Source organism: Lactuca saligna, chromosome 7, assembly GCF_052625555.1.
Source record: "Lactuca saligna cultivar CGN05327 chromosome 7, ASM5262555v1, whole genome shotgun sequence".
Taxonomy (NCBI): domain Eukaryota; kingdom Viridiplantae; phylum Streptophyta; class Magnoliopsida; order Asterales; family Asteraceae; genus Lactuca; species Lactuca saligna.
In genome coordinates, this window is record NC_136423.1 from 130,251,231 (window position 1) to 130,323,319 (window position 72,089).

General features: G+C 37.6%; 4 protein-coding genes across 5 annotated transcripts; 1 reads left to right on the forward strand and 3 right to left on the reverse strand.

The window, feature by feature from the left end:
• Nucleotides 1-2,839: 2,839 nt before the first annotated feature.
• On the reverse strand, nt 2,840-4,291 carry LOC145007230 (uncharacterized). Its single transcript, XM_078966202.1, has one exon. The coding sequence runs from the start codon at nt 4,289-4,291 to the stop codon at nt 2,840-2,842; it is 1,452 nt and encodes a 483-aa protein (XP_078822328.1).
• A 110-nt stretch (nt 4,292-4,401) lies between these two features.
• LOC145007231 (uncharacterized) lies at nt 4,402-6,177 on the reverse strand. Its single transcript, XM_078966203.1, has 3 exons — nt 6,025-6,177; nt 5,392-5,459; nt 4,402-5,335 (listed from the first exon to the last, which is right to left on the reverse strand). The coding sequence occupies exons 1-3, from the start codon at nt 6,175-6,177 to the stop codon at nt 4,402-4,404; spliced, it is 1,155 nt and encodes a 384-aa protein (XP_078822329.1).
• A 1,529-nt stretch (nt 6,178-7,706) lies between these two features.
• LOC145006393 (phosphatidylserine decarboxylase proenzyme 3-like) lies at nt 7,707-13,794 on the forward strand. 2 transcript variants are annotated; one of them, XM_078965478.1, is made up of 21 exons: nt 7,707-8,070; nt 8,153-8,232; nt 8,640-8,664; nt 9,047-9,106; nt 9,186-9,254; nt 9,339-9,431; nt 9,517-9,567; nt 9,657-9,740; nt 10,712-10,803; nt 10,913-11,068; nt 11,165-11,249; nt 11,367-11,478; nt 11,561-11,661; nt 12,282-12,329; nt 12,466-12,612; nt 12,697-12,792; nt 12,913-12,987; nt 13,093-13,185; nt 13,262-13,348; nt 13,446-13,496; nt 13,574-13,794. In XM_078965478.1, exons 1-21 carry the CDS (start codon nt 7,864-7,866, stop codon nt 13,721-13,723), a joined length of 1,962 nt encoding a protein of 653 aa, XP_078821604.1. In that variant the 5' UTR covers nt 7,707-7,863; the 3' UTR covers nt 13,724-13,794. The 2 variants fall into 2 exon arrangements, with proteins under 2 accessions (XP_078821604.1, XP_078821605.1); XM_078965479.1 differs by lacking the exons at nt 7,707-8,070; nt 8,640-8,664 and having other exon boundaries at nt 8,155-8,232.
• LOC145006395 (putative clathrin assembly protein At1g03050) lies at nt 13,599-15,555 on the reverse strand. The gene is made up of 2 exons (XM_078965480.1): nt 14,630-15,555; nt 13,599-14,550 (listed from the first exon to the last, which is right to left on the reverse strand). The coding sequence occupies exons 1-2, from the start codon at nt 15,252-15,254 to the stop codon at nt 13,937-13,939; spliced, it is 1,239 nt and encodes a 412-aa protein (XP_078821606.1). The 5' UTR covers nt 15,255-15,555; the 3' UTR covers nt 13,599-13,936.
• Nucleotides 15,556-72,089: the final 56,534 nt, after the last annotated feature.

Consider the following 72,089-nt stretch of genomic DNA (forward strand, 5'->3'; position numbering starts at 1 on the left):
CTATCTGGACTCGTCGAGTCCAGTCGCGAACCCGCGACCAGGTCTGCGATCCTACTCGGCGAGTCTGGCTCCAACTCGCCGAGTCCCCCCTTAAAACACCCCAAAAATATAATTTTAACAATACTTGAGATTCCGGGTTGTTACAGATACCCGATCTTCATGTCACCACCTCTAATTAGGAAACGATTCGAAACAGGGTGTTACGACTTTATAGGCCAGTTCTTAATGGTTAAGTGATATGTAGTTGGAAGATGTAGAAAAGCTCATAACCAACTTGGTAACTTGCCAGAAAATTCTCACTAAACCAAGAAAGAATGGCCTAAAACTTGAAGATTACATAGGATCTAACTTGACAGAAAATTCTCACTAAACCATGCCGATTGAGACTTTTGACGACCGCTATGTTGTCGTCGTTGAGTCTACTATTTCCGCAACTACCGCAGTTGTTGCTATTGCGAGACTGCAGGGGGTGCTTTGTTGTGGTGTTAAGAGTTCAACAACACGAAGCCACCGGAGTTTGACGGGACCAAGGACCCAATTGTCGCGATAAGATGGATTTCTGATGTGGAGGGTTTCTTCTACACTTGCTCCTGTCCAGAGAATCTGAAGGTTCGCTTGCGTGAACGTACTTCACTTGGGAGCGAAAGATTGGTGGAAGTTTGTGACAGTTGACTATTCTCCAGTAGAGCATTCTACAATGACTTGGGAGAAATTTACTGAGATGTTCATAGATGAGTTTGTGACATTGGTTGAGAGAGAGCGGTTATCCCAGGAGTTCCTGTCACTCAAGCTGAAGATAGAGACGGTGACTGAGATCACCAGGGTGTTCCATGAAAGGGCATTGGATGAGCTGCAAACCAGTGCCAGGAGGAGGGAGATCAAGTTGGAAACCCAGGTAAGAGAGGAGATGGAGGCTCAGGGGAGAGATAGGAGGCTAGTGCAGTCGCAATCAAAGACCAAGCGGTTCAAGCCCACTAATTCGAGAGCAGAGGCCAAAGAGGCCGTACTTGCAACAAGTGCAGAAAGGGTCAATGAGGGACCCTGTCGGCCAGGGACTATTTGCTATATGTGTGTGTCAAATCCAAAAATTATACGCGAAATTTAAACTTTTTCAATCATAAATAAAACCAAATAATATTTTTTTACAAAATATTTTCAAATCATTATTCATCAGAGTGTCCCAATAACTAGATTGGAAGGATGAGGAGTGGTACGGTCACGCTTTCACCTTCTCATGATCTCCTGAAGTACCTGAAACAATAAACAAAAAACTGTAAGCCCAAGAGCTTAGTGAGCTACGCCCAAAATATCATTATCACGTTGATAATATCATATCAGTAATAGACATCAATAACATGCATACTGGGTCATCGCCATGACTGGGCCGCCTTGCAGGGCCTTCAATCTATCTGATCCTATCCCGAGCCTTCGGCATGACTGGACCGCCTCATGGGCCTACAATCTCCCCGGACCGCTCATAGGGTATGTTGGCCTTCAGCATAAAGCAGGACCGCCTCAACCCAACCAACATGCAAATAACCATGTGCGCATAACTATCATATACTGGCATATACAAACATCAAACATATCTATCTCATTGATCTTCAATCATAGAAATCTTTCCTTAACTATAGTACCGACCTAGCAGGTCACTAACATACCAATCCCTACGAATCATAAGATCATAATATATTGTCTATCCTGATTTCGATCTAACAGAGCATAACCATATGTAGCACATCATAACAATAACAACTTGAGGGTCGGCCTTGGTGCCATAGACCCTACTGATATAGTGAGGATAACTCACCTTGCAGATGTCAACTCGGTAGATGAACTCCAACTCTCGGATCATTGACAAAACTCCACCACCTATTACCATAATAAAATTATACCCATAATTTCCCAACCTTTCAAGGTACCCCAAAAGCCACTAATCAAACCCTGGTTAAAATCAAGGTCATCAGTCAAGGTCAACAGTCCAGGTTGACCCTAACTCGCCGAGTACCCTCGGCTACTCACCGAGTTCCTTGAAGTACTTGCCCACTCGCCGAGTCACAGAGTGACTCGTCAAGTTCCTTTGGTTTACGATCGAACTCTAAGGCCACTCGTCGAGTTCCTTGGCAATCTTCATCGGATTCGCCGATTTGTTCATCCAACTTGTCGAGTCCAAGCCTATCTTCATATGACTCGCCGAGTCGACCTTGCGACTTGCCAAGTTCCTTCAGTCCATAAGCCATACAGACTCTTTTTAAGCCATGTAGTGGCTCCAAATTACAGATCCAAGCTTCTAAGGCATGTATTTCACGTACAGTTGCAAACTTTATGTGCATGCATGGCTACAAAGGCTCTAAATGTCAAATCCAAGCTTACATGGGGTTTTATACTTAAGGAAGGTTTCATACATGACCAAGTTCATAACTTTCTGACTCTAGAACCCAAGAAGGGTCCAGATCTGAAGTTACAACTTCAGATCTAGCTCATATCCCATATTATTATCTCAAACATGCCATAACTGTTGAGTTTTGAGCATTCTAACACTCCTAAGTGTACATGCAATCATAAATACCTTGGATCTATGTTTTCTCTATTATACATGAAAATAAGATCTTTCCAAGGCTTTAATCCTAACTAGCATATTATGAAGTTCTTATGCTACAAAGTACTAGTTAGATAACATATTATGGTTAGATTTATTGTCAGGGCCGGTCCATTGATTTTTAATGCCCGGGGCGAGATTCTAAACTAATGCCTTTATTTATTTAAAAAATAGTAAAAATGAAATAAATTTTACAATCAAACCAAAACAAGGTTATACAAATAAAAGTATACATAAAATTCATCTAAAACGATGCCTCCTTGCATTTTTTGAAGCAAAAACATCTATTATTTTATCATAATCAACACTTCGTAGGAATTGACTTTCAATACTCAAAATTGCTAATCCATTTAATCTTTCTTGAGTCATGGTACTTCGAAGATATGACTTCAATAACTTCAATTTCGAAAAACTTCTTTCCGCGGAAGCAACTGTGACCGGTACCGTCAACAAAATTTTATATGCCACCAACACATTGGGAAACATGTCCATCTCCTTTGCAAACTCCATAATTTGAATAGCTGTCCAAGGAAGTTCACCTTTATATGCTTCATCCGACAACATTTCCTGCAAAACTTGTAACTCAATAAATAAATCTTTTCCATCAATATCAAGTTCCTCACCATTTGTCAAACTAGTTTCAAGTTTCTTACAACATTTTTTTAATTCATCATCAAGTAAAGATTTTAACTTTGAACCATCAAACAAAAATCCAAAAATAGATTCAAAATGTTGCATTTGCTCAAATCTACTTCTCAATTGAGTTAGAGCCATATCTACTATAACAATAAAATAATCAGTTCTAAATTTTTCTTGAGATGATTGTTGTTCTCTTTCGGTATTTGGAACTTCATCAAATTGTTTTTTTCTACTATAAACACGTTTGATAGGAAATTTTGGTTCAACTCCAATATTTTCTGCTATGTTTTTAGCCTCATTAATAGCAGTGTCAAACCCATTTTCCCTATATTTTTCAAAATAATTAACTAATCCTTCTAAATTTTTTATTGCAACATCAAGAATCATATCTTTGGATTGTAATTTTTTACTTACCAAATTAATTCTAAATAAAATTTCATGCCATATCACTAAACTTAAAATAAATTCAAAATTAGAAAATTCACCATCTACTAATGATTCCGCATCTCTACAAACCTTACCATCATCACTCACTTGAGCTAATTTTGTTAATGCTTCTTTTATTTGAAAAAGTTGAGTTTTTATTGCTTTAACACTTTCAATGTGACTTTCCCAACGAGTAGTAGACAATGATTTTAGGGTTAACTCATCTACATGGTCAAGTAAAACACTCCATCTATGTGTGGAGCTAGAAAAAACATTATATATTGTTTGACAAGTACCAAAAAATGTTTTAGCTTTATGACAAGAGTTTGCCATATCACACAAAACTAAATTTAAACTATGACATCCACAAGGTATATAAAAAGCTCTTGAGTTTATATCAAGCAATCTTTTTTGTACACCTTGATGTTTGCCTTTCATATTTGCTCCATTATCATATCCTTGTCCTCGAATACAATTAATATCCAAGTCAAGAGATTTTAAAGCATTTTGTAAAACATTAAAAAGTCCTAAACCGGATGTATCTTCTACCATTAAAAACCCAAAAAAAAACTCTTCTACTTTTGTTGGAACATTTGCAACATCAACACATCTAATAATCAAAGTCATTTGCTCTTTACGACTTGCATCCGGAGTGCAATCAAGAATTACCGAAAAATATTTTTCTTTTTTTATTTTTCTAATAATTACACTTTTAACTTCGGATGCCAACAATTCAATTAATTCATTTTGAATTTTATGACTAAGGTAATGAAAGTGACTTTTTTTTTATCTTGAATAAGTTGAAAATGGTGTTTCATTATTGGATCAAACTCAGCAATCATTTGAAGTACACCTAAAAAGTTACCATTAGATTTCTCATATATTTTTTCATTAGTTCCACGAAAAGCCAAATTATATTCAGCTAAACATTTTACAACAGCAATAATTCTTACCAAAACTTCTTTCCAATGTTGAGTATCTTTTTTTATTCTTTCTTGTAACTCTTTATCAATTGTTTCATTTTTCCTTAACCTAAGTCGTGTTTGTGTCCAAGTTTTTAAATTAATCATGTGTTCAGAACTATGTTCATGTTCATTTAATTTTTCACTAAGATGTTTCCAATCATTAATTCCTTCGGTTGCCAAATTACTTCTAGATCTAGCTGTTTTAAATAACTTACAACAAAAACAAAACACTTTATCAAGTTCTTTTGAATACACCAACCACTTTCTATCATAAGAATCACCATTCTTTAATTTACGAATATAAAATTCACAAGAAAAATATCTACCTAGTGCATCTTTTGGAAAAATTATGTTATTTTCAATTTCCCTAATTGGCCATTTTTCAACAAGCAAATCTTTCATTTTAAAATCTAACTTATCCCATACCCTTGGATCAAAAATATTAATCTCACTAGATTTATCAACAAAATCATTATTTTCATGATCATTAGAATTTTCAATAGGTTCATTAGAAGTTTCAATTGGACCTTTAGAATTATCAACAAAATCATTAGTTTCAACATCATTAGTATTTTCATCATTATTTTCATTTCTAACAAAATACTTATTTAAAGATCCTTGTAATTTATTAGTAAGATCCTGTTCTTTTCGTTTTCGTTTCCTATTTTGAGCACCAGATGGTTGTTTTCTAGGAAACATATTTAAACTTCACAACAGAAATTGTAATAAAAAAGATGTATTAATAACAAAGAAGGATACAACCTGAGATTAGTAATCCGTGAGATTAGCAATCCGTATCCACAACCTGAAGTTAACAATGTATCCACAACCTAAACAAAAAAATAGTATCTTTTAGATTTTCAGAAATTAAATTAACATACTATTCATAAATCAAAAACACAATCAGATTATTCAAAAATCAGAATTTAAAAAAATCAATAGATTATATTCATCCAATTATTAAGAATTCTTAATTAACATCTCAGCAAAATCAAAATCAGAATTCATATGGCATCTCATAAAAATCAAAAACAGAATTCATATACAGATAACAGATTCAACAATAGACATACTATATCAGATTCAATAATAGACATATACATAACTTATTAGCTTTACAGATTATATAAAAACAATCAAAATCAAAAACATAACTTGATCATAATTTCATAAAGCAAGAGCAGTAGAAGAAAAAGAAAGAAAAAAATTACCTGTAGAGCTTATGAGGACGAATTCATCAATCATCACAGTGTCGGTTCATCAATAGCTTGTAATCTGTATACACCTTTGAATTAAATAGAGGACGATTCAGGAAATTAGAAAGAAAGAATCAAAGAAAGAACTCAAAGAAGTAGACGATCGTCGCCCGGATTGCGATTGGCGAGAGAGAGAGACAGCCAGACAGGGCAGCGAAGGGCGAAGGCAATGGCCGTGTTCTTCATCTTCATTCTCAAGAAAAGACGCCTCGTGTTCTTCATCTTCAATTACTGGAGGTTTAGATCGAAGAGTCGGATGTACGCTCCAAGAATCCGCTGCCCTCTTTACCATTGAAAAGACGCCTTGTGTCCGCTCTTCGATCTGTCGGATGTACGCTCCAAGAATCCGCTGCCCTCCTTACCCTTGAACTGGTTGATTTTGCTGGACTTGGCCCAAATATACCTATAAACACTTTGAAAAATTGCTACCCCATAATAATTTGATGCCCTGGGCCATTGCCCAGCTCGCCCTGGGCTTGGGCCGGCTCTGTTTATTGTAAACCTGAAAATATACTGGGATGTAAGGTGTTTTTGAAAGTATATAATTTCACATTTTCAGTAGAAATCTCTGATAATTCCCATGTCTTTAGATGTGAAAAATTTGGGTCATTACAAAATATCTTTTTGGTGAATCTCAAATTTGTCTAATATGTTATTATTTGTAATCGTATATAATACCTAAATATGTATTGCGATTTCATTATGCTTAATAATGTGATATAATATACGATATAAATCTCTATTTTTTGTGCAATATATATAAGTCTGGAAGTAGAACACCCAACAGTCGTAATGTGCCATGCGAAATGGATTTACGAAACAAATTGCACATACCATGTAAGGTATAAATCACATGTATGTCACATTAATTACATATTATGAGTAAGTAATAAGAGCGAGTGGCTTGGGCTCCAAACATCATTAGATTGAGCATAATTGAGAATTTATGTGCGATAACGCTCATGGCAAAAATGGCCGATGACATATGGTAATTAATGTGCTTTTAGTGTTGGACTAGCATTAATGTGAGCTTTCATGAAGTTGGTTATATGGTCCCTTTCTAAATGGATTCTAACCGCCCATTCTTTAGGTCTAAATAAAAACTCCACTAGAACAATATGTTTTGTCACACATAAAAGGATAAGGAAACGAAGTGGGTAGCGGTGGGTCAATGTATATGTTTATATAATAATAATATAGATACTAAATAGATAAATAAATTAAGTTAGTAAAATATCATATAAAATATTGAAAGACAATTTTACGCCCCACTCCGAGTTCAACTTAAGGAGAGAAAAGAAAGGAAATGAGTGGAAGTGAGAGGAAAGTAAGAGAAATTGTGATCCCGAGTTTCATTAAAGGAAATAAGTAGATGAAATTTGAATGAGAAACGAAAGGAAATTGAGTGGAAGTGAGAGGAAAGTAAGAGAAATTGTGCTCGTGAGTTTCATTAAAGGAAAGAAGTAGATGAAAATTGAATGATCACTTTTTCCTCCTAACTTTTATTCCGATTTGGAAAGAAAGGAACAAAATGTTTAACCTTCATTCTGTTTCTCTCAAACTCGGAAGCACAAAAGACAAATTTATTTTCCTTTCTTCTCTCTTCTTTTTTCTTCTTACTTTCTTTTCTTTGCCACAACTCGGAAGCAGGGTGTGAGGTTGGCTGGGACCAAATCAGCAACAAAGTGTCATCATACCGACAAATTAACAACAATAAAACTTTCCAAACAAACATGCACAAAATGTTATAACAAAGGGACCAAACTTGTAATTCACTATTTTATTTATACTAAACAAAAGCCTTTCGTACTAACCAGTAACCAAGCGCCTATCATCGAGTCAACGTAATCTCTCCTTTGGCATTTTCTGACATTTTCTAAGCACATTCTTTCAACCACTTTTACGAATCTGAAAACCGAACAAATTTTCTTTACGATCTTCACGCCATAAAGTCGTACATCCAAAGAGAAAGCAGAAAATGGGCCATGGAAGTTCGAAATCAAGTTCAGTGGAAGAGTCTGCAGACTCATACTCATCCGGTGGCACAAATTCAAAACAACCACCGTCGTTTCGCGGAAGAATCAAGCAGAAATTACACCTCCACCGTCGTCCGGCCGCTTCACAGCATGCTAAACTCAACAGTCACGAGAATTTCGTTGGCATCGCTTTGGTTACTCTTATAAATGTAAGGTTTTGAGTTTTGATTCTCTACACAGTGTAACTGGTGTGAAGGAGAATTTTAATCACACTTCGTTATCATAATTTAGGCGGAAATGGAATTCAAGGACAAGTGGCTTGCTTGTATATCAATTGGAGAACAGACGTTTCGCACTGATGTTTCTGACCAGTTAAGTATAACCATAGTCTATATAAATTGTTGTCATGCTCACAGAAATTTCCCAAACTGAATACGCTGTGTAATTATTTGAAGCCAATTTCATGTTTTGGGGGTTTATTTATGAAGAGCTGTTGTAGAAATTTAACCTAAAAATGAATTACAAGATCTAATCGAGAAAGTTTTACACCATGAGGCTTCAGTATGAAGGATGCTAAACACTATTTCTAATCTGTGTCGTTGTCCTATCATCATGAAGCAATCAAAGACCTTGACCTGCTACAGAACATCCATGGATGAAGATTATTTTATTGATTTTTCAGTGGGATAATGTTTTTCTAAAAGTCAAAAGTAGTTATATCACAATTCATACCAATATATCTTATTATCTTTTAATTCTACTTTTGATTAACATGCAGGACCAACATGCCTACATGGAATTCAGTGAGTGAATCTCTTTAGTCTGTTCATCAATATCCAAAGTTTCTTTATGCGTCATTTGTACATAAGAAACAACCATCTAGGAATATCTATAGGGTAAAATGTAAATAGTCTGATGTTTTCAACCCTAGGCATCTTCACCAGAGATCTAATTTCTAAATTCTTTTCCTTATCTTTAGAGTTGTTATTTCTTTATGCATAGCAAAGAATGGTTGAGTGATTTAGTGTTTATTTCTCCATATTAGATCTTCTCTACCCTTGATGAGAATCTAAGAATCTTAGTATCACTCAAAAAAAAAAAAAAAGAAGATAACTTAAGCTATGGATACACTAAAAAATTAGTCTTGATATGGGAAATGGCATCATGTTTATTGTTTTTCTGCAGGAGAAAAAGTTTGTTTTGGAATTAAATGGCCCACACATGGCAAAAATATCAGTTTTTGAGGTTTGTGTTAAGATTAAACTTTATTTATGTTAATAATCTTTTTGGAATTCATTATTAATCACCTTTTGTTATGATTTAGACCAATAGACTCTCAAAGAACAACCTGGTTGGGTATTGTGAGATTGATCTTTTTGAATTTCTCAGTCAAGTAAGTTTCTTTAAAAAACAATATTTTATTTTTCATATGAAACATTATAATAATTATTGGTGTTGATTTAATCATTTAATGTAGGTATCAGATAGTGACACTGAAGTGTTTGATTTATTTGATCCATCATCATCAAATGTAGTAGTTGGAAAAATATCTATTTCATGTTCTATCGAGGTGAGCTGTAAATATTAAATATAATATAACACATTTTCAATTTTATTAATGGTTTTTATGTAACATATAACTTTTTAATTTACAGGATCCAATTGAAACAGAGAAAAGTTTTGCAAGGAGGATTTTGTCTATTGTTGTATGTATGCTTTGCTAATTTCTCTTATGTCAATTTTGTTCACATCAATTTTTTAATACTTTACTACTTTGAAATTAATAATTGTGCAGGATTACAATGGTGATGGAAAATTGTCATTTTCTGAGTTTTCAGAATTAATAAATGCATTTGGTAATCAACTTGCAGCAAAAAAGGTTTCAACTTATGATCTTTCTCTTTCATATTATTGACTTAGTGACCATTTCTCTTTGACTTAATGAGCCTAAAGGATATTGTATTAAACACTTAATCTATTTGTCCTTTTTTCCTCCAACTTTTGATAAATATTGTCAAGATTGATAAAGATTGTGAAATTTGTTTTTTGAAATGTAAGGGTAAAATGGTAAATTTAATCTTATTCAAATGATTTATTCACACTAACCCTTTGCCTATTTGTCCTTTTTTCCTTCAACTTTTGATAAATACTGTTGAGATTGATAAAGATTGTGAAATTTGTTTTTTGAAATGTAAGGGTAAAATGGTAATTTAATCTTATTCAAATGATTTATTCACACTAACCCTTTGCCTATTTGTCCTTATTTTTTCTTCCAACTTTTGATAAATAATGTTGAGATTGATAAAGATTGTGAAATTTGTTTTTTGAAATGTAAGGGTAAAATGGTCATTTAATCTTATTCAAATGATTTATTCACACTAACCCTTTGCCTATTTGTCCTTCTATTTTCCTTCAACTTTTGATAAATACTGTTAAGATTGATAAAGATTGTGAAATTTATTTTTTGAAATATAAGGGTAAAATGGTCATTTAATCTTATTCAAACAGTTTATTCACACCAACCCTTTGCCTATTTGTCCTTCTTTTTTCCTCCAACTTTTGATAATACTGTTAAGATTGATAAAGATTGTGAAATTTGTTTTTAGAAATGTAAGGGTAAAATGGTCATTTAATCATATTCAAACGATTCATTCAGTCTAGAAAACAACAAAAGAAACAGACTTCATATGTACAACTGCACATCACTTTATCCATTCAAGAAACATTCCATTAATCCCAAAATTATGTTAATAAAGTGCTTGATATCGATTTTTCAGTTGATTTTAATACTTTTCAATTAATAATTGGTTTTTACTTTTTTGTAAATACTTTATGTTTTTTTTTTACTAGAAAGAGGAGCTGTTTAAGGCAGCTGATGTAAATGGAGATGGGGTTGTTGACATGGATGAATTGGCTACACTTCTTGCTATGCAACAAGAAAAGTATGTTGTTATTATATTTTTATTACACATTTCACTTTTGAATAAATTGATTTTAGAACATATGAAAAATTGAATATGATGTATGTATTAAATTGTTTGTTTATTGTAGGGAGCCACTTATGAATTGTTGCCCTGTTTGTGGGGAGATTCTTGAAATCTCTGATAAATTGAATTCAATGATTCATATGTCACTCTGTTTTGATGAAGGCACTGGAAACCAAGTTATGACTGGAGGATTCTTGACTGATAAACAGGCTTCCTATGGGTGACATTTTTTTTTCTTTATTATAAAAATATAAAAACTTGTTTTATTATTATAATAATAATAATTACTTTCAACATGTTACAATTTTTTTTAAAGGTGGATGTTCAAACTATCTGAATGGGCCCACGTGTCATCCTATGATGTAGGCTTGAACTCTGGTTCAAGTGCTTCACATATTGTGGTATGCTTTCTTTCTCTCTCATTTTATTTATTTCAAAATCAAACCTTTTAACCTTAAAAAAAACAGCATTATGTTATTGTACATATTCACACTTAAAATATTCATTTTGGCATTTAGGTTTATGATCGTAAAAAAAAGAGGCTTGTGGAAGAAATAATAGATGGAAAAATTGTTTTATCAATGAGAGCTATTTATCAATCTAAAATAGGCCTTGGAATTTTGGACAAAGGTATTTTTTTTTCTTTATATAATATTATATATTTTATTGTATTTTACTATTTTATATATTGACACTCTCAGTAAGGATGCAGGTGCAAAAGAAATATTGCAGAGTTTATCAGAAAAGCAAGGAAAGAAAATGAATTTAATTGAATCTGCTAAAGACATACCAACATTTCTTGAATTCTTTAAGGCAAGATGATTTTTACTTTTTATTGTAAAACTCCATAAAAGTCCTTATATTTTGACCTCATAATTGATTAAGTCCTATATATATATATATATATATATATATATATATATATATATATATAATTCACTTAGATCCCCAAAACCAGCAATTGTAATCATTTTGACCCTTTTACCTTTCATCCCACTTTCAAAATTTACACTTTTGGTCCAGATTTTAAATTTTATTCCAAATTTAGTCCAAGATTTACACTTCTGACCTAGATTTCAAAATTTTGTTACAAATTCATCATAAATTTGTTTTGTTTTGTTTTGTTTTTTTTTTTTTAAAAATTTAAATTTAAGATGAATTTTTAACAAAATTTTAAAATTTGGACCAAATTTGGAATAAAACTTAAAATCTGGGCCAAAAGTGAAAATTTTGAAAGTGCGATGACGAATGACCTATTGACTAGGTAAAAGGCTTAAAATGATTACGATTGTCGGTTTTTGGTAATTGAATAAAAAAAAATATAAGGACTAAATTGATTATAAGACCAAAATACAAGGACTTTTATTGAGATTTCCCTTATAAAAATGATAATTTTTTTAACTAATTTCTCAACTGACTTGTTTGTACTTTAGGATCAAATCAATTTGGCTGAAGTCAAGTACCCAATAGATCATTTTAAGGTAAGCCACCTGATAAATATGTTATAAATATATAATCTCTCTCTCTCTCTCTCTCTCTCTCTCTCTCTCTCTCTCTCTCTCTCTTTTGTTATTTTCTACTATCAGTTTTATAAGTTTCAGGAGTTTTTATATGCAGACATTTAATGAATTTTTCATAAGAGAACTGAAAATTGGGGCACGACCAATTGCTTGTGTGGAACATGATGACGTGGCTGTCTGTGCTGCTGATTCTCGTTTAATGGCATTTACAACAGCTGAAGACAGTCTTAGATTCTGGATCAAGGTATTTTTACTTCATTTTTAATTCACAGTATGATATCAAAAAACTTGGACATTACATGACTTTAGTTAACATTTGTTCTTAAAGGGTAAAAAGTTTTCTCTCCAAGGGCTTCTTGGTAATTTACCATGCTCCAATGATTTCATTGATGGCACCCTTGTGATATTTCGCTTGGCACCACAGGTGATTCTTCCTTTGTATTCTATTTTTATAAAACATTTGAAAAATTTACCCCATTAAAACTTTTGCATTTAACCCTAATAAGAAAATAGAAAGCTAAATATGTTGTACAAAATTTGGCAGGATTACCATCGTTTCCACTTTCCAGTTTCTGGAACTATTGAGCAGATTGTTGATATACCTGGATGCTTATACACAGTATGTACAAAAGATTTTATTTATTTAATTTTTGTAAATGTAAATGTTTTACAAATTTACATTTTCTATATATTACTGAAACTTGACGTGTTGATTAATCTGTAGGTTAATCCCATTGCTGTGAATAGCAAATATTGCAATGTTTTCACAGAGAACAAACGGGCTGTATCTATTATATCAACTTCAGATTTTGGCAAAGTAAACCAATAATTATACATAGAGTTCAATTAAAAAAAAAAAAACAGTTTTCATCATTCTTGAAACTTGATTTCAGGTAGCATTTGTGGCAATTGGAGCAACAATGGTGGGAAGCATCTCTTTCACTAAAAAGAAAGGAGATTATGTGCAAAAAGGAGATGAGGTTAAAAAAAATATATCACTAATCACTAATCACTACTCACTTCCTTCTTATTTTCATTTACTTACTCTTACTTTTCTTCCATTTATATTTATTACAGTTTGGTTATTTCTCTTTTGGTGGAAGCACTGTCATCTGTGTCTTCCAAAAGGTTAGCATAAATGAACATTTTACCCTTACATTCTAAAAACTAATATATCTAATTTTAAGATTGAAATGAATTTTCAGGATTCAATAGCACTAGATGAGGACCTTTTGGGTAATAGTGCAAGATCTCTGGAAACCCTAGTTACAGTTGGAATGCAATTAGGGGTTTCCATAAAGAAACACACCGAGCTTCCATTGCCAGATATCAACAACTGTGTTTTAGGCGCTTAAAAATGTATAACCTTTTTCACTACACTGTGTATCAAACCTACTTCACTTAAAGGTGTGTTTGTGTTTGTGTGTGTGTTTGTGTTACCTACGTTCTTGCAATCCATCTTTTTGATATTGCTGCCACATCATCTGCTTCTTCTCCATCTCCGCCATCTACAGTGGTGCCGCCACCGGAATCGAGGCTGAGAACGGGTCATCTCCGCCAATCAATGGCTATCCGGCGACACTACTGGCATTTCCGGCAGCTATGTTCCCGGACTTTTGCCTTGCTTGTTGATACATATCATCGATAACCTCTGGACTGAAACCGCCAGGTTGAGATGGCTGGTGGTTCGCCGGACCACCGTCATAGAAAGCTAATCCAACTTTATCAGCGTACTCTTCCACCGTCTGACCACCGTCTCCCAAGTTCAACACATCGTCCTGACTCAGTTTCCCTTCTTTCTTGTCCGGCTCCGGCGACCTAGCTTCTTCTTCCTCAGATTCTGATTCTTCTTCCGTCTGGTACTGACTCGTTCCGGATTTTTCTCTGATGAACTTATCCATGATATCTAATCGCTTTTGTGAAATTTTAGCGACTTCTGGATACTCCGACGTCCTTGCAAGGCCGATAGATTTGCAATAATCGTAAAAGTTGTCAAGCTCGTCGAACTGCTTTCTTACTCGTCTCAAAAACTCGTAAACCTTGACGGAATCTGAAATCTCAAGCTCTCTAAACTGACTTATCAGAATACTCAGGGCATCGGTCATGTCGTAATACATATAAATGCTCTGTTTCACAATCGGGTACAAAGCCACCATCACAATCCTGTGATTCCTCGCGGGACCTGAATGATTCAAAGTTTTCTGTCATGGTGAATGGTGATTCATATGGAGGAGAAGAAATAATATTAATTATTCCGCAACCTGTAGGGCGACAAGCGAGAAATCGCTCAAGGAGTTGCATCAGATGTTGTAGTCGAGAAAATAGGTTATCCTTCATCTTTCCATGTACCGGAGATTTTAGAGTCACCGGCTCCGGCTCCGGCTCATCGTCATGCTTTTCTCGGCCCCCTTGCATCCGATACTCGAGATATTCATCGAGATACAACGAGTAGGTCCGAATAAACGCTGAGAAATCCCAAGAATTGGTTCTCGACATGTCTCGGAAATCCGACATGTTTAACAACCGCGTGCCGCGTCTCGTGGCGTAGAAAATCTCTCGTTCGTACGCCCGATCTCCATCTTGAAGAAGGCGTTGAATGAGGATGAGTACTTTTAGGGCTACGATCCAGTTTCGGGTCTTTTCGAGTCGACCTGAGATCAAGCTGACACATAAGGCGACGTGGATTTGTGAGTCGTTTGTTAGGGTTATGATTTCTCGTATGTGGCGGTCTTCCGCCGGATACTCCGCGTGACGGGTCGCTTTCACGATTGCGACCTCGAGTTCCGGTAAGTCGGTGCTGCTGCTAACTCTGGCGAGGCTAATCCTAGTGTGATCCTTTACTTTTCCGATTGCTTTTCTAAACCTATCTGACCCCATCGAGTTCATTTTTTAGAATTTGTTAATAGGAAAAAGCACACCCAATTTTTTTTTTTCTTTATTTTTTTTTTTTTGGTGAAGAAAAAAAAGGAGAAATGAAGATAGGAAAATTGGGTGGTTTGAAAGAAGCTTTCTCCTTTCTCCTTGATCGTTTCGTTTGTCTTTGTGTTTGATGAGGTTTCATTTTTTCTGTTTAGCTATGTGTAATTGGAAACCATATATCTCCCTTATTTATAGCATGAAAATGTGGAGGACTTGATGCTCTCCATATTGTTTCGTTGCTCTGTCATTGTTGATGGATTCATTTCCAATCAATTTGATCACCATTTTTTTTGATTTTTTCTTTCTGTCATGGAAGGATATATAAACTGACCCATAAGTCATCAATTACACATGGATTTCATGTGTAATGTTTGTTTTGTATTTCATATGCTATATAATTTATAAACTTTTTGAATGGTTGAATTAAATTAAATTAATTTATTACTACTGTTTTATTATATATTCTAAAATATATACTATATTTAAATTACAGATAATTTACTTATGTTAAATTATTATTAATTTTAATAGTTGCGTTATGTTTGATAGAAAAAATATAAATTAGGTGTTGACAATGAATGTAAATCGGTCCGGACCAGAACCAAAAACCAAAAACCGAATTTTAACAAACATAGGAATTAAAAACTGAACTGATTAAATCGATTATGGGCCATGGGAGACCATGATCCCCTCTTTTTTAACCTTCTAATGTCACGTGACATTCTAAGTTAAAAAAAAATACACATTAACCATTGTTAGAAATAATATATCTCATTTATTGTGATTTGTGAATGCCAATCAGGTGATTAGTGATTTTTTTTTAACATATAACATTATAATTATATTAAATGTAATTAAATCCATTCTTTTTAATTGCTCCAAGTCATTAGGATTTAGGACGATCTTTTTTTGGGCAATCGCTGAACCTTCTTATATTATGTATTATCATTATCATTATTTTGGAAAATACCAAGTTATTGATTTTTAATTTCGGTTTCGGTTTTTCGTTTATTATTATTATTATTATTATTATTATTATTATTATTATTATTTATTTCATAGATTTCTTCATCGACAAATGTTGTTACAATTTAACAAAAATAAATAATTTGCTAAAACATAATATAAGAGGAAGTTTGTTCACATTTAGTCATTGAACTTTTTTAAAGGGAAACAAACTTTCGATTTCGTTTACATTTAGTCACTAAACTTTTTTTCGTTAGCTATTTGCCACTGAACTATTGAAATTGTTCACATTTTACCCTTATGACCGGTTGTTACCGGTCATAAGGGTAAAATGTGAACAGTTTCAATAGTTCAATGACAAATAGATAACGAAAAAAAGTTTAGTGACTAAATGTAAACAAAATCAAAAGTTCGTTACCCTTTCAAGTCATTATCCCATTAGACGTTGACAATGGGTGTAAATTGGTCCGGACCAGAACCAAAAACCGAATTTTAACGAACATAGGAATTGAAAGCCAGAGTGATTATACACCATGGGAGGCCATGATCCCCTCTTTTTTAACCTTCTAATGTTCCGTGATATTCTAAATTAAAAAAAGAATATACATTAACCATTGTTAAAAATAATATATATCTCATTTATTGTGAATGCCAATGAGGTGATTAGTGAGTTTTTTAACTTAGAAAATCATGTAACATTATAATTATATTAAATGTAATTAAATCCATTCTTTTTTAATTGCTCCAAATCATTAGGATTTAGGACGAGTTTTTTTTGGCAATCGTTGAACCTTTTTATATTATCATTATTATAGTATGACTGTGTTTATGAAATATAATCTTGAACTTGTCCATTAATTTTGTGGTCAATCGTTGTGTACATCACCAACGTGATTATGCAATAATGCAAACAGGTTTAGAAAAAGTACCAAAAAGACTCCGATTTTACATAGAGTACCAAACAGCCCCTAAATTCATTTTTTTTTAATCAAAACAACCTGATTTTTTTTTTTTTTGGTACTAAACCGGTTCTTTTTGGTCCCAAAGTAAATTGTACATGCTGTTCGGTCCTTCCGGTTAATACCCGAACCGGAACCGGTCCTGGTATTACCTATCCCGTTTTCTGTTCCTATATTTGTTCAAATTTGGTTTTCAGTTCTGGTACGGTTCAGACGGATCAGTGTACATCCTACCTCACGTGTGGAATTTCGCACCTCAATCACTAGACTCTCATCATGGGAGATCGTTGTACCATACATTTACAAATAAAATAATTTTGGTATATTCTCGGACCATTTCCAGGTTATTAGTGCATTTTATGTTGCTATTTCTAAAGAGACACATCCATCACATATTTACAAACCTAATGATTAAAAGTGTTGGTGATTTAGTACTCCACCTCATTTGAATGTAAACAATCTAACAACTAATTTTCTGAAATATAGTATTCCTTAAATATTTGAACTTATTTTATTATGCCTTTTTTAAAACATAAAAATGAATGTAATTATGTACCAATATTTTTTCAAAAGGAAATTGAGTAATCTAGCCCTTATAAACAAACATTTTAATAAAAATAACCAACAATTTTTTTTGGAAAACGACCAATTGATTCAGAATACCATATTCTGAACGATGTTTTGTTTCGGAGGTGTGCTATGGAATACGATATTCCGGAGTATTTATGATCTTGTTCCAAAGTAGATATCGATTGGTGGGGATGAGGTCCAGAATCTCACTCTCCGTACCTTCCAGACTGGAAAAGTGTATTCCGGAATGACGTCTGGAACGACCGTACATTCCGGAGTGGTGATCCGGAGAGATAGAATTAAGGGTTCTCTATGTTTTTCTTCCAAATATGCAATACATTTGTGTTTTTAATATATTTGTGTGTTCAATACTTTCCATAAATGTTCCGAAATGAGTACGTATACGTTTTTTTTTTTTTTTTTTTTTTTTTTTTTTTTTTTCCCGAGTTCCAGTTTCTAGTGGAGAGCGTATCGATGGATGTATGCAGTATCTTGCTCCAGATTACACATGCTTTGGTGTAGATATAAGCAATGATATCAACTTCGTTGGGTTAGTTGCACTGGTTGCTTCCAAGTCCAGCTCACACACTAATCAAATTTGTCTATCTTTTAAATGTTCTGGATCAAATATAGTTATGCAGATTCTTGACGATAGTGATGTTAGATATTTTCTTAGTTTACTACTATGCCTCCCAACACAGTACAATTGTTTGTTGTTAATAATGTAATAGAAAGTGGTACCAATCGATTTCCCGGGGAAAATCATTCTAGAAATAGTTCTTCCGGTGTTGGAAGTAACCAAAATTATAATTTATTACCTATGACAACCAACCATGTTCCTTTTTACAATGACGTTATACATGGGGGTGATTATAGGTCTAAAGGTAAGGTTGTTGTTCACACTGACCTTAGTGTTGATGTTGATGAATCTACAAATGATGAGGCAAAACTAATGATGTTGGTTGATTATGGTAATATAATTCCAGATGGAGAACTAGTTGAACATTTTCAGAGTTACACTGAATTTAATAGGGATGATCATAACGATGGAGAGGATGAAATCGATCCATTACAACCCCGGAAATCATAACAGGAAAAGTTTCCTTTTTATTTTTCTGATTTTGAAGAAACACAACCCACCCATTGGGGTATGCCTGAACCTTTACCACTGCCCGAATTTGTTAAACAAAATCGGAAAGGGGCCGCAATGCACAACTGTAATTCCCATATGAAGTTATTCCAACTCTTTAAAAACAAAGAAACACTTAAGCTTAAATTAAGAATGAAAAGTGTTAGTGAAGGTTTACAATATAAAGTGGAAAAGTCTACAAAAGGCAGGTTTGAAGTTGTTTGCTATATGGATAATTGTGACTGGCGGATTAGGACAACAAAACATAGTACTACTGATACATTTCAAGTGATTAAACTGTCGGAGAAACACACTTGCTCAAATAAACAGTTACGTTCCCATCACCAATAAGCCAATAAAAACGTATTGGGTTACTTCTTGAAGGACATATTAGTTGATACTATCGATAATATTGTTGGATTAGTGTCTAAGTCCATAGCTATTTTGGTATGTACTTGACCCGATTATAAGCATGATCCTTTTGGGTTGCCTTCACCATAGCAATCTGTAGGATGAATTAAGAAGAGAAAGGTTTGATTATGATTTATTAATATATTATGAGAATAATATATTAAAGGAGAAATCATATTGTTTAATTAATATTAGTCAAGAATTAATTAAGAATTAATTTAGTGACTAAAAGAGATTGATTAAACTTAGGGGACTGGAGTTGTACTTATAAGATAATTGCAATTGGGCTATGGATCACCTAAGAATAATAGGTTGGACGAATCCTATGGGGAGCCCATTAGGAATTCGTCCAAGGGATATTCTAAAGGGGTCCATGGGCTGCTTAGGGCCTAAGTAGTCAGATTAGGGTTTCCTAAGTTCAAAACCCTAATAGCCTAAGTATATAAAGAACCCTTAAGCCCCCAAAACGTGGCTATCCTTTAGAGAGGGTTTCTGGACGTCTTTTGGGTGCTTTTCTTCTTCTCTTCTTCATCCAGTTGCTTAGTGGTGTTTGTGACTCCATTAGAGGTGTAACACTTGAGGCATTAAGCTTTCTGAAGCCAATTACAAGAAGGAATAGATTGTAATTTTTACATAACAATCAAAGGTAATATCTAAACCCTAATTCCGTTCATAGTATGCTAGATCTAGGGTTTGAGAGCTTTGGATGATTATTGCATGTACAATTAGATAAACCTAGATCCAAAGTTTAGGGTTTTGCATGTGCACCATAGGAATGATGTAGTGCTCATAACCCATCAGTGATATCAGAGCCTAGGATGGTTTATTCTAATGTATTTGGTGCAAAGTTTTTTCGCTTATAGCTGAAAATTTTTGTTTTTTCGAATTTAACCAGTTTCATGTCATGAACATGCTGTTCATGTCGTGAACCCAGTCTGACAACATGATTTCGAAAATCTTGCCTTAATTAGCTTTGGATAATTACCATAAATTGCTTTATTCACATAAAAATCAGATTTTTTTGTTATGGTAATTGATATCCTAATCAAATTAATGGATAATTGTCAAAATTAAGATAATTATTTGTTTTATTAGATAAAGATTGATTATTTGTAATTTTGATTTGAATTATCTTGTGAAAAATTAAATTAGGTCAAATTTAGATAATTCAAATTATTTGATTAATTTAATTATTTGTAATTTGATCTAGATAGTTTTGAAAAGTTTCAAAACTTGCGCTCAAGTTTTGAAATTTAAATTTTGAAATATTTAAATTCTAAATCCTAATGTTTTGAAAAACTTTAAAACTTGCCCCCAAGTTTTGGAATTTAAAATTTGATTAAAAGATTGATTTTTAAATATTAAATTCTAAAACCCTAGTACTTTGAAAAGTTCAAATTATACCCTTATGATTTTATTAATTAATTAAGGTGTATAATCAAAAGAGATTTAATAAACCCATAAAGTTTTGGTTTACATTTAATTAAATTAAAAGTATAATTTATTAAATTAGACCACCTAGTATTTTAATGGTGTAAAATACACCCTATACTATATATAACATTAAAACTCTAATATTATATATATATATATATATATATATATATATATATATATATATATATATATATATACCGTTAGTAGGCCTCATTCACGAAGCTGGTCTATAAGGGGTGTTTAAGGAAATTGCCTATAAAATGACGATTGAATGGGTATCAACTCTTACCCACCGCACTCTTGACTAGTGGAGGGTCGTTAGCCGAACAGGTTGGATAGGACGAAACCTTCCATTATAAGTATAATGAAGTACAAAGTAACTAAATTCTTTTACAAATATCCGAATCATAGTTACTTTAGGCAAAATGTGAAATTGTATGCTAATCCATGGAATTACACTTCATACCCTTGTCAAACGTTAGTGGAGCGTGTGTGGTTAACCGACACACTAATTTGGGGTTAAGATTGGTGGTGAAGGGTGGATCGATGTTTATCATAGATCAATGAAGCGTGTGTGGCTAACCGACACATTGATTAGGTGATAGTAGCATTGGGTGCACCCCATGATTCACATGGTTATTTCACACCTTGTTTGTGATCCTCGACATCCCAGTCGCAAACCTGAAGGGCATAATCGAGATTTAAACATGCCATTGAAAAGTTCAATGAATCTCAAAAGATCTAGGAGTTTCAATTCATTAAAAACTTAAACCTCATTTTTTTTTTTGTTTTTCATGGTGGAAATTGGTAAATCGTCATTTACCTACCTTGAAATATTCTGCAACTAGATTACGACATCCCTCTTCTAGGTTGTAGAGTATTGTGTTGGATCCTAGCCTTAATAACTCATTTGGGTGTTTTATTAAGGAGTCAATCAATTTAACTTGATTTTTCTCCCGTTTTGTAGATGTCTAGTTCTGACAATCATGGTCTTCCTGAATTCTTTGAAGATGATATTCCACGATATGATCGAGGAATAAGAGATCAAGCTTCACTTCCTCCACCTCCTCCAATTATTCTCCCTAACCCACAAGTTTGAAGGCTTGAAAAATTTAAGCTCACTCAAGCCCTTTTGGCAAGTAAACATGCAGATAGGAGACCTGTGTGTGCACACGTCTTAGAGATGAAGTCACACATTGACAGGTTAAGGATGTTGGGTGTCGAGATTTCAGGTGAGCTGGCTGTTGACTGGGTTCTTCAGTCAATTCTTGAATCAAATAGTGAGTTCGTAAGAGAGTACTATATGATGGAACACGACGTGACCCTAATTGATCTCACCTATTTGTTTATAGCTGCTGAATCATCAATGATTTGGCGTGCTGGTCAAGTAAATTTGTCTGGTGAATCAAACTCCCAAGATTCAATGGACACTGACAACATTGGAATTCCAGAAAGGACTAAGTATGAGATTGTCCCATGTAATGTGCTAAAGGAGTCCATTTGCTTTTATTGCCAAGAGAAGGGGCATTGGAGACGAAGCTGCCCAAACTACCTGAGAGATCTAAGAGATGGGAGAGTCATGGCATATGGCTCTACTTCAGGATCAAAGAAAAGAAAGTAAGCTTAAGGAAGAAGTGTGCTTAATATGATCATGAAGAAATGGATTTCAATAGCATAGATTCAAAGATCAGATTCTTGAGCTGCTACTTTAGAGTTAGAATAAATTGCTTAAGAATGTGTAATAGCATAGTTTTCAGTTGAATTGCATTATAAGGACAAGTTTTTCTGCAATAAAATAAATTTTTAGTTTTATCTTATTTATTTATCCTCGCAATGGCATGTGTGAAAATAGATGTTTGTATTTTAGCAATGTTGAGTTGGATATGATTCTTGTTTTGCTATTTATGGAAATGTCGAGAACTACCAAATAAGGAAATATTCTCATCGCCCGAGTTTCAATTGGACAGAAACTTGGAATCATGCAACATGTATTGTATGATGAATGAAAAACTTTCATATTTGGAAATTAGACTAATTCTTTGACAAAGTGTCAAGTGAAGGACTAGGAGATCAAGTACACTAGGTTGTGCGTTGATCAAGTTCACCACAAGAGTGATAAAGATATTCGTCGTTATTTACTAAAGTTTAGTAAATATGATTATACTTATAAGAATAAGTGTAATTATGAGTTGATTGGAAGAGTTTCAATGAATAACAGAACGAATAAGAAGAATCAAGTAGGTAGAAAGATAAAAGTTTCTCTATTCTAAGAAGAAGGGAGAGTACCTTTTATTGTGTTTTATGACCGTCTTAATGATTGAGAACCATATCACGATTGATCCTCTAAGTAAGTCTTAGTGCATTTGTATGTCTAAGAAGAGGAATCTAGAATTATGGAAATGGTTAAATCAAGAAGTCAATCATACTTCGTTCCAAAATCAAGTCTTAGAGTCATACTCCAAGATTTTGACTTGAGTGACAAGTCTTAAGTAGGTTTGTAACACTTATCAAATTTAGAATAAGAAAGTTTCTTATTCTTGTACATTTGAAATTGGTAAGTTGTGATGTATTGGATAAGACAAAGACCAACTAAGACCAATTGAGTGAAGTGTTAAACTTGATAAGAAGCTACACTAACTCTTGAATATTTGTTTTGTTAAGGAATGTTTCTTGACAAGAGAATCTTATATGTCAAGGAGTCAGTGGGAGTCTTAATGGTCTTGAAAAGGCTCAGGAACAAATCAAGAGTAAACCTAGTTGATCATCACTAGCATGTGACTTGAGGTTTATAACCTGTCATACTCTTATTTCTGTGCCATTCCAGTTGAGTTAATTATGCATGTGAGTTCTATGAGTTCTCATTTGAAGGCATAAAGACAATGCACCTTGATCTAAGGAAAGTACATTGATATGTAGGGGTGAGTTGCTTGGAAGACATAGTGGGCATTCATGCTACCATGAGGCAAGGAATCAAAATTGAACAAGTTCAGTCCATATGAGCTTGAATTTGTCGCAAACCTTGGTTTTGGCAAAATTCATATGGATAGGAAGACATACAATATAAAATCTAAGTGACATAAGGTTTTCCTCCTTCATGAAAATGGTTGTGAGGAAATGCTTTCACTAAGAGAGATTTTAAGGAGATAGCAGTTGTGTAAATTGTATTCTCAAATTCGATTATGATTACGACATCCCTATTCATAGTTCGAATTATGAGATTTGGCAATTAGTCTGAACATTTGGGACTTAGAAACATAAGTTCTGAATTTGTTTAGACACACATGTGAGTTTTCTAAGAAAAAGGTGTATGAGTTTAAGAAGCTTAGATAAAGGCTTATCAAAGCATCAGGTATTAGAAATATTGTCACACCCCAAAACCGGAACGGTGGAAATGTTCGGGGGTGGAGGACATCATGTTTAGTATCACAAGACATGCATCATAGTAAGCAAAGTAATGAACAACATTTCATTAGAAAGAAAGTGTTTACAATGTGTGTGTTTACAAACATAGAATACATAATCAAGTAACAAAACAAGACTTGGAGCTATACTGCTCCATCTTCTGAATTCCCAGCGCGAGTATCTGTCACTAGTTCCTTGAGAATACAAGTTATTTGAAAGAGTTTATCAGCAATTAAGCTGGTGAGTTCATAAGATTTTAGTGATGTAAGTAAGTTGTAGAAAGTTGTTGTAAAATGTAGTAGAAAATGTAGTAAGTTGTAAGTTCTATTTAGAAAAGTTCGCCTGTTCCGTTAGAAAATCCTATATTTCATACTTTAATAAAAGGTAATTAAAAGTGGCTCTACAATCCTTTCTATGAGGACTAAATGGATACAAGTTATATAAGACTTAGAGTAAACAAACAATCGATTGTGCGCAACTTCCCTAAGGCGGAAGGCACATATCCCATTGTCTGTTTGATCATTGTTGTATATAACCATGGTGTATTCACTTGTTACTCATGGAGTTAATTGTAATAGTTCCTTTATATTTGATAAAAATATTCTTTAAGAAAACCCTTATTTCTTATAATAAAATAGTGACCACAGTGATTAATTCTATAATCACTTAGTTTATACTAGATATATATAATCTAATATCGAATAGATAGTTAATTGTATGAATCTGCCCTAAGCCCACAACCAAAGAAGGAACAGGAAGTAAGGCGGAAAGCATACATCCAACTACCTATTAGGTATTAATGATATATAACCATGATGTATAAACGAAGGTATTATAGAGTTAATCACCTAAGGTCCTTTAAGTTTATACTGGTTCAATAAAATGGATTAAACCCTTTACTGGGAGGTTTCTAGTTTTGAATACCAAAAGTTCTGATTTGAAAAGTATGATTTGAACTAGAAAATTGTGCATTGACTTTGTGTCCTATGAATTGACCCATACATGGTACCCTTACGATGACTTAATGTATATGAAACATATATATATATATATATATATATATATATATATATATATATATATATATATATATATATATATATCTAAAATTGAATAGATGATAGACTGGGTGAATCCGTTCCAAGCCCACAACCAAACAAGGAACAGGAAGTGAAGCGGAGAGCATACATCCTATTATCTGTCGGATCCTATTGACACACATATATATATATATATATATATATATATATATATATATATATATATATATATATATATATATATATATCCTTTGATGTATATATTAAGGAATCATAAGGTTAGCATTATGGTCCCCTTCTACTAAACATATCCTTCTACTAAGGCATCAAATGTGATGTATGTGTGTAAAAATGTAAGTTTTCCCTAGTTTATAACTATCTTAACTCGAAAATAGTTTGTATTTTGACTTTCAAGTAGTAATGTCACTTTATGAAAGAACTGAGAAAATGTAAGTACTGTAGTATTATAAATGGTACTATTGCTGTACTGATTGCCTTAAATTGGTTATTAAGGTATAATGTGATGGCTAGTTCCCATACTAAACGCTCTACGTGTCAAAAGATTCTGGGAACCAAACGCGACCTCTGCAATCAATTGCAAGCCGTGAACATCCACATTAAAATTATATGATCATGTATACCCAATATAACTATCACCTTTTTTTTAGAACAATGCGTTAGTGATTCATTAGTATAGTTAGATCCTATAAGTGTTCCATGCTATAGCATCTTAGTATGTTCTGTTATCGTATCCTAGTATGTTCTTTCTGTTATCGTGTATTGTATCTTCCTCCATGTTTCTCTTTATTGTGTATTCCCTTATGTCATCGTGTATTGTATCTAGTATGAACTGACTCTCTATACTATACCCATTATAGTTTACTAGTGTTAAACTTGAACTGTTGTTGAAAAGACTTGTTTTACTACTAAGTTATGCTTGTACTTTAAAAATGGAGTTTTGCTAAACTAAAAAGTAACATAACTTAAATTTTTTTTTGAAATGTTTTGATCACTTATAAAGACATAAGAAACCTTTTGAAAGATGTTTATAACAAATAATTACACAATTATCAATTGTGTTCAACTTGTATTCCCCCCTTAAAAGCATTTAAACAGTTTAAAAGGTTGATTATGGGGTATGAACTCACCTGATGTGGGTGATTCAAACTGGTATGCGTGTAAGGATGAGAAGCTCCACGAATGATTTCCCGAGACTTAAGAAGTCCTAAATGACATATATTGACATAAATATAGGGTTTGGAGGTAACCAAAGGCAAGGAAACACCTCACGGGACTAGGAAACACTTTGACCAAGTGTTGGAATCATATGTGATTGGACTAAGGAGTGTGGAATGGCACTAACATGAGTTTAATACCATGGGTTTATGGCCAAAGGGATTTTACGGCCGTAAACTTATGGTCAAACATGCATAAGTGGTTTTTTAAAGGTTAGGGAAGCTTGAGGGACTTTTGATCTACACAAGGATGAGAAAGATCCACTCATAGGAGAGTGTTGAGGTGTTTACGGCCCAAGGGAGTTTACTCTTGGCCATAAACTCTCTAATTGGTCACTTTTTGGGTCTTAAAGGTAAGGTGTCTCGAGGTTTTAAGTGTTCTAAGGTTAGGCAAGAGCCTAGATGTGTTTAAGGTCCACAACTTGACCATATTTGGAGTTTACGGCCAAGGGTGTTTACTCTTGGGCCGTAAACTATCTAAATGATGGGTTTGGTGATGTTTTCAAGGCTCTAAGCATGATTCCTAACTAGATATCAAGTGTAAGGAAAAGTACTTACGATAAAGAGGCTTGAAATGATAGATCTTGGCCAAGAACACTAGTGTGTGTTCTTGGTGTTCTTGGTGAAACTTGAAGATCTAGAAAATGGGACGATTTCATGGATGGAATCATGTATTGACACTAGATAATGAGATGTATCAAAAAATCAAGGAAGAATACTTACAACTTTTGAAGATCTAAGATGAAATGTTGGATGATACTTGAGAGAGAATGGAGAAAAATCGGCCAAGGAAAGAAGGAATGCGAAAAATGGCCAAGAATTACATATATAAGAGTGAGTTTACGGTCGTAAACTCTAAGTGTTGTGGCCATGAACTCATGGTGGTGATGGTTAAGGCTTGTATGATGTCCAATGGTTCTAGCAGGTACTTTCTAACACTTATTCCTTAAGTGTACTAGGCTCAGAACACTCAAACAGGCTCCAAATTGTGCTAAATGATAGTAGGAGTGAGTCTGTCAGTGAGTTGAGTTAACTGACTGAGCTTTCAACGCACAAATTTTTAGATTGTCACAAATATGAACTTACGGAATTCAATAAGCATTGTCTTCTGGAAGTTCAATTGTTTTCTGAATACATGTCAAAGCTAGTGGGAGGATAAGTGTTATGCTAATAAGGAAATAATCATTGTCTTAGTGGGTGCATGATTATTATTTTAAGTATTGCAAGTTAGCAATATTAATTATAGAAAAACAAAGATTCAATTTGAAAAGTTGCAAGGGTTGAAAAGTTGTTTTCCTATAATTAAGGGAGAGAATATTATACTTCGTTTCAAAAATCTAAAGCTTAGATCGAGAAATGTTAACAAAATTTAGTCAAGGATACATAGCACGTTCTCAAATTTGATTATGATTATGACACCTCTCTCCATAGTTTGAATTGTGAGAACATGACTAACAAAATATTATGGCAAAAGACTGGTAAAGTATCACGTCTTTATGTAAGACATTATGCATTATGTTCCATACATTTCGAGTATAGGCTCGATTGCGTATGCTATAATATTTGACCGTTCTAAAATTTTTCCAAATGCCTAGTGCATTAAGAGGGAAAAGGGACTAGAATCAGTTTTGACTAAAATAATTAAACAACTATCAAAGGACGATTGAAAGTTCGCTAATGATTGGTCGCTTGTGAGTAGTTGGAAGTATAGTACTGGATGGATCATATTGACATTATTATGAATAGATAAGATTCTATTAAGAATGAGTTGTCATATGGCAAATATGGAAATGTTTCCATATTGGGAGTTGGAAATTAAGAATTTATGTCTAGATTAGAAAATTTTATGCAAAAGGATGTTTAAAGGAATGTACTTTGAGTGAGAGACATCACATCTATAGAATTGTTTTGTAATAATTTATGATAGAGAACCTTGTAATTTCATTGACCAAGTCTTGGTGACTTTTGTGCCATGACTTTACGAAAGGGTCGTTGCATAAAATGTTTGAATCTAACATATTCTAGTAGTGGCAAAGACCTTGCGTTCTTACACTAACGATGAGGATTAGGAATTGTGAAATGAGCATCATTGAAAAAGTTTTCAATTGATCTATTTGACAAAGCATGGTCCATAGGAAACATAGTGTGCATGCTTGGTGCATGGGACAACTATTGTTGTAATTCAAGTAATAAGTTGATTTTCTGAAACAGTAAACAATAAATAATAAGTAATCAATACGGCGGTTAAATAAAAATGTTTTCTTTACACTCAAAATTTTTGGGGCCATATATGATTAAGTATTATTATTGTGTTTAAATTTTGCATGTTTTGACTTCCAGAATAACTGGGTTATTCGAACCTCCACAGTCAGTCATACGTTGGAAGTAGGTATGAAGGAAGACTGTCATGAATATGTCTGAAGATTGTTTAAAGTGTTTAGACATAGCACAAGCTTGCTGCAGAGTTCATGAGTGCTTTAATTAGATTAAAGTATTGGATTAAACCCACACTCACTTGAATCGCTTCATGGATTTTATTGCAAGTGATTGTGAGACGATAATACTGAATATTCTTGAAACCGAGACGTGTGAGTTGTTATTTGCTGGTCAGTTGCACATTGATGATAAGTAAACGCACCAGTAACTTGGTGTTATAAAACTTATTGTTGTATGTGATTCGATCAGTAGGTGCAAGAGAGCGTTTGAGTCAAAGTTTATCCATTCCTTTTACCCAAAGTGGGATAAAAGCGATATCTTTGGGCCCCTCGATGATTTAGTGATGACACCTAAGCGCTTGGCCAAGCCGGGACTAATTTGATGTGTTCAATTGTAGTCTGTTGTCAGTCATCATAAATCAGATGTCGGGAAACAATATAGAGAGAATGATTAAAATCCATGTCTCGTGTTTATATGATATCTTGAAAATGGAGGAATATGTGATCCCTCATCTAAAGGACACACATATCTGATAAGATCAGAGTTGACAACAGCTTTTGAAAGCTACGATTGCTGATTAGGTTCTGAAGTTATGCAAAATAGTTATTAGACTTATCCAAGTGGGAGACTGTTGGATTAGTGTCTAAGTCCATAACTATTTTGGTATGTACTTGACCCGATTATGAGCATGGTCCTTTTGGGTTGCCTTCACCATAGCAATATGTAGGATGAATTAAGAAGAGAAAGGTTTGATTATGATTTATTAATATATTATGAGAATACTATATTAAAGGAGAAATCATATTTTTTAATTAATATTAGTCAAAAATTAATTAAGAATTAATTTAGTGGTTAAAAGAGATTGATTAAAATTAGGGGACTGGAGTTGTACTTATAAGATAATTGCAATTGGGCTATGGATCACCTAAGAATAATAGGTTGGACGAATCCTATGGGAAGCCCATTAGGAATTCGTCCAAGGGATATTCTAAAGCGGTCCATGGGCTGCTTAGGGCCTAAGTAGTCAGATTAGGGTTTCCTAAGTTCAAAACCCTAATAGCCTAAGTATATAAAGAACCCCTAAGCCCCAAAAATGTGGCTATCCTTTAGAGAGGGTTTCTGGACGTCTTTTGGGTGCTTTTCTTCTTCTCTTCTTCATCCAGTTGCTTAGTGGTGTTTGTGACTCCATTAGAGGTGTAACACTTGAGGCACTAAGCTTTCTGAAGCCAATTACAAGAAGGAATAGATTGTAATTTTTACATAATAATCAAAGGTAATATCTAAACCCTAATTCCGTTCATAGTATGCTAGATATACGGTTTGAGAGCTTTGGATGATTATTGCATGTATAATTAGATAAACCTAGATCCAAAGTTTAGGGTTTTGCATGTGCAACATAGGACTGATGTAGTGCTCATAACCCATCAAATATGTTGCGGGGGCAATAAATACAACGAACTTTAAATGACCATCTTTGTGTACATATTTCATACTGGCAAGTATGGAATGCTAAAATTTATGCCCTAAATCTATTGCGATGGACCCATGAAGAAAGCTTTCAAAGACTACCTTTATACTTTTACAACTTGGAGAAGAAGAATCCAGGGCGGTTACACATATAAAGACGAGTGATGACAACAAATTTGAATACTTTTTCATGGGTGTCTATTGCGAGGTGATACACTTTATATACCTACTTATTTATATTTAATACCCATACACATGCGTTCGCTTTAGTTAGATTATTAATTACTTTTTAGGTTCAAGTGTTTCAAAGATGTTTGCATCCTATTATTATCATTGGCAGTGCACCTTAAACAGAAATACTTGGACATCATGTTCCTAGCAGTAAGCATGGATGGTAATAACCAAATCCTCCCTATTACACTTTGTGTTGGGAAAACTGAAAGTGGAGAGTCATGGACTTGGTTTTTATCAAGACTCATAGAATGTATTGGGGGCATGCCATATTTGGCTATCATACCATATAGAGCCAATTCAATTGAAATAACCATTCAATCTGTTTTCCCGAATGCATATCACAGACTCTATTGTTACCATTTTTTTTGATGAATATGAGAGAAAAGATCGGCAAGCAAGAGAGAATATATATTTTGTTTTGGGAGGCTGAAAAGGAATATCGATATTCTGATTTCAAAGAAAGCTTGAGTAGGTTACGTTGTGCACTAAATGATGATTGTCAGACATTGCTCGATAGAATTGGTATTGAGAAATGGGCAAGGTCGTGTTTCCCTGTAGTTCGGTACAATATTATGACATCAAACAGTGTCGAGTTTGTTAATGCATTATCAAGAGACGCAAGGAAACTACCAATAACAATGTTGATCGATTTCTTTTGAGCAACTATGCAACAATGGTGGTGCTAGCGACCTAATGCTGGAGGTAAGTGTTTTCCTATATTGTAATAGTTTAGTGATAATTATAGAGTAATTTACAGTGCATGACAATGTATACATGAATGTTTGTTATAGCTGAAAGCAAAAAAGATGTTACTGAGTATGCTGAGAAGGTCGTCGATAGGAGGATCAACAAATCCTATGCTTTTCGGGTATACCATATTGATCAAAGCAGATATGAGGTGACTGATCAAATGAAAAATGTGTTGGGTTTTGTACAAACAATCCTATGTGTGCATGCAACCCTAGAACTGGATCTATGTTTTCACTATAAGATACACAACATTATGAAAACATAAAGAAACCCTAATACTAGCATATAAGTAATCATATTAACATAAGAATAGGTTTATAATATTACCTTGATTGTTATGTAGCAATAACAATCCCAAATCTCCTTGTATTGACTTTGGAATGCTTAGAGTCACAAGTGTCACTCCTCTAATGGCTTACAAACACCATAAGCAAGAGGATGAAGAGGAGAGAGGATGGAGGCTACCAAAAATGTGTAGAAACCCTAACAAGAAGCTTAGCCACGTTTTTTAGCCTTAAGGGGTCTTTATATACTTGGGCTATTAGGGTTATCTAACAAGGAAACCCTAATTTGGATGCTTAAGCCCTAAGTAACCCATAGACTCCTTTTATCAAGCCCATGGACGATTTCGTTATGGGTTTCCCATTAGAATTCGTCCATCCCTTAATACAAGGCAATCCATGGCCCAAATTGCAATTATCTTATAATTACAATTCCAGTCCCTTAAGTTTAATTAATCTCTTTTAGTCACAAAACTAATTACCAATTAATTATTGACTAATATTAATTAAACAATATGATTTCTCCTTTAATATATTATTCCCATAATATATTAATAAATCATATTTAATCCTTTCTCTCCATAATTCATCCTATCAAGTTGCTTTGGTGAAGGCAACCCAAAAGGACCATGCACCATCGGGTTAAGTACATACCAAAATAGTTATGGACTTAGACACTAATCCAACAGTCTCCCACTTGGATAAGTCTAATAACTATTATGCGTATGACTTCAGATCCCGATATGCAATCGTAGCTTTCCAAAGCCGCTGTCAACTCTGATCCTATCAGATACGCGTGTCCTTAGATAAGGGATCATATATTCCTCCATTCTAGATATCGTTTGAGATATGATTTTTAATCATTCTCTTTGTACTACTTCTCGATTTCTGATTTATGACGACAGACTAACTGAACAAATCAAATTAGTCCTAGCCCGGCCGAGCATTTACGTATGTCATCACTAAACCATCGAGGGGCCCAAAGATATCGCTTTTATCCTACTTTGGATAAAAGGAACGGATAAACTTTGATACAATGCTCGCTTGCACTTACTCACCGAATCACACACAACAATATGTTTTATAACACCAAGTTACTAGTGCGTTTTCATATTATCAATGTGCAACCAATTAGCAAGATACAACTCACACATCTCGGTTTCAAGAATATAAGATGTTATCGTCCCACCAATCACTCGTGATATAATTCATGGAGTGATCCAAGTGAGCATGGGTTTAATCCAATGCTCAAATCATATTCATAAGCACTCATGAACGTTGCAGCAAACATTTGCTTATGTCTAATACTCTTCTTAGACAATCCACACACCAATTCACGATAGTCTTCATTCATATCTACTTCCAACATATGAACAACTGTGGCCCGTTTGAATAATTCGATTATTCTTAATAAACTCAATTATTCTGGAAGTCAAAACATGCAAAGTGAAACACAAGAATAATACTAATCCCATATGGCCTCAACCCTTTGAGTATAAATAAAACTCCTTTTATTTATCACCATATCGATTACTCATTATTTGTCGTTTCGGGTAATCAACTTCTTACTTGAATTATTACACTTGTCCCATGCTCATAGCATGCACACAATGTTTACCTATGGTTCTTACTTTGTGGAATAGACAAGTTTCACACATTTCCAATCATTCTCATTTCACAACTCCAAATCCATTTTCATAAGTGTAAGAATATCAAATTCTCGCTACTTACAGAATATGCTAGATCTTAACACTTTATGCAACGATCCTTTCATAATGTCACTGCACGAAAGTCACAAAGACTATTGCCAATGATATTACAAAGTCCTCTAACGGAGATTGTTACAATACAATTCCTTAGATATGATGTCTCTCACTCAAAGTACATTCCTTTGAACATCCTTTTGCATAAAAGTTTCTAATCTAGACATAGATTTTCAATATTCAATTCCCAATATGGACACGCTTCCATATTTTCCATATGACAACTTATTCTTAATAGAATCTTATCTATTCATAATAATGTCGATATGGTCCATTCAATACCATGCTTCCAACTACTCACAAGCAACCAATCCTCGTCGAACTTTGGATTGTCCTTTGATAGTTGTTTAATTATTTTAGTCAAAACCGATTCTACTCCCTTTTCCCTCTAAATGCGCTAGACATTTGGAAAATTATAGAATGGTCAAATATTAAAGCACTTGCAATCGATCCTTTACCCGCAGCGTATGGAACACGATGCATAATGTTTTATTTGCTATGTTCTCAAAATTCGAATTGTGAAAAGGAATTCCATAATCATAATCGAAATTTTAAGAACACACTATGTACCTTTGACTAAATTTATTAACATTTCTCAACCTAAGCCTTTAGATTTGAAATGAAGCATAATATTCTCTCCCTTAATTATAGCAAAACAACTTTACAACCTTTACGACTTTGCAAGGTATAACTCTTGTTTTCTATAATTAATATTGCCAACTTGCAATACGTGCCTTAATAATCATACAATCATAACATTTATGCTCCCACTATCATGATGATTATTATAAAAACATAACACTTATGCTCCCACTAGCTTCGACATGTATTCATAAACATCTTAACTTTCAGAAAAACAATACCTATTGAATTTCTTAAGTCCATGTTTCTAATACTTAATGCTTTGATAATCTTTTATCAAGGCCTCTTAAGCTTATACACCTTTGCTTTAGATAGTGTAACACCCAAAGTTTCGAAGACTAAGAAGGGAAAGAAAAGCCCCAAATTAAGGGCCGACTCGGCGAGTCCGAGCGGGATCCGGGTCGGGGAGTAAGTGACCGACTCGGCGAGTCGACCAGGGTGACTCGGTGAGTCTGGTCTGTGCGTGGAAAACCCTAAATTTGGGACTTGGGGCCTATATAAATGTCTTAATCTTCTTCCTAGGGTTCCTTACTGCCTCTTTAGCCCTGGATATCAAACCCTAGCCGTCATATCTCCTAGTTGAGCCTTGGAAGGTGCTTTAAAGCTTGGAAAAGGAAGAAGAAACTTGGAGGAGCAAGAAGGAGCTATAGATCTGGGATTGTGAGTTCATTTTGAGCACTTGGAGGTAATAAACTAGTTCCTGGACCCTTTTTGCACCTAGATCTATGTGTGGTTGTTGGGGCTCTTTTGCCATAATGTTATTATTTTGGGTGAGAAGCCGGATCTGGAGTTGCTACTTCAGATTCAAGTGTTTTAGGGCCTGGAGAAGCATAAAGTATCAGCCATTGTGTCGATTTTGAAGTCCCTTGGCCTTACACCCTAGTTAATGGCGTATCTTGCCTAGATCTCCTGCTCTACACGTAAAGTTTGCAACTTTACGTAAGGAATAGACCTTAAAAGAGTGGATCTACAGTTTGGAGTCCGTGCATGACTCAAAGGTCCTCTGCATGTATGAAGAACCGAATGGACTCGGCGAGTAGCTTGAAGATGAGGAGGGACTCGACGAGTAGGATGAACAACTCGTCGAGTCGGATGAAGTTAGGCATGGAATCGGCGAGTTGGATGAACAACTCGACGAGTTGGTTGAAGATTGTCTAGGACTCGGCGAGTCTGTTCTTGGACTCGACGAGTCAGATCGCGAAACCCTAAACCCTTCGAGTCGAGACCCGAATCAGTGAGTCGGGTGGTGACTCAGCGAGTTGGACAGGACAGGAATTGGACCTAGTTGGACTCGACGAGTCATGGATTGACTCGGCGAGTCGAGTCGCGAATAAGAAAGACTCAGGGCATATGAACTCGGCGAGTCAGTAGATAGACTCGGCGAGTAGGGTTGACCCGGAAGGTTGACTTTGACCAGGATTTTGACCTTGACCAGATTTGACCGAGTAACCTTTGGAGGTCAGTCGGACTAAGTGTTATATTGATATTGGTAGCTTGAGGAGCTAGTGGAGCAGCAGTTCGGAGTCAGAGGTCAAGTAGCAGTCAAGAGGATTAGCAGCATCAGTTCAGCAGTCTCAGGTGAGTTTCCTTCCAGTAGGGATGGGTCTAAGGCCACAATGCCGGCCCATCCAGTTAGCAGTAGTTTCCGGACTTCAGCCCGATGCAGTAGTTAGTATGTTTGATGCCTTCGTGGCTCAGACAGGATTTATGTGCTATGTTTTATGTGTTATGTGTTATGTGTTCCGGGATACGCCCCAATGTAGTATGCAGTATATGTGTTCATGCTAGTTGATATGTTATGCTATGCTATGTTCAGTCAGTTTCCGGACTTCGGTCCGATGTAGGGGGCAAGGCCCCAGTTAGTCCGGACTTCGGTCCGATGCAGGGGACAAGATCCCAGTCAATTAGTCCGGACTTCGGTCCGATGCAGGGGACAAGGTCCCAGCCAGTTTCCGGACTTCGGTCCGATGTAGGGGGCAAGGCCCCAGTTAGTCCGGACTTCGGTCCGATGCAGGGGACAAGGTCCCAGCCAGTTTCCGGACTTCGGTCCGATGTAGGGGGCAAGGCCCCAGTTAGTCCGGACTTCGGTCTGATGCAGGGGACAAGGTCCCAGTCAGTTTCCGGACTTCGGTCCGATGTAGGGGGCAAGGCCCCAGTTAGTCCGGACATTGGTCCGATGCAGTGGGCAAGGCCCAGTATGTGCTTTATATGTTTTTGTATGGTATGTGTTAGATTGGGGGAGCTCACTAAGCTTCGTGCTTACGGTTTTCAGTTTTGGTTTCAGGTACCCAGTTTTCAAAAGAGGAGCTCGGGGAGATTGCAGTGCACACACCGTAGTCAGTTAGCCTAGGAATGTTCGACTCTGATAATGATATTATGTTTTGAATTAATACTTGAGAATTTATGTTATGACTTATGATACAGTTTTTATAAATATGATTCTAGTAATGCTTTTAAAGAAATTTTTGGTCGTGATTTTTGGGTCGTTACAAGTTGGTATCAGAGCCTTGGTATGAGGGATTCAGATATGCATTCGAGTGTATTTGAACTCAAACTAAGGACACGATAAAGGATTTTCAAAAGAAAAACATTTTTGAAAAAAGGGTTTTGGAAAAAGAACATAGAAAGAAAAGATTTTTTTGAAAACGAGAAAAGGGTGTGGTGCATGCAATCACCCGAGCTCAAGTAAGTACTCCCAATTTACCCATACAAGTTATGTTATGATCATCATTATCAGTTTCAGTTTCAATTTCAGCTTCAGTAGAACAGCATGCTAGAATAAGACTAAGGATCTAGGATGATGCCTTATGTGCCTGTTTTATGTGTTTCAGCTAATAAGAATTGCATGCTAGTATTAAGTAGACAGTAGTAGGATAGCCTGTGCAGGTTATGCCTGATAGTATGAGCTTAGCATTGTATGCTAGTGCAGTTTCTTGTTATGAGAATTGTTTTGCCTAAGTATGTTTCCTTTATCCGAATGCTGCTTGCTTTGTGCTTTGTGGGACTCTGAGTGATGGGAGTTAGCCATTAGGTGAATACGTCGCATCACATGTGATTAGGGTTGGATAATCTAAGAGGGCTAGATTTGGCCCTACTGCGCAGCTCTTGTCTGAGTCCAACCGTTGTAGGGACGAGACTTTTACTCGAAGGATTATCCGAGCCTCATCACATGTGATGGTATTCAGGTGGTGACTAATTGGCATTACAAGGAGGCCTTCAGCAGCTGAGGACTGTTTGGGTAGAGTTAGAGGTTCCCTAGGGCAAGCCTAGGATGAGAGTAGCAGAGATCAGTAGAAGAGTAAAGGGGACTTGGTGGAGTTGAGGTAACTCTTGAGGAAAGTACGGATAGATGTGGAAGGTAGTAGGGGCCCATACTACTGAAAGCAGAGGATCCGTACTCGATTCAAGAGGGGCCGAGGCGAAACCAAGGAACTAGTAGAGTATGTGAGATATCCCTCAGCAGTAGTATGTAATTGATCAGGGATTGTTATATTTTCAGCATGGTGACGTTGCGCGAGATATCAGTTGGCAGTTCAGGTGCAGGGGAGGGGTCTGGCTCGGGCTTTAGAGCCAGGCAGATTGATGATCATATGAGGGATTTCATTTCCGCAGAGATTATGCGCAACATCATCGATCAGACTCCAGTGATTTTCGGTTCAGTTAGAGAGGCTATTGTGGAGCTCGTGGACAGTCATCTTGAGGCCTTTAGGGCCGGGTTAGTTTCAGGACAGATTGGGGCTCGTCTAGGTCCCGAATCTTATGGAGTTTAGGGATCCATCAGGGAGGGAGATCCCATTTCTAGTTTCTGCTATCAGGGGGCAGGGGTGTGTGGGGCATTCTGTCTCCAAGAGAAACCATTGCATGATTGGATAGTTGTGGAAGTTTCGCGAGCTATTCGCGAGGGTCTGCTAGACATGGTCGTGAGGATCACTGATAGATTGATAGCGAGGCTTCAGGATCAGACATCTGTTGTTCAGTCAGCAGACGTTACCGTTGGGGTAACACAGGAGCGAGAGTCGGGCAGGGAGTCGGAAGGGAAGAGGAAAATGGATGAGACTCAGGTTGCCACAGGTTCGAGTAAGAGGCCCAAGAGTTCAGATTTGAGGACGAGGAACTATCAGAGCCGCAGTCGATGCGGGAAGTGCGGAAGGACGCACATGGGTGTGTGTAGGCGTAGAAGTGGTGGCGATGCTGGGTGTTTCAAGTGCGGCCAGATTGGTCATTTTAGCAGAGACTGTGTTGTTACCATCGCCCAGGGATTTGATCCGTTGTGTTTCCATTGCAGTCAGAGGGGCCACAAGAAGGCCCACTGTCCGAGTTTGTATTCAGCAGGGCAGGCACCAGCTCCTGCCCTTGGAACTTCAAGTACCGCCAGTGGTTGTCAAGGCCGGGCAAGGGTGCCTACGGCTCGGAGCCGAGTTTCTCCGGTAGATTTCAGCAGGGATTCGAGCAGCACTGAGTAATGGAGGTATGTAACTTTGTGTTTGTCAGCTTATGTTATGATTATATTGTTATGGTTTCTGCATCAATTGTGGTATAAGTGTTGTGTTATGGAGTGGCTTGCTTGTGATTACGTCGTATGCCATTTTCATACCTCGGATAATTGGTTGGTAGTTAGGGGATGTGCTCATATGGAGAAGTTTCGGAGGATGCAGTAATTGTAGCATGGTAGGGAGAGATCTGGTTCGTTTCGCTAGTTTGGAGTGGATAGTGGTTTGGATGGAATGGTCAAATTCCTACCTGGCGGGCTTGGGTTCCCCAGTAGAAGTTTTGGAATGGTAGTAAAGGTCGGGATCTCTTTTGAATGTGAAGCAGCAAGGGGTAAGCAGGATCGAAGTGGGGGAGAACCCTCCGGGTATACATGGATAAGAGTCACTCAGGATGAGTGCGCGGCCTCTGAGAAGAAGTGGTAGCAGCACAGTGCTGGATGGATTGAGAAGTTCAGAATTGAGAGTTCGAGAACTTTTCCCAGAAAGTGGGTTCATGTAATGGAGATGGTTAGAAACTGGTTAGGAATCCAGGATTTGAGGACCACCTGTAAAGACTCAAGTGAGTGGAATGAGGAACCCAAGAGCGGGCAACAAGAGATGTTTTGTATTAGTAGCCAGTGTATGAGGCAGCATGCAGGTTGCGTAGATTCAGGAGTTGGGAGGTTGGAAACTTCCCAACAATAGCTTCTTGTATCCGGATTAGTAGGCAGTTGGGTTGGGAACCAAGCCGGAGAATTCCTCGACGAAGCACTAAGTATATCAAGGATATAAGATGTCGAGGATGATGCAGAATTCAAAGACTGAGGGCTGGTTTGAGAAATCGGGATGAAGAATCACTAGCGGGACTAGGGATAGTCAGGATGTCCCCGGGATAGTAGTAGTAGTGTTGTAAGCCTGCGGGGGTAGCCGTAGCACTCACTAGCAGTCAGATAGTAGTAGAGTGTTGTAAGCCTGCGGGGGTAGCCGTAGCGTTCATTAGCAGCCAGATAGTATTTGAGACTTGTGAATCCGCGGGTGTAGCCGTGGCTTTTATCAGATTGGTAGCAGCATGAGCGCGTGGTTGAACGCGGGAATGTAGTAATTCCCACCCGTTCGGGTGCAGCGGTGAGAATATGGGAATCCACGGATTTCCCAAATGGTTCAGTTATGGCTAAGTCAGCGAATCTTGGCTATAGATCATCACATCAGTTATGAGATCAGAGTAGCAGTGGACCGTTGAGGTTCGGGTATGTTAAGGGCTACCGTCAGTCTGGGAGCCATCATGTTATTAGTCATAGAATGGATGATGTTAGGATGTGAAGTATGGACCCGATCGGTTGGATCGGAAGGTTGTTAGAGCCACAGTGACAGGATAACTAGTGGAAACTAGTCCTTGAGGAAGATTTCATTCAAAAGTCGTGGAAGCGACTAAGGGAGGAGTCCCTTGACTCCACAGTTGGATTTGAGTTTAGTGTTTCAGGCAGCTCAGTGTTTCAGCCAGTTCAGTGTTTCAGGCAGCTCAGTGTTTCAGCCAGTTCAGTGTTTCAGGCAGCTCAGTGTTTCAGCCAATTCAGTGTTTCAGGCAGCTCAGTGTTTCAGCTAGTTCAGTGTTTCAGGCAGCTCTGTTTCAGCCAGCTCAGTGTTTCAGGCAGCTCAGTGATTCAGCCAGATCAGCATTTCAGGCAGTTTAGTGTTTCAGGCAGGTTCAGTATTGCAGACAATTCAGTGTTTGAAAGGTTTCAGAGTTTTGGGTCAGTATTGTATTTGAGTTGGAATACAAGTGTTGACGGTATAGTTGGTTGATTTGGAAATGACAAGTCTCTCTCAGCAGGATCAGTTGAGCTTTCGGCCGAGTGTAAGTGATATGTAAAGATAGCTAGGCAAGTAGCTTTTCTTTCAGGATGGAAGGCTCGAGTTAGTAGGAGTTGAGTAATCAGATGGAATATAAGCAAGCTATTCCCAGCAACATCGTTTCAGTATGAGCGGAAGAATGAATAAAACAGTTATAGATAGTCGAAGTATTTTCAGGAGTCGCTGGAAGCAACTAGGAGATTGCAAAGGGGTGTAGTAACCGGTAGGGTTCGGTAACCCGAATATGGAGACGTCAGTAAGGACCAGGGGTGCTCGGCACCAAGTTATGTCAGATAGGGGCGTCGGTGGTTGTTGGCGGTATTGACCCGTACTGGAATCGGCGGGGGGATGGAGTTGGTGAAGTATAGGACCTTCACAGTTACAGAGAAATAGTTGGTTATAGAACCTTGCCTTGGGAAGGCAAGGGATTTGCGCAAGGACAGGAAGGGGTGAACCCCTATAGGTTTAGTTCAGTACTCGGTGAGTACCAGAAGGATTGCCGGTTGAGTAAGTTAGGTCTCCAGGATGTTCAGGGTCAAGGTTGACCCGAGATGTTATCTGCAGGGATTAAGGTTAGTCGGAAGGATCGAGCAAAAGCCAACAAGGGTAGGCAGCTGGTGTTGGAATAGTTGGTTGGGTTTAGAGGCAGCTCGCAGGCAGTGGGCCATAGCAGACTTCGAGGATGAAGTTTAGTTTAAGTGGGGGAGAGTTGTAACACCCAAAGTTTCGAAGACCAAGAAGGGAAAGAAAAGCCCCAAATTAAGGGCCGACTCGGCGAGTCCAAGGAGGGACTCGTCGAGTCCGAGCGGGATCCGGGTCGGGGAGTAAGTGACCGACTCGGCGAGTCGACCAGGGTGACTCGGCGAGTCTGGTCTGTGCGTGGAAAACCCTAAATTCGGGACTTGGGGCCTATATAAATGTCTTAATCTTCTTCCTAGGGTTCCTTACTGCCTCTTTAGCCCTGGATATCAAACCCTAGCCGTCATATCTCCTAGTTGAGCCTTGGAAGGTGCTTTAAAGCTTGGAAAAGTAAGAAGGAACTTGGAGGAGCAAGAAGGAGCTATAGATCTGGGATTGTGAGTTCATTTTGAGCACTTGGAGGTAATAAACTAGTTCCTGGACCCTTTTTGCACCTAGATCTATGTGTGGTTGTTGGGGCTCTTTTGCCATAATGTTATTATTTTGGGTTAGAAGCCGGATCTGGAGTTGCTACTTCAGATTCAAGTGTTTTAGGGCCTGGAGAAGCATAAAGTATCAGCCATTGTGTCGATTTTTAAGTCCCTTGGCCTTACACCCTAGTTAATGGCATATCTTGCCTAGATCTCCTTCTCTACACGTAAAGTTTGCAACTTTACGTAAGGAATAGACCTTAAAAGAGTGGATCTACAGTTTGGAGTCCATGCATGACTCAAAGGTCCTCTGCATGTATGAAGAACCGAATGGACTCGGCGAGTCCTTCGAGTGGACCCGGCGAGTAGCTTGAAGATGAGGAGGGACTCGACGAGTAGGATGAACAACTCGTCGAGTCGGATGAAGTTAGGCATGGACTCGGCGAGTTGGATGAACAACTCGACGAGTTGGTTGAAGATTATCTAGGACTCGGCGAGTCAGATCGCGAAACCCTAAACCCTTCGAGTTGAGACCCGAATCAGTGAGTCGGGTGGTGACTCAGCGAGTTGGACAGGACAGGAATTGGACCTAGTTGGACTCGGCGAGTCATGGATTGACTCGGAGAGTCGAGTCGCGAATAAGAAAGACTCAGGGCATATGAACTCGGCGAGTCAGTAGATAGACTCGGCGAGTAGGGTTGACCCGGAAGGTTGACTTTGACCAGGATTTTGACCTTGACCAGATTTGACCGAGTAACCTTTGGAGGTCAGTCGGACTAAGTGTTATATTGATATTGGTAGCTTAAGGAGCTAGTGGAGCAGCAGTTCGGAGTCAGAGGTCAAGTAGCAATCAAGAGGATTAGCAGCATCAGTTCAGCAGTCTCAGGTGAGTTTCCTTCCAGTAGGGACGGGTCTAAGGCCACAATGCCGGCCCGTCCAGTTAGCAGTAGTTTCCGGACTTCAACCCGATGCAGTAGTTAGTATGTTTGATGCCTTCGTGGCTTAGACAGGATTTATGTGCTATGTTTTATGTGTTATGTGTTCCGGGCTACGACCCGATGTAGTTTGCAGTATATGTGTTCATGCTAGTTGATATGTTATGCTATGCTATGTTCAGTCAGTTTCCGGACTTCGGTCCGATGTAGGGGGCAAGGCCCCAGTTAGTCCGGACTTCGGTCCGATGCAGGGGACAAGGTCCCAGTCAGTTAGTCCGGACTTCGGTCCGATGCAGGGGACAAGGTCCCAGTCAGTTAGTCCGGACTTCGGTCCGATGCAGGGGACAAGGTCCCAGACAGTTTCCGGACTTCGGTCCGATGTAGGGGCAAGGCCCCAGTTAGTCCGGACTTCGGTCCGATGCAGGGGACAAGGTCCCAGCCAGTTTCCGAACTTTGGTCCGATGTAGGGGGCAAGGCCCCAGTTAGTCCGGACTTCGGTCCGATGCAGGGGACAAGGTCCCAGTCAGTTTCCGGACTTCGGTCCGATGTAGGGGGCAAGGCCCCAGTTAGTCCGGACATTGGTTCGATGCAGTGGGCAAGGCCCAGTATGTGCTTTATATGTTTTTGTATGGTATGTGTTAGATTGGGGGAGCTCACTAAGCTTCGTGCTTACGGTTTTCAGTTTTGGTTTCAGGTACCCAGTTTTCAAAAGAGGAGCTCGGGGAGATTGCAGTGCACACACCGTAGTCAGTTAGCCTGGGAATGTTCGACTCTGATAATGATATTATGTTTTGAATTAATACTCGAGAATTTATGTTATGACTTATGATACAGTTTTTATAAATATGATTCTAGTAATGCTTTTAAAGAAATTTTTGGTCGTGATTTTTGGGTCGTTACAGATAGTTCATATGTGTGTCTAAACAATTAAGACTAATTGTCAAACCTCACAATTCAAATCATGGAAAGGGATACCGTAACCATAATTGAATTCGAGAATGCAACTTTACAATCACTATCTTCTTAAAATCTTTCTTAGTGAAAGCATTTCCTCACAATCATTTTCATGAAGGAGGAAGTCTTATGACACTTAGATTTTAATGGTGTATATGTTCCTATCCATGTGAATTTGTTAAAAACAAAGTTTATGACAAATTCAAACTCATATGGACCGAACTTTCTTAATCTTGATTTCTTGCCTTATGGTAGCACACCTGCCCACCACGTCTTCCAAGTCGTTAAACAACTCACCTTTTCCTATCAATGTACCTTTCATTGATTAAGGTGCCTTGCCTTTTATGGGTTCAAAATGAGAACTCATAGGACTCACATGAATAATTAACTCAACTGAAACAGCACAGAATCAAAATATTGTCAACACGATAGGTTGTAAACCTCAACTCGTGTGCTAGTGATGATCGATAAGGTTGATTTGATTTGTTCTTGAAACCTTTCAAGACCATTAAGACTCCCACTGACTCCTTGACATATAAGATTCTCTTGTCAATAACCATTTCTTGACAAAACAAATATTCAAGAGTTAGTGTAGCTTTTATCAAAACACTTCATAAATTGGTCCTAGTTGGCCTTTGTCTTCTCCAAGACATCACAACTTTCCACATTTGATGAATGTTATAAACCTTTAATACTTTTCACTCATTGTCACAATCTTAACTTTAAGACTTGTTATTGGAACGAAGTATGATAGACTTCTTGATTTAATCATTTCTTCAATCCTTGATTCCTCTTCTTAAACATACAATTGTACTAAGACTCACTTAGAGGATCAATTGAGATATGGTTCTTAATCATTAAGACCTATCATAAAGCATAAAAGCTACTCTCCCTTATTCTTAGAATGGAGAAACTTTTATTTTTCTGCCTACTTGATTCTTCTTATTCATTCTACTATTGATCTAAACCCTTTAATCAATTCAGAATTACACTTAATCTTGTAAGTGTAATCATATTTACTAAACCTTTAGTAAATCATGACGAATATCTTTGTTACTCTTATGGTGAACTTGATCAACATACAACTTTGTGTACTCGATCTCCTAGTCCTTCACTTGATACTTTGTCAACGAATTTGTCTAATTTCCAAATATGAAATTTGTCATTCATCATGCAACCAAGTTGCGTGATTCCAAATTTCAGTCCAATTGAAACTTTGGGCGATGAGAAACTCTCCCTATTTGGTAAATTCTCAACATTTCCATAAATAACATAACTAAGAATCATATCCATTCGTTGTAGAAATATGCAAACATCAATTTTCATGACGATTTCATTGCGATGAAGTAAACAAATAAATAAATAAGTCAAAATTTATTTTATTTATAAAAGCAGCGGAAATATTTGTCCTTACAAAGAAAATTTCTAACAACTCTCTCATAACTATCTAAGCTCAAAATCTAATCTTCAAGTCCATGCGATCGAGATCCATCTTTTGGTGATTAGATTCATCTTGCTTTCTCAACAAGCTTCCTTTCTTTTCACCGATCCTGCTAAACACTCAAATGCAATCTTATTACATCATGTATTAAGAATCAATGAATAGGAACTTAACGGAGTTATATAGTGGATTTTACCTAAAGTGGAGCCATACGTTTTGACTCTCCTATCTCTTAGATCTCTTAGGTAATTAGGGCAACTTCGTCTCCAATGCCCCTTCTCTTGGCAATAAAAGCAAATTGACTCTTTTGGAACAACACATGGAACTACTTCAGACACCGCCTTTCTCTTATGATCAAACTTTTCGATCATTGCATGTCTTTCATTGCCATTGTCTATATCCATAGAGGTCTTGAAGGCAGATTCACCAATCAACTTTGCTTTTCTATTACGCCAAACCATTGCTGATTCAGCAGCAATAAGCATGTAAGTGAGATCTATAAGTGTCACGTCGTGGTTCATCATATAGTACTCTCTTACGAACTCACTATACGAGTTGGGAAGTGACTGAAGAACCCAATCAACAGCCATCACTTCACTAACAACGGATCCCATCATTCTTAGTCTATCAATGTGCGACTTCATCCCTAGGATGTGTGCACACACTGACTTTCCTTCTTTATGTTTACTTGCCAAAAGGACTTGAGTGATATTGAACCTTTCAATTTTACAATTTTGTGGGTCAGGGAGAATAATAGGAGGAGGAGGGGGAAGTGAAGCATGATTTCTTGTTCCTCGATCGAATTGTGGAATATCATCTTCATGTGGAATAGTTGTTCCACGGGATTCGGGAAGACCATAGTTGTCGAACTTTGACATCTACAAAACGGGAGAAAAACGAATTCAAGTTAGCTGATTGATTGAGTCCTTGGTAAATCACCCAAATGAAATTCCAAGGCTAGGACCCAACACAATATGCTACAACCTAGAAAAGGGATGCCGTAATCTAGTTGCAGAATATTTGAAGGTAAGTGAATGACGATTCACTAATTTCCACCATGAAAAACGAAAAATAAATTTAAGTTTTAAATCTACGAAAACTCCTAGATCCTTTGAGATTCATTGAACATTTCAATGGCATGTTTAAATCTCGATATGCCCCTCTAGTTTGTGACTGGGATGTCGAGGATCACAAAGCGGGTGTGAATAACCATGCAAACTACATGGTGCCCTCACATGTTACAGTCACCTATTCGATGTGCCGGTAAACCACACACGCTCCACCGAACTATGACAAACATTGAGTCACCCTTTGCTACCTTTGCTTAGATTAGTGTGCTGGTAAACCACACACGCTCCACTAACGTCTTCGCAAGGGCACAAAGTGTAATTTCATGGAATTGCATCAATTCACTTTTGCCTAAGTAACTAAGATTGGGATTTTGAAAAACATTTAGTTACTTTTGTACTTCATTATACTTATAATAGAAGGTTTCGTCCTATCCTACATGTTCGGCTAACGACCCTCCACTAGTCAAGAGTGCGGTGGGTAAGAGTGGATACCCATTCAATCGCCATTTTATAGGCAATTTCCTTAAACACCCCTTATAGACTAGCTTCGTGAATGAGGCCTACTAACGGTAAGACTAGTAGTTTAAGTTATACATATATAATATTAGACTTTTAATGTTATACATAGTATAAGGGTGTATTTTATGCTTTTAAAATACTAGGTGGTTTAATTTTATAAATTACACTTTTAATTTAATTAAATGTAAACCATAACATTATGGATTTATTAACTCTCTCTTAATTATACATTTAATCAATTTTAATAAAACCATAAGGGTGAAATTTGAACTTTTCAAAACTAGGGTTTTAGAATTTAACATTTTAAAATTAAACTTTTAATCTAAATTTAAATTCCAAAACTTGAGGGCAAGTTTTTGAAACTTTTCAAAACAATTAGGTTTCAATCTCACTTTAAAATTTTCGAAATTTAATGCCATTTAAATTAAAATTTCAAATATTAAAACTCTTGATTTAATAATTATCTTAAACTATTAATTTAAATTATTAAATCATAAGGGATTATCTAAATCATAAAGGATAATTACCAATTAAACAATTAAGATATCCCAATCCCTTAAATATCTCTATAGATTTCGAAAATCATGGGATAGGATAATTCATAATCTTTAATTACCATATATAACCATTAAAGGATAATTACAAGATATGGGATAATCCAAATCCCTAAAAATTAGGATCTTATCTTGGGGAGGAGGCTAATCTCGAAAATCAAGGGTTGGATAACCCTAGAATTCGAAAAATTTGGTGGCTAAGGAAAGGGTTTAGGAAACCCTAACCAATTTCGAAAATCAGGGTTCAAGAACCCTAATTTCGAAAATCCAAGCTTCCTAGGGTTTATTAGCCATAAAACCTAATTTTTCAAGTTCATACATTTGTATCATGCTAATTGAAAACAAAACCAATGTCTCTGATACCACTGTTGGTTTTGTACAAACAATCCTATGTGTGCATGCAACCCTAGAACTGGATCTATGTTTTCACTATTAGATACACAACATTATGAACACATAAAGAAACCCTAATACTAGCATATAAGTAATCATATTAACATAAGAATAGGTTTATAATATTACCTTGATTGTTATGTAGCAATAACAATCCCAAATCTCCTTGTATTGACTTTGGAATGCTTAAAGTCACAAGTGTCACTCCTCTAATGGCTTACAAACACCATAAGCAAGAGGATGAAGAGGAGAGAGGATGGAGGCTACCAAAAACATGTAGAAACCCTAACAAGAAGCTTAGCCACGTTTTTTAGCCTTAAGGGGTCTTTATATACTTGGGCTATTAGGGTTATCTAACAAGGAAACCCTAATTTGGATGCTTAAGCCCTAAGTAACCCATAGAATCCTTTTATCAAGCCCATGGATGATTTCGTTATGGGTTTCCCATTAGAATTCGTCCATCCCTTAATACAAGGCAATCCATGGCCCAAATTGCAATTATCTTATAATTACAATTCCAGTCCCTTAAGTTTAATTAATCTCTTTTAGTCACAAAACTAATTACCAATTAATTATTGACTAATATTAATTAAACAATATGATTTCTCCTTTAATATATTATTCCCATAATATATTAATAAATCATATTTAATCCTTTCTCTCCATAATTCATCCTATCAAGTTGCTTTGGTGAAGGCAACCCAAAAGGACCATGCACCATCGGGTCAAGTACATACCAAAATAGTTATGGACTTAGACACTAATCCAACAAAATGGTATAGTAAACTTGGAATGTCGTTACCGCACATGTGTGAAATGGTAATTGTCGGGTATACCTTATACTCAGGCTATGGAGATATTCAAGGAATTGAGATATCAACACTACAGTGCATGGGTGTCATCGTACTTCACAATGGAAACATATCGATCAACATATGTGGAGGTTGTGTTTCCTGTGCCAGTTCTAGCTGAATACGAAGATTCAGATAAAGTCATGGTTGTTTTGCCACTATTAATGGACAAACGAAAAGTCGGACTACCTAAAAACCATAACCATATCCCATCACAATGTGAAGGTCCGATTAAGAAAAAATTTAGCCGTTGCCAAAGGATTGTTCAAACAAGCAGAAAATGTGACGCTCCGTTCCCATAAAGTCAACAAAAAGTGAATCTTCAAGTTCAACCAAGTCAAGTAGCAAAAATTATGTTCAGTCTAAGAGTAGACATACTAGTCAAAAGGTAGCCAACAATATAATACCATTGATTTAAAAAACCCATAGTGATGTTTGTATGATATCATAATATTCTACAAAATGTTGTTCGGAAGGATAAACTTGTTTTTGCTACATCTTCAAAATAAAATTATGTTAAAACATTAACAAAGAAAACCATAACTCAAACATTAATGCAATATGCATCATCTATCCACTTGACACTCTCAATCCACCACCTAGCAGCACGTTCATGCGCAGTAGGCTACAATAACTCGTTGGGGGGATGCTGCATAAAAACAATATATAAAGGTTAATCATAAGTTATTTATGTCATATCAACTTGTAAATTATAAGGTGGATTAAACTACATACATTAGTAAAACGAGAATACATTCACAATCAGGTGCATGCAAACGCCTCATCCTAGGGTATACAATTGCCTGAGGGATAACATCCGATATAGGGAACCAGCAATACTACTGTTGGGAAATGTCTCGAAGATCTAAATCTAAAAATTAAGATGACACATAACTTACCAAGTTAACAAAGTTACAATACTTGTTGTTTAAAAACTCTTATTAAACATAGTGTACATACCTTAAATGTATAGACAAATCACTGCAGAGTATATGTGTGTCTACTATTGATTCTTGCCGCATTTGGGTTAATATCGTCCTCAATCTTATCAACCACAATACAAATCCCATATTAATCTGGGCCATGGGTACCTATGTCAAAAAAATACACTTAATAAGTATATGTATCATTTTTATATAATGCGGGTAAAAATATATATACCTGTTAAATTCCTGTAAATTATAGATGAGTGCCATACGTTTATTAGTAACTAGATGTCATGGGTATTTTCCCAAAATCATTGCTCTAGCATATACAACAGTGAGACTCTCACCACGTTTTCATTTCTTAATTGATGAAGTGAGTTATTGAACACATTCGTAAGGTCATCCATACTCACCGAACATGAAAGCGGCACAAATGGAAATATGCGTTCTCTAAATTTTGCAAAACCAGAATTGGGATTGAAATAATCCCCGAATCGCAAGCCGATGACCAAGTAGAATGCTTTCCTATCAAAGCAAACCCGATAGTTGCTAACCGAAAATAGAAGCTCTTCTAGATAAACTGGATCAAAAGTAGTAACTTCCTTGCACATAATATAGTGACATAGTAAAGGGTGACATTCGACACCCATCAGCATGTTCACGTAATCACCAAAACATGATTGCCTTAAAATCGCCTCACAAACTGATCGGTTTTGTTAACGCACAAACATTATGATATTGGGTTACAAAGCCCTAGGTTTGATAGAGAAGATGACCAACTATTTTTCCGAACCCTATTATTGGCGACTTAATAAAAGTCCACCCAATTACTATAAAATTGCATACATTTTAAATGCAACATTATATGTTTGGTGTATTTGGTGTTGAGTACTTCACACGTGTGTTTTTACCGGGGTAATACATCTCAATGGCTTATATCGTACATAGCTACATAAACAACTCAATTATATATATATATATATATATATATATATATATATATATATATATATATATATGATTTCTTTCACGAGGTGGGTTATTTTCCATTCTTTTTGGTGTTATTTTCATTCTTATAGGTCTAGAAAGAAGAATGCATAACATGTTCTATTCCATATTAAAGCTAGGTGTCTTAAGTTACTCTCATCCTCTTATAAATCAATTACAAGTTCGAGTGACACTTACATCAAATTTCCCATTCCAAGCATCATATTTGTGATGTTTAAAATCAACACAGATACCTGTAACATCCCAAGATTTGCCATTCATAGTCCCTGAGGAATGGATGGGTGAAGCTATGAGAAGCCTAAGGGCTAAATTGCAATTTTTGGGATCAGAAGGAGTACGCTGAGCGTACTAGGATCGCCCTAGTATGTTGGGCGTACTCATGCCAGAAGGAAACCCTAATATTTATGGTTTGAGTGCTATATAAACATCCTTATGAGCTCATAACCCTCCCTTACCTCAGAATCCAAACTTTAGAGCCGTTTTCCCCAAACCTTAATCATTTCCTTGAGTGTGTGAGCTTATAGAGTGTTTTTTGAGTAGTTGGAGAAGAAGGTGTTGCATCAAGAAGTTAGAGAAGGAGAACAAGCTTGTAGATCTAAAGTTGTTTGGTGCCCTAGAAGCTCCAGAAGGTAAAAAGCTTCAAACTTTATGCTTGTATGATATAGATCTTTCCATTCTAGCTTTATGGAACCATTTCTTATCCCAAAAGTCCCAAGTTGGTGCATGATATGATTTGGACGAGATGAGCTGTCCTTTCAGACCCTTGAAGAGGTCCTAAGTGATAAAAAATGTCCTAATAGCTAAGTGTGTCTCATGCATGGAGTAGGAAGATCTTAATGGATTAAGACTATGTGTTAAGAACTTTTTGGACGTCCAAAGTGTTAAGTTCGAGATTTTATGATTCTTAGGCATATTTGGTCAATAGATCTGAAGTTTGGACTTAAGTGCTTAACCCATTAAGCACTTATTAGGGTTTTGGAAAAACCCCGCATACGTCCTGTGTAAATTCTGTACGCCCAACGTAATGAGTCAACCACCCCGATGGTGGTTAATTTAAAATGGAAGTACGCCCCACGTATGCTCTCTCTTGGGCCTTTTGATATTTGGGCTTTATGATTGGGCTGCCTTTGGACTAGTTGGACTTGGGCCTTGATGGGCTCTCTGGATAAGAGTATTTTGGGCCAGCTTTGGTAGTGAGTCTTTGAAAGAGGCCCAATTGGAAAAATTGGGCCAATAATGGGCCTTAAGTATATGGACTTTTGGTTAGTGAATTTGATAATTAGGCCTTGGCCCAAATTAGAGAAAAAGGCAATATGGACTACGTGGTCCTTTAGTCAAGATTGATATTCCCATTTATTGACTTAATATTAGTTATTTTGGATAGTTCGGGATTTTAGGAGAGGCAGTGATTCGGGAATTTGATTCTTCAGTTCAGATCGACATAGCGAGGTGAGTTGTCCTCACTATGCCCAAGGGTCTAAGGCACCAACGCTGGCCCTTTGATTTATTATTCGGATTAGTTGCTATTATGATATGTTAGATTGATATCCTGGTAGATAGGATGGTTATGCTTAGTGACCTGTAGTTTGGTATGTCTTTCTGTATGCTGGTAAGAGATTACCTATTATATATGTATATGATTGATTGGTAGTTGAGGGAATTCCATTCCGAGGATGATAGGACCCTAGTATGTTGTCTCTATAAACTATTATTTGATTATCTGATATGGGTGCACCTGTTTGATTGGCTATGGGCATTCCAAACCGATGGTTATGGGCCGAGAGTATTCCATCCCGAGGATGATTGGACTCGTAGTATATGGGCATTCCAAACCGATGGTTGTGTGCCGAGAGTATTCCATCCCGAGGATGATTGGACTTATAGTATATGGGCATTGAAACCCGATGGTTGTGGGCCAAGAGTATTCCATCTCGAGGATAATTGGACTCGTAGTATATGGGTATTCCAACCCGATGGTTGTGTGCCTGGGGTATTCCAACCTGATGGTTGACTGGACCCATAGTATGTTGGCATTCGAACCCGATGGTTGAGGGCCTGTGGCATTCCAACTCGATGGTTGACTGGACCCATAGTATGCTGTTTGTTATTGTATGTGTATTGTTGTGTGCATGGGTATTTGGGGGTAACTCACTAAGCCTTCGAGCTTAGATTTATAGATTATTGTTTCAGGTACAATAGATGACCACGGGAAGGCGAAGGCGTGACCATACACTTCCTCGATTTATGATTATGATTTCTGGGAACTCTGATATGAAACTATTTTGAAAACAGATTTGTAATAACTATTGGTTTCTAAATGTTTTAAAAAGTTTTAAATTGGCTTGCATCTTTTTATAGATGTTACAAGTTGGTATCAAAGCCTTTGTTTGACTGAACTGGAGGAACACTCATGTGAATCCAGTCTCAAATCAAGGACAAGATTTTCCAAAATGATATTCAAAAGGTTTTCAGAATAAGTAAAGGGGGATGTAGAGTGCACGATCAGCTGGAGCCAGTAAGTAGATCCGAAAATAGCATGTAGTTATTTGATTATGTGAAATGTTAGAACAACATGCTAGTACTAGGCTAGGGATCTTTAGGAATTGAATGATAGAATTTACTGATTGTATGATGCCTAATAGCCTAGGGGTTTCTTATATAAAATTGACATCATTACTGTAGTTGCTTATGTATGCATCACGATTGTACATAATTAAGATCTTATAGCCTAAGAATGTTTGGTTTGACCTTATTTCTTGTTCTTGTATGATGAAGGGATTAGGGTAGGAACAGGTATTCGAAAGTCTATAGGGTCCAACATTATGTATGGCTAGCACACATGAGTGTTGCAGGGTTGGTGGAAGTTTCATGGGTGGGTTGTGTGAAGCCGGTAGGTCAATTATGAGATAGTTAACTTTCCTTTAGAAGTAAGAATTGAGAGAACACCATGTATATGTATATTTTTAGGGTGTTGTGGTGATACTTGAGATAAATATGGGTAGGTGTGGAAGGAAGTATGGGCCTGTACTACTGAAAGCACAGGACCCATACGCGTAGCAAGGAAGTCACAACCCCTATGGTTTAGTTAGGAGTTGGTTCCCTGATATTTGTGCGGATTATCTAATATCTTCCTAGTATATTTTTAGTATGGTGGTTACAAGGTGTTTTGTGACTGGATCCGGATCATGATTAGGGTAGGGCGATCAGGGTGCCCCGACAGCACCTGAGATTATCGGCCAGGATGGGCTAGTGTTGACAGAGGACGCGTCAGGGAGATCATCCGCGAGGAGGTGGTTGAGATTTTCCAAGGTCAAATTCCGGAGATGTTTGGGTCTATTAAGACTGCCATGATGGAGTATTTTGATGATCAATACGCGACCCTAGCTGAGACGGCTACCGCAACAACTACATCAGCTGTAACAGCAGCACGGGGAGGAGCTGGCTGAGCTTTTCAGTACTGGGACTTTGATAACATGAAGCCCCCTACTTTTGACACGACTCAGGTTCCGATTGTAGCCATGAGGTAGCTATCTGATGTGGAGGGATGCTTCTTCACATGTTGATGCCCTGCTGACCAGAAGGTCAGGTGTGCTCTGAACCTGCTGAGGTCCGGAGCAAATGATTGGTGGAGGTTGATTACCAAGTCATATTCAAATGAGCAGTGCGCTACGGTTACTTGGGATCGGTTTTCGGATATGTTCCGTACCCATTACGTCATGCGTGTTAAATGGGAGAGACCGTTGAAGGAGTTGTTGGATCTGCGATAGGATTTAGAGTCGGTGACAGAGATCACCCACATGTTTACTGAGAGGGCGATGTTTTGCCTTGAGTTTGCTTCAGAGCAGGCTTAGATAACCTGATATCTGAGCATGCTCAAGATGGACATCAGCCAGTTCATGTCCACACAGAGATGTGATACCTTTCTAGAGTTACAGGAGGCCGCCAGGCGACGCGAGTTGGAGATTGAGCTTCAGCTGAGGGAGCAGATGCAGGCCCCAATGCAGTCATAGCCTACGCCGAAACGGTTTAGGGCCGCTTATTTTAGACAGGAGGCTCAGAGGGGTCGCACTTGTGGGAAGTGTGTTAAGGTACATGATGGGGGATCTTCTTCAGGATGCCACAAGTATGTCAAGGAGGGCCACATCGCAAGGGAGTGTAGGCAATAGACTCCAGGTTCTGATGTCAGACTTTGTTACCATTGCGAGTAGTTGGACCATATGAAGGCCCAATGTCCCCTACTAGCTGCCAGGCCAGTGCAAGCCCCAACGCCAACTACCTTGAGGATCACAGACGTGATCCATAGTAGAGCAGAGCCCCCGAGAGCTCGGGGACGTGCCTTCCAGCTCACTGTTGAGGAGGCCAGGACGGTACCTGATGCGGCAACCAATATGTCTTTTCTCCTATCTATTTGTTTATGATTGTACTATGAGCCTTCGTTTTCTTTCTGTATGAGTTATTATGACATATGAGATGTTAGGGATAATTTAGTGTCAGGGGATTGTAGATGGTTAGGATCCGGAGATGTATTCGAGGATAAGGAGATAGGATAGAGAATCACCAGTCTAGGACGAGAAGTTGTAATTCATAAATTCAGAGGACATCAATAGGAATTCAGGTTCTCTTGAAGTTTGGTTACTTCGTATCGGAGGATTGTCTTGCATGGGTTAACCCCTATAAGGTTAAGTATGGTAATACTCGGTTGGGACGGTTAAGTCGCGTATCAGCTTCACCACCAGTGGGTAGTGGTTAGTGATTCTAAGTGGGGGAGAATTGAGAATTCTCAGATGGGACGTCAGCCATTGAAGATGTTGTTTGTTACGGTTCGGATAACGGTTTCCAGAGTGGTTGGTTTGAGGCGGTCCATACATGCTGAAGACTTCATATGGGCTTTGTTAGTTATATGATCGGGTACTGAATGTAAGCTATGCGGTATCAATCAGTAGGTATGTTTTGTTTTTTGGTAGTGAGTATCATGTTTAGCGATAATAACTCATGGAACCGTATGTTATGCGCTTGCTGGTTATCACTTATATGAGACCCTTAGGAACGGTCGATGGTTATGAAGCAGAGTCAGGAAAATATGGGGTAACAACTTGTTCTATAAGAAAATGGTGTATGGTGAGGTTTTAGTACTGTGGCACATGTTTGATGTTATGAAGGACAGTTATTAGGCCTTCTTGGGAAATGGAGGAAGTGGGTATCTTCAGGACGAAGTGTTAGGCAACTAAAACATTCAAGTCATGAGCTGAGGACCGGAGAGGGCATACCAGACTCATGCTGTGATTTCAGAAGCAATCCAGACCTATACTGAGGACCATGTGAGGGTATTCCAGTCATAGGCTGTGGGCATAGAGATTATGAGGGTTTTGTCCCTTATTGGAGCATGTTCGGAATGGATGTATTGTTGAGGTTCGGGTGAGATGTACTTGGTTGTGACGAATCATTGTATTTTGTATGAGACACAAGGATAAATCCTTAGATCTCAAGTTATGTGTAGGCCCGAGTTATGTATATAGAGGTATTCCAATCTAGGGTATTCCATCACGAGGATGACAAACCCTATGATTGATTGAACCTGATATGTTTGGTATTCCAACCCGAGGGTTGATTGGGCCAAACATGTGCGTGACATGAGGGAATTCCATCCTAGGGATGACTGTACCTGTCGTAGGCATGCCTAGTATTCCAACCCGAGGCTGATTGAGCCAGGCATGCGTTTTCGTTTTTATTAGTGGGTTGATTACGTATGATGTTTAAGGAGCTGAAGTACGCATTATCTTGTCAACACAAAAAGGGTTTGCTTCAGGAATAGGGAAAGTTGGGTTTCTGATATTTAGATCATCAGGGTTATTGTCAGGTTTGGCAAGTGGTGTATAGGTTAGACCTTCTAAAGAAGCTCAGTCAGGATCGTGACACTTTTCACGTCTGGCAGATACAAAGGCGCATATTAGATGAGTAGGCGGTTCTATCGATGGGTGATGTTCAGGTCGAAGAGCATTTGAACTATGTAGGGAGACTAGTGGTAGTACCAGAAAGGATCCAAGTAGACTTGGGAGCCAGAGTCCAAGATACGGGAGCATTATCCTGAATTTTTCGTTGCAGCAGGCTTCGAGGATGAAGCCTAGTTTAAGTGGGTGACAGTTGTAACATCCAAATATTTATCATTTATAGTCCCTAGGGAATGGATATGTGAAGTCATGAGATGCCTAAGTGCTAAATTACAATTTTTGGGATCAGGAGGAGTACGCTACGCATACATAAGGGTACGCTGAGTGTACTAGGCTTGCCCTAGTATGCTGGGTGTACACTTGTGTACGCTGGACGTACTCATGGCAGAAGGAAACCCTAATATTTAGGGTTTGAGTGTTATATAAACATCCTTATGAGCTCATAACCCTCACTTACCTCAGACTCCATACTTTAGAGCCATTTTCCCCAAACCCTAATCCTTTCCTTGAGTGTGTGAGCTTATAGAGTGTGTTTTGAGTAGTTGGAGAAGAAGGTGTTGCATCAAGAAGTTGGAGAAGGAGAACAAGCTTGTAGATCTGAAGTTGTTTGGTGCCCTAGAAGCTCCAGAAGGTTAAAAGCTTCAAACTTTATGCTTGTATGATATAGATCTTGCCATTCTAGCTTTATGGAACCATTGCTTGTCCCAAAAGTCCCAAGTTGGTGCATGATATGATTTGGATGAGATGAGTTGTCCTTTCAGACCCTTGAAGTGGTCCTAAGTGATAAAAACGATGTCCCAATAGCTAAGTGTGTCTCATGCATGGAGTAGGAAGATCTTAATGGATTAAAACTATGTTTTAAGAACTTTTTGGATGTCCAAAGTGTTAAAGTTCGAGACTTTATGTTTCTTAGGCATATTTGGTCAAAGGACCTGAAGTTTGGACTTAAGTGCTTAAGCCATTAAGCACTTATTAGGGTTTTGGCAAAACCCCGCATACGCCCCGTGTAAATTCTGTACGCCCAACGTACTGAATTAACTACCCCGATGGTGGTCAACGCAAAATGGAAGTACGCCAAGCGTACCAGAGTAGTACGCCCTGCGAACGCTCTCTGTTGGGCCTTTTGATATTTTGGCTTCAGGATTGGGCCGCCTTTGGACTAGTTGGACTTAGGCCTTAATGGGCTCTCTGGATAAGAGTCTTTTGGGCCAACTTTGGTAGCGAGTCTTTGAAAGTGGCCCAATTAGGGAGTTGGGCCCAATTGGAAAAATTGGGCCAATAATGGGCCTTAAGTATATGGACTTTTGGTTAGTGGATTTGATAAATGGGCCTTGGACCAAATTAGAGAAAAAGGCAATATGGACTATGTGGACCTTTAGTCAAGATTGATATTCCCATTTATTGACTAATTATTAGTTATTTTGGATAATTCAGGATTTTAGGAGAGGCAGTGATTCGGGAATTTGATTCTTCAATTCAGATCGACATAGCGAGGTGAGTTGCCCTCACTATGCCCAAGGGTCTAAGGAACCAAGGTTTCCCTTTGATTTATTATTCGGATTAGTTGTTGTTATGATATGTTAGATCGATATCCAGGTAGACAGGATGGTTATACTTAGTCACCTGTAGTTTGGTCTGACTGTTTGTATGCTAGTAGGAGATTACATGTTATATGTGCGCATGATTGATTCGTAGTTGAGGGTATTCCATCCCGAGGATGATAGGACCCTATTATGTTGTCTCTATAGAGTGTTATTTGATTATCTGATATAGGTGCACACATTTGATTGGTTATGGTCATTCCAAACCAATGGTTGTGGGCCGAGAGTATTCCATCCTGAGGATGATTGGACTCGTAGTATATGGGCATTCCAACCCGCTGGTTGTGGGCTGAGAGTATTCCATCCCGAGGATGATTGGACTTGTAGTATATGGGTTCCAACTTGATGGTTGCGAGAACGAATAACAGTTCATCATTTTTAGGTTTTTCAACTCTCGGTAATCTGTGCACATCTGGTGTTAACCATCATTCTTCTTGAAAAACAAAATCGACGTTCCCCACGACGAACTGCTCAGTCTGGTAAACTGATTTCGCAGTAGTTCCTGATGCTGAGAGGTCAACTCCTACATCTCAAGTGGTGCCAACCGATATGGTACCTTGGAAATTAGAGCCGGACCTGGAACTAAATCAATCCTGAGCTCGACCTGCCACTCGGGAGGCACACTAGGTAAATCCTCTGAAATCACATCAGCAAACTCCTTAACAACCGGCACAATGGAAACCAAAACGTACATCTTAAACTAAGTATGGACTACAAAAGCAAGATAACCTATACAACCATGATGGATATATTGACCTAATCATGGTGCCCTCCCCATGGATAACCAGTTTTCCCTCATTAGGGGTTCAAACCACCACCCACTGATCCTCACAGTCTATCATAGCACTAAACTTTCTCAGCCAATCCATTCCTACTATCACGCATACATACCCCATGGGAATAGGAATCAAATCAATCGGGGAAAACACTAACAAAATCTCGAGCACACAACCCTGATAAACCCTGGATGCAAAGACCATGTGTTCGTTAGCGATAGAAACCCGCAAAGGACACTCTAACTCCCCAAGATGCATATCGAAACCTCCACTGAACGTCTGGGATACAAAAGATCAACTCGCACCTGGGTCGAAAAGCACAAGAGTAGGCAAAGAGTTCACTAGGAAAGTACTTACCAGAATCATAAATTTAAGCATATTATAATATAATAACTCGACAAAAATATAAATAGAAACACACCAGTAACAACGTCCGGTACCGCCTTGGCCTCCTCAACAGTGAGCTGGAAAGCACATCCTCTAGCCCTTGGGGGCTCCGCCCTACCATGGCATGCATCGGTGATCCTTAGAGTATCCAGCGTTGGAGCCTGCGTTGGCCTAGAAACAAGCAATGGGCATTGGTCCTTCATATGGCCCACCTGGTCACAATGATAGAAAATACTAGTGCTCGGTAATAGAGCATGTTGATGGCAATCCTTAGCTTAATGCACCTCCTTGCCACATTTATGGAAACTAGATGAAGATTGACAAACACCCTCATGAACCTTGTGATAGGTTTTATACAAATAATCCTATGTGTACATGCAACCCTAGCATTGGATCTATGTTTTCACTATTAGATACACAACATTATGAGCACATAATAAAACCCTAAAGATGATTGCTATTTTCGAAATTAACCAATAAGGTTAGATTACATACCTCTTGTTGTTATATTGTAATAACAACTTGAATCTTCAAACCCTAAGTCTTGAAAGCAAGCACCACAAGTGTAGTGCCTCTAATGGCTCACAAACACCACAAGCGAATGGAGAAGATATAGAGAGAGAAGGAGAGGTATAAAATTCGTCCCTAAGAAGCCTTGGGAAGGTATATCCGAATTCATGAGCCAAAGGGGTGTTTATATAGGTGCAGAGATAGGGTTTCAGTCCTTATCCTTATCTAGTTGCTTGCCCACCAAGCAAACCATAAGATAAGCCTTGAATCCTTATCATGGACGAATTCTAAGGCCTTATCACCTTAAATTCGTCCAACCTATCCTTAGGATAGTCCTTACCCTATTTTGTAACTATCACATAATTACAATTCAGCCCCTCTAGTTTAATTAATTACATTTGATCACAAAATTAGTTCTTAATTAATTATTGACCAATATTAATGAAACAAATATTATTTCTACTTTAATATATTATTCTTATAACATATTAATAAATCATAATAACCTCTTTCTCTATTATTTCTCCAGTCAAGTTGCTTTGGTGAAGGCAACCCAAAAGGACCATGCATAATCGGGTCAAGTACTTACCAATTATGCTTACAGGCTTAGACACTAATCCAACACCTTGTTGCACTTACCACAAGTGTGACCACTCTGTCTTCCAGACCCTAAATCAGCAGCCTTGAACCGCTTTGTTGGAGACTGTGTCAGAATAGGAGCTTGCTTTTGCTCCTTCACCTAAATCTCCATCTCAATCTCTCACATCCTTGCGGCCTCCTATAGCTCCACGAGTGTACCATAACACTATGTGGATATGAACTGGCAGATGTCCATCATGAGCATGCTCAAATAGGAGGTCATCTGATCTTGCTTAGAAGTAGCAAACATAGGACAAAACATAACCCTCTCCATAAAAATCCTGGTGATCTCATTCACTGACCCAGTCCCCAATATTAGATCCAAATACTCTTGAGCTAGTTTCTCTCGCTCCACCAATGGAATACATCTCGAGCGAAACATCTTAGGGAACTGCTTCCAAGACACGACATCCCTCTGCTCTAGAATGTACGAGATAGTCACTAACCTCCACCATTCCTTTGCCCCTGACTAGAGAAGGTTCAGAACACACTTGACCTATTGGCTAATAGATCACGAGTATGTAAAGAAACACCCCACAACATCGAACAACCACCTCATCGCGATAATCAGTCCTGAAATCCATCGAAAATTGGGGGCTTTGTATTATCCAAATCCAGGTATTGAAAGGCTTTCTCTCCAGGAACCCTAGCGGCCGTACGGTCGTGGTACATATAGAAACAAAAAACCTCAGAAAGTGTATTGTAACGGTCGTCAAATAACTCCATCATGGCAGTCTTGATAAAACCAAACAACTCCGATATCTGCCCCTGGACAATAGAAACAACATCAACATGGATCATCTCCCTAACCTGGTCCTTAATCAACCCTAGCATATCCTAGCCACCCGCTCCAGCTTCGTAACCTGATCTCATCATGAACACCATACTAAAAAAGTAAAGCATGATATATTAGATAAAGCACATAACATACTATATAGGCTATCCTAATAAAAAAAGACCTAGGAATTGTGACATTCTTACTATGCGTATGGGTCCAATGCTTTTAGTAGTACGGGCTCATACTACCTTCTGCACCTACCCGTATTTGTCTTAGAGGATCAACACAACAACCATGACTATATGACAATAGGATACGAATACTGATGGGTTTTAGCCATAAGAACTTTCCTATGTGCGCATGCAAAACCCTAATGCTTGGATCTAGGCTTTCTAATAAACATGCTTTTGAATCCAAGACTTCTAATGGCTAATTAGGTTAAACAACAATATTGAAACAGATCTAGAATCATACCTTTGAATTCCTTGTTGATCTTGTTTGTCTTGGAGCTTCTAGAGTCACAATTGTCACTCCTCTAATGGCTTACAAACACCAATAGCAAGCAAGATGATTTAGGAGAGAGGAGAGGGGAGGAATTCGGCCAGAGGTTCCTTGCTTAAGGTTGTGTGTCGAATTCCCTCACCCATAGGGTCTATTTATACTTGTAGACTCCTTAAGGGTTTCACCCTAAACCCTAATTGGATAATCTTCTCTTAAGGCTATCCAAATCCATTCCATAGATAACCCTATGGACGATTTGAGCTATCCTAAAGCTCTTAGAATCCGTCCAAGGTATATCCTAATGGATTTACAGTCTAAAGTCTAAATATCAAACAATTGACAGTTTATACCCTCTTATTTAATTAATCTCTTTAAGTCACCAAATTAATACCAATTAATTTATGACTTATATTAATCAAATAGCCAAATATTATTCCTTATAATATTTACTCTCTCTTAACAAATCACCCATCAAGTTGCTATGGTGAAGGCAACCCAAAAGGACCATGCACAACCGAATATAGTTATAGCCTTAGACACTATTCCAACAGTCTCCCACTTGGATAAGTCTAGTAACTATACAAGTACAATTCGGTTTGCAATCGTAGCTCTCAAAGACGCTGTCAACTCTGATCTAATCAATCTTGTCCTTTAGATAAGGGATCGTACAGTCCTCTGTTAGATATCATGCTGACAATCCTATGGAATGGTTAGTCTAGCATTTAGATTTCTCGATCTCCGATTTATTTGACATAGAACTTAATCGAACACATCAATTCAGTTCTGACCGGGCCCGGCACATAAGTCAAATCAAATCATCGAGTGGCCAAGATATCTCTTCTATCCTCTTAGGATAAAATTTACAGATAAACTTCGACTTATATGCATTTACTTATTCATTAACCAACTATACACAACAATGCGTTTTATAACATCAAGTTACTGATGCGTTTTCGCATTATCAATGCACAATCAATTAACAAATAATAAACCATATATCTAGGTTTTAAGACCATATGATATTATCGTCTTGCGATCACCTTTTATATCGTATTCCATAAAGTGATTCCAGTAAGCGCGGGTTTATTCCAATGCTCAAAACCAGTTCATAAGCACTCATGAACGTTGCAGCAACCCTTGCTATGTCTAACACCATTTAGACACTCTACACACCAATTCATGACAATCTTCATTCATATCTACTCCCAACATATGAACGATTGTGGACCATTTGGATAATTCGATTATTCCTAATAAACTCAATTATTCTGGAAGTCAAAACATGCAAAGTGAAACAATAGTTAAACAACTAACATGTGACAGTAACTTTACTCATAAATAACACTCCTTTATTTAATCATCAAATGTTAATTACATTTATCTATTATGCGTTTCTAATACTATCTAATCTATGCTAATATCATCCTTCAGCCCAATACTCCTAGCATGCTGCAAGTGCTTAACCCTACTCAGTCCCTTCGTAAGCGGATCTGCTGGGTTATCTTATGATGATATCCTCTTCACTACGAGTTGTCCTTCTTCTACACGATGTCTAATGAAGTGATATTTTCTGTCGATATGTCGAGATCTACCATGATCCCTCGGTTCCTTGGTCAAGGCAAACGCACCTTCGTTATCACAGAAAATCTCCATGGGCTCCTTTATGGCCGGCACAACTCCAAGATCACCGATGAAGTTCTTTATCCATATTGCCTCCTTCGACGCTTCGCTCGCTGCGATGTACTCTGATTCGCACGTTGAATCAGCTACGGTTTCCTGCTTGGAACTTTTCCATGTCACTGCTCCTCCATTTAGGGTAAAGACCCAGCCCGACTGCGAACGGTAGTTGTCCCTGTTGGTCTGAAATCTGGCGTCACTATACCCTCGCACCTTCAAGTCATCACTCCCTCCAAGGACTAAGAACCATTCTTTCGTCCTCCGAAGGTACTTAAGGATGTTCTTCACCGCAATCCAATGTGCTTTGCCAGGGTTCCCTTGATATCTGCTAACCATGCTCAAAGCGAAGGCTACATCAGGGCGAGTACAAGTCATAGCGTACATGATTGAGCCAACTGCGGAAGCGTATGGTACTCGGCTCATTTCTGCTATCTCAGCTTCGGTACTCGGACTTTGAGTCTTACTCAACTTGGCATTTCCTTGTATCGGTAGTTCTCCCTTCTATGAGTTTTCCATACTAAAACGTTTTAGTACCTTCTCCAAGTAAGTATTCTGACTAAGTCCAATTAGTCTCTTACTTCTTTCTCTTACTATCCTTATTCCCAAAATGTAAGAAGCCTCTCCGAGGTCCTTCATAGCGAAGCACTTCCCAAGCCAGGACTTAACCTCCTGCAGAGTCGGGATGTCGTTTCCTATGAGTAATATGTCATCGACATATAGAACGAGGAAGCTTACTATACTCCCACTGGCTTTGACATATACACAAGATTCGTCTTCGCTTCGTACAAATCCAAACTCTTTGACTTTCTCATCGAAGCAAAGATTCCATCTGCGAGACGCTTGCTTAAGTCCATAAATGGACTTCTCAAGCTTACACACTCTATTCGGATTCTTCGGATCCACAAACCCCTCTGGCTGAGCCATGTAAACATCCTCAGCCAACTTTCCGTTAAGGAAAGCGGTCTTGACATCCATTTTCCAAATCTCATAATCATGAAATGCGGCAATTGCTAGCATCACTCTAATAGATTTAGTCTTCGCAGCTGGTGAGAAGGTCTCATCATAGTCAACTCCAGGAGTTTGAGTAAAGCCCTTCGCAACCAATCGCGCTTTATATGTGTGTACGCTCCCATCCACGTCGGTCTTCTTCTTGAAGATCCACTTGCACCCTACGGTCTTACGTTCGGGCACGTAATCAACCAATTCCAAACTTGGTTATCGTACATGGATTGGATCTCGTTATCCATCGCCTCTTTCCATTTCGCAGACTCCGGGCCTGCCATGGCTTCCTTATAGCTATTAGGTTCATCAAGATTTACTAGTGTACCATCACTAATATACGTGTCCCCTTCGGTGGTAATATGAAAACCATAAAACTGGGGTTGAACTCTAACTCTATCGGAACGTCTAAGAGGTAAGGATTCGTCAATCGGTTCAACCGGAGTTTCCTCCTCGGGTTGAATGCCAGCGGTAGAGGTTCCTTCATCTATCGATTCTTGAATCTCTTCAAGTTCGATTTGCCTCCCACTGTCTCCTTGGCTTATGAGTTCTCGCTCTCGGAAAACTCCTCTCCTCGCAACAAAGATAACATTATCTTTCGGTCTATAAAAGAGATATCCAAAGGAAGTTTGCGGGTAGCCGATGAAAATACATCGCTCACTTCGAGGTTCAAGCTTGTCGTGAGTATCTCGTCTTACGAAAGCCTCGCAACCCCAAACCTTGATATGTGCCAACGAGGGAGCTTTCCCCATCCACATCTCGTGAGGTGTTTTGGCAACCTTCTTAGTAGGGACTCGGTTAAGGATATGGGCGGCAGTCTCTAAGGCATACCCCCAAAAGAAGATAGGTAGTGAAGCACGACTCATCATAGAGCGAACCATATCCAATAAGGTTCGATTACGCCTTTCTGCCACACCATTCAACTGCGGTGTCCTAGGAGGCGTCAATTGCGAAACTATTCCACACTTCTTGAGATAATCGTGGAATTCAAGACTTAGGTACTCTCCTCCTCGATCGGATCGAAGCATCTTGATTTTCCTGCCCAATTGATTCTCCACTTCATTCTTGAACTCTTTGAACTTTTCAAAGGTTTCTGACTTTTGCTTGATTAAATAGATATACCCATATCTACTATAATCATCGGTAAAAGTCACATAGAAGCGGTTCCCATCCTTCGTGGTTGATCTAAAGGGTCCACATACATCGGTATGTATTAGGTCCAATAGCCCCTCACCCCTTTCACAAGTACTCGTGAAGGGTGACTTAGTCATCTTTCCAAGTAAACAAGACTCGCATGTGTCATCTTCCCTAAGGTCGAATGACTCCAACACTCCATCCTTTTGGAGTTGGGCTATGCGTTTCTTGTTGACATGTCCAAGACGACAATGCCACAAGGATGCTTTATCCATACTAGTGGAAGAATCAATATTCAAAACATCATTTCCTAAGTTATCAACAATCATAACAGTTTCATATATTCCATTACATGGTATAGCTTCAAAGTAAAAGACACCATTTAGATAAGCCAAAATAGAACCATTCTCATTATTAAAAGAAAATCTAAATCCTTGTCTATATAAACCATGAAATGAAATGATGTTTCTAGCCATTTCTGGCGAATAGCAACAATTGTTCAAATCCAAAACTAAACTATTCTTAAGCACTAAAGAATACACTCCAATCTTGGTCACAGGCGACGATCTTCTGTTCCCCATGATTAGATTGATCCTTCCTTGCTCCACATCCCTACTTCTTTTTAGTCCCTGCACATTAGAACAAATGTGATAACCACAACCGGTGTCAAGAACCCAAGAAATAGCATGATTAGAATCGTTAGATTTGATTGCATATATACCTGCGAAAGATGGCTTGATCTTTCCTTCCTTGATGGCTTGCAGGTAATCCGGGCAGCTTCTCTTCCAATGTCCTATCTTGTGACAGTGGTGGCACTCTGCCTCCTTCGGGTTAGAGCAGGGCTTAGAGGGATCAACTTTGGTCCTACTAGAAGAGGAACCATCTCGGGCTTTCACCTTGCGATAGTTGTTCGAAGAAGCTTTCCTCTTCTTTCCCTTCCCTTGACCAATAGCCAAGACAGGAGTAGCGGATGGATTGGGAGTTGGTGGAACAGACTTGTCCTTGAAATTGCTCTCAGCAACCCTCAAGAGACCTTGGAGTTTACTTAGAGTGACCTCCTCTTTGTACATGTGGTAGGTCATCCTAAATTGATTGTACATCGGAGGCAAAGAGTGAAGCACCATGTCGATCGCCAAGTCTTCGCCGAAGTCAACATTTAACTTGCGAAGGCGGTCGACATACCTTTGCATCTTTTGCAAGTGCACGGTAAGAGATTCTCCATGATCCATCTTAGCGAAAATCATGTTAGTGAAAATCTCGTAACGCTCTTGTCTCGCGTTTTGGTGGTACCTCTCCAAGAAGTCTTGATGCATCTCGTATGGATACATGTCCTCGTAGGACTTTTGGAATTCGGAGTTCATGGTGGCGATCATGATGCAATGTACCTTCGTTGCATCTCGCTCATGAGTTTCAAAGGCGGTGATTTCTTCGGGAGTAGCAACTTCGGGGTTGATTTTCTCGAGCTTCTCATCGAGGACATACTCTTTATCCTCATAGCGAGCAATGGTGCGAATGTATCTTATCCATTCGCTAAAGTTCGTTCCATCGAAGGTGACCTTTTGGCAAAGGCTCATCAACGTGAAAGAACTAGCAGCAGCGTTGTTTGCGTTTGACATCTATAGAAAGGACAAAGATAGATTAGAATAAGAATCCCTAATTATCACCCAATAAGAAAAATTAGGGCTAGGATCCAACAATAACATTTACATACTAGAAAAGGGATGCCGTAATCTAACATGCAAATAAATTGAAGGTAAGTGAATGACGATTCACTAATTCTCCATCACAAAACTTAAACTATTAGTCCTAAGTGTTTTTTTGAGAATTCCTAGGTTCGGATGAGATTCATTGAACTATTCAATGGCATGTTTAAATCTCGATATGCCCCTCTTGTTTGTGACTGGGATGCCGAGGATCACAAAGCGGGTGTGAATTACCATGCAAATTCACATGGTGCCTTCATTGTAACAATCACCTATTCGATGTGCCGGTAAACCACACACGCTCCATCGAACTATGATGAACAATGAATCACCCTTTGCCACCTTCGCTTAGAACCAATTAGTGTGCCGGTAAACCACACACGCTCCACTAACATCTTAGCAAGGTGCAAAGTGTAATTTCATGGGATTGCATCAATTCACTTTTCCTAAAGTAACTAAGATTGGGAAATTTAAAAAAAAAGTTTAGTTACTTCGTATTTCTTATTATACTTTTAATGAGAGGATGAGGTTGCCCTATCCTACCCGTTCGGCTAACGACCCTCCACCAATCAAGCAAGCGGTGGGTGTGAGTGTACACCCATTAAGCGCCATTTTATAGGCCGCAACCTTATACCCACCTTATAGATCGGCTTCGTGAATGAGGCCTACTCGCGGTAAGACTAGCATTTAGTTATACATATATATATTATTCTAGTAATATCATATAAGTATAGGGTTGCATTTTAAACTTTTCAAAATCTAGGGTTTGAAATTTAAGTTGTCTAAATTAAAACTTTTAATCACAAATATAAATTTCAAAACTTTAGGGTAGGTTTTAAACATTTAAAAACATAGAGGATCAAATAACAAATAATTCCATTTAACAATTAATATTCTAATTATCTTTATTTGATTTATCTTGATTTCTTTGAAGATAATTACCAAAATAATTAATCATTATCATATAAGGAAATTAAATATTTTATTAGATGATAAATATCTTTAATTAGATCAAGATAATAGTCATATTTATCAAAAAATCGGATTTATATTGATCTAATATGATTAAGGTAAGTTTCCATAAGATAATTATGAAAAACTCCCGAATCTGGCCCTTCCTGACGCCTGGACTCGCCGAGTGCACAAGGGGACTCGCCGAGTCAGGCCTACTCGACGAGTCCACCTTGGAACTCGACGAGTCAGTGACTCAAAACCCAAAAAATCGAATTTTGCAGGTTTGTTTTAGTTAATCAAGCAACAATTTAAAGAAAACCAAGCTAGGCTCTGATACCACTGATGGGTTTTAGCCATAAGAACTTTCCTATGTGCGCATGCAAAACCCTAATGCTTGGATCTAGGCTTTCTAATAAACATGCTTTTGAATCCAAGACTTCTAATGGCTAATTAGGTTAAACAACAATATTGAAACAGATCTAGAATCATACCTTTGAATTCCTTGTTGATCTTGTTTGTCTTGGAGCTTCTAGAGTCACAATTGTCACTCCTCTAATGGCTTACAAACACCAATAGCAAGCAAGATGATTTAGGAGAGAGGAGAGGGGAGGAATTCGGCCAGAGGTTCCTTGCTTAAGGTTGTGTGTCGAATTCCCTCACCCATAGGGTCTATTTATACTTGTAGACTCCTTAAGGGTTTCACCCTAAACCCTAATTGGATAATCTTCTCTTAAGGCTATCCAAATCCATTCCATAGATAACCCTATGGACGATTTGAGCTATCCTAAAGCTCTTAGAATCCGTCCAAGGTATATCCTAATGGATTTACAGTCTAAAGTCTAACTATCAAACAATTGACAGTTTATACCCTCTTATTTAATTAATCTCTTTAAGTCACCAAATTAATACCAATTAATTTATGACTTATATTAATCAAATAGCCAAATATTATTCCTTATAATATTTACTCTCTCTTAACAAATCATCCATCAAGTTGCTATGGTGAAGGCAACCCAAAAGGACCATGCACAACCGAATATAGTTATAGCCTTAGACACTATTCCAACAAATACATCCTATCCCTGCTTCTATAGAATGGCTAGATGTTCCTCACTGGCAGGTTGCTCAAACATAAATCCTTCAAGAAACATCCACCAACCTTATAACACTTGTGTATGCTAATCATACATAACACTCGATCTCATAGACAGTCGAATACTTGATTCTACCCCAAGCCCTTCATAAAAAAGGAACATAAAATAAGGCTAAACCAAACATTCTTAGGATATATAATCTTAGTTATGTATAACTACGATGCATACACTAAGAAACCATAGTAATGACATCAATTCCATGCAAAAGTAATCCTATTCTATCAAGCATCATATCATGCAATTCTATCATGTAATTCCTGAAGATCCCTAGTCTATCACTAGAATATTGCTCTACCATAAACATAACATCAAATAATAGTGTGGGTAACTTGGGGTATACTTTCTTGCTTCGGCTGATCGTACACATCACATCCTTTCTAGGTTATTTTTTTAAGAGAAATAATTTTGAAAACTTATGCACTTCGCTAGTTTGAGTTTGGATTCACACGAATGTTCATCCAATTCTCTCAAACCAAGGCTCTGATACCAACATGTAACATCCCAAAAGCCATAAAATTTAAAATTTTTCAACAACAACCATTAACCACCAAAGTTTACAAAAAGAGTCATTATCCAAATACAACATAGTCATATCAGAGTATCCCATGAATCCATATCATAAAAATAAGAGATGTGTATGGTCAGACCTTCGCTTTCCCATGATCTTCTAAGGTACCTGAAAAAAATAAAATGAACCTGTAAGCCAAAGCCTAATTAGTTCCCCCAAGGTACCACTACACATACAAATAACCAGACAAATATCGGGTCTATAATCTTTCAGTTGCAATGCCCGGACCCACAAACTTTCAGTTAGAATGCCCCAGTCTGTTGACTGGCATCACAAAGTAGCACAATCTCAACCCCACCATATCATGTCGACATATACTTAATAAATAACATATATCTAGCAACAAATGAACATATAACCAGTCAGCAGACAAATAAGGAGATCTACATAACACTACAACATAACAACATCATATATACCAGGATACACAATCTAGTGGACCGATATTGGTGCCTCAACCTACATGTAGAATGGGGAAAACTCACCTTAATCAGAAGATAGCAAGTCTCGCAAACAATTCCATAGTCACTTCCTAAGGTTAAGTCAAAAATCATGAGGCCCAATAATGGCCCAAGACCAAACTAGGCCCGCTAAAGGCCCAACCCATATAGATAACCCTAAGGCCTAAGTTCTCTAAAATGGTCTCGATTCCATGATCCAAACACAAACAGCTGGCCCTTACGTCGTGACCAACCCATGGTCACGTCGTGAGCATCAACTCAACCTGGTCCCAACTTAGTGAGTTAACTCAACCAATCAGCTCGCTTGGTCCCGATTCCAATCGTCATCAGGACGTGATCACTTCTAGGATCACATTGTGAGAAAGTCTGGACAAAATAATCGGTAAGGAAACCATCCACACGACGTGATGGCTTAATCCTTACACCGCGAGAACCACATGGCCAATTTTAAGCTTTAAGCTCTTAATCCATTCAGTCATTTCTTGGGATATTACTGGGGGCCTTCCTCTCCCACAAGAGGATAAAAAATCATAGCTTTTAGTCATGCATTTCTAATGCATGACTCAGACACACACTAGATTAAAATAGGGGAAAATGATATCAAGACTCAGGCTTGGAATCTAAAACTACTCAAAAACTTAAATCTAAGGATTATACTACAAAAAATGCCTTAATGATCCATAAAGTTGCAAACTTTATGGATCTTATGCTTGAAATCCTAAATAATCATGCAAAAAGGAGACTAATACTTAGATCGAGCATGAATTAGATGGAATGGTCGGATCTTTATGTCTTACAATGGTCCAAAAGCCTTGAAAAAAGGTTAGGTGGAAGCTGGATTGCCAAGATGTAGCTCCACCAAGTTCTTCTTCTACTCCAATGAGACAAACACCACCAAAGGGAGACTCAAATGACACAAAATGGCTAAGAACTCCAAGTAGGTTGATATTAGGGGTTTCAGGAGGCAATAGGGCGAAGGCGGCTAAGGATGGGCAACCCTATCCTTATCATTCAATTAAATACCCCAAATATTAGGGTTTTGGTCATTAGGCCATTCTCACGTCGTGAGCACCCATAGTCTCACGTCTTGAGACTCGAAAATGCGGGTGATCAAGTCAAAGGCCGCTCACATCGTAAGCACGAAGCCTCACGTCGTGAGCCTCGTCCAAAGTTAAAATCATTAATTATGTACCTTCATGACCCGAATGTTAAAGTCTTGTAGATTACGTTGGTGAGGTGAGATCATTAATCACAGACGTAGATGAAATGGGATACCATATTCATCAAATACTCTAATGACCCATATGTATTTATGAGTGCATCAACCAAGGAAGCCCCTAGCTGAGTAGTCAAGCTTTTTAACTGTTCATTAGGTGAGATAATTTCTCCCTGATAATCAGTGAGGATTGATAGGAATGGATATGTGGAAATGTAAGCCTATATGGATATTATATGGTAACAGTTGCTTTTGCAGGTCTGATAATTAAGGAATACTACAGTAACAATATTGTAGGATTGAAATCGCTATGTATCCCACCAGGTTTCCCAACCTGACCCTCCCAGTTTACATGCATCATAGGTATCTAGACTTAAGCTACTGGAACTTGATTAGGATGCTGAGTGATTAAGAGATAGTTTGCAATAAAGTTTATGAACAGTAGGTCTTTAAGCTGTAAATTATGTTTATGTATCGATTATGACATCCTTAGTATTTTATTAAATTGTAACAATCACTTATAGTTAAAAGTTTTCAAATGTATTGGGAAAATTCGAATCAATGATCATATAAGCATAAAGAAAAGTTTTAATTAGTTCTGAAAATTAGAAGATGTTATAGTTATCGACATAAAAATGGAATTAAACACTTGCAAATAATGTTTTTCAAATATTAAATGAACAATGCCAGCAACATATATTTGATCCGCACGCCTGCATTCGCAGTTGAGCATTTTTCAAATTATATTTGGTAGATAATATTTTTTCAATCTGAATTTAATGCAGCCAAAATAACATATATTCAGTCCCCACACTTGCATTTACATTTACATATTCATCAAGTTATATTTGATACAATGTAACGATGATGTAATCGATAAACTGAAGTATTCTATGCTGAATTATGTGCGGTGTAGAACCTTATAATATTCACTTCCCATAACCTTATGCTCGGTATCCACAACTTCAACTTCTATCAATTACAAATTTAAAAC

Bases quoted from the DNA above. Each gene is read 5' to 3' on its own strand.
- LOC145007230 (XM_078966202.1), bottom strand. From the start codon at position 4,291: ATGACTTTGATTATTAGATGTGTTGATGTTGCAAATGTTCCAACAAAA.
- LOC145007231 (XM_078966203.1), bottom strand. From the start codon at position 6,177: ATGGTAAAGAGGGCAGCGGATTCTTGGAGCGTACATCCGACTCTTCGA. The intron at 5,460-6,024 runs GTCTCTCTCTCT...TTTTTTGTTTAG, and splicing joins CTTCGCTGCCCTGTCTGGCT to GTTGTGGATACATTGTTAAC. The intron at 5,336-5,391 runs GTTGTATCCTTC...TCTGTTGTGAAG, and splicing joins TCACGGATTACTAATCTCAG to TTTAAATATGTTTCCTAGAA.
- LOC145006393 (XM_078965478.1), top strand. From the start codon at position 7,864: ATGGGCCATGGAAGTTCGAAATCAAGTTCAGTGGAAGAGTCTGCAGAC. The intron at 8,233-8,639 runs GTTAAGTATAAC...ATTAACATGCAG, and splicing joins CGCACTGATGTTTCTGACCA to GACCAACATGCCTACATGGA. The intron at 9,255-9,338 runs GTAAGTTTCTTT...CATTTAATGTAG, and splicing joins TTTTTGAATTTCTCAGTCAA to GTATCAGATAGTGACACTGA.
- LOC145006395 (XM_078965480.1), bottom strand. From the start codon at position 15,254: ATGAACTCGATGGGGTCAGATAGGTTTAGAAAAGCAATCGGAAAAGTA. The intron at 14,551-14,629 runs GTTGCGGAATAA...TGAATCATTCAG, and splicing joins TCTCGCTTGTCGCCCTACAG to GTCCCGCGAGGAATCACAGG.